The sequence below is a fragment of the Microcebus murinus genome, chromosome 10 (assembly GCF_040939455.1).
Source record: "Microcebus murinus isolate Inina chromosome 10, M.murinus_Inina_mat1.0, whole genome shotgun sequence".
Taxonomy (NCBI): Eukaryota; Metazoa; Chordata; class Mammalia; order Primates; family Cheirogaleidae; genus Microcebus; species Microcebus murinus.
The window spans coordinates 8,012,014-8,084,102 of NC_134113.1; the positions used below are offsets into that span (position 1 = coordinate 8,012,014).

A 72,089-nucleotide genomic window follows, 5' to 3' on the forward strand; every position below is an offset into this window, starting at 1 on the left:
TGGCTACCACCAGTAGGAAAGGAGGCCATTAGGATTTCTGAAATGACGAGACCTGCCAGATCCGGGGAATGCGAGAAAACTTGGTCAGACCCAAGAGCCGGGTCCGGCCCCGCGCTCGACCGGGGGCCAATCGGCGTCTGGGGGCGTTCCCAGGCCGGCTTTCCCGCCCCGGCGGCGGCTCACACGGGCGACAGAGGGCGCCCCGGAAGTGGTTGTTCTGAGGGAGGCGGGCGATCCTGAGAGGGTGGAGCTTGCGGCTCTCGCCCGAGCTCTAGAGCTGCTTTCCGTAGTTTTTGCCGGCTGCTGCATCTGCGGGTAAAGTGTGGCTAGGTCTTCAGGGAGCCGCGCCAATGTCTTCTGTGCTGTCCTACGAAAGCCTGGTCCACGCCGTGGCCGGAGCCGTGGTAAGGCGGGGTCTTCACGCCGGGGCCGCAGCAGGGCACGGGGTTTCTCTCGGGCCAGTCCCTGAAAATGGCTGCGGGATGGCTATGAAAGAAAGATCGTGTGGGTCGGGGTTTTCTATCGTGGCTGCAGGGCAGAGAGGAATGGGCCAAATTGGCAGAAAGTTGCTGAAACATTTTGCGGTGAGGGCCAACCCTGGGCCCTGGCCACCTGGAGACTTGTCTCCTCGAGCTGTGGTCGCCTCGAGACTGTAATATAGACAGCAATGGTCACACATGCCCACGGAGAGTTGAGGAGGAGAAATTTGCTGTTTTCTTTGCCTTCTGAAGTTTAAGGCCAACCCACCCCCACCGTACATACTAACTTTGCCTCACTGGGTCAGAGGAGAAAGTAGGTGTGAAGCTGAATCAAATGCTTAATTACAGCCCATCTTCACACTCTGGCAGAAGATAGGTTTTTTTTTTGTTTTTAACCAAGATCAGGGTTGCTGTCTACCACAGATGTGATTTACTGTGAGGTATGCTTGTGGTTCTTGGGCTTCTGGATGTCTAGGTTCCATTTAACAACTCTCCTGTTCCTTGAAACTTTACACTCTCGGCTTGGGTAACTCCTCTCTGGTTTTTCTCTTAATCTTCTACTACCCTTTCTCATATCCTTCACTAGCTGTCAAAATACACCTGTAGCTGTTAGGATCACTGTCACTTCAGAGGAACATCCCTGAATCCTCTCTTTTTAGCTCATGTTCTGTGTAGACTAATCTGAGTTGAATCCCAACTCCATGGTTTGTTAGATAGGTGGCCTGTAAACCTCACTTTCCTAATCTGTAAGGTGGGGGAAATGATACCTCCCTCACAGAGTTGTTTTGAAAATTAGATGACACAATATTTCATTAAGGTGCCTAATTCAAGAGACCTGGTTCATTCGGTTCAACCAGAAGAGCTTTCTAGTCAGTGTAAAGGCGCTGAGATGGAAGCTCACTTGACTTGCATTAAGATGGGCATGGAGGCCTGTGTGCCTGGAATGGAGGGAACAAAGAGGCATATAAGTTTCAGCGGACCAAATTGTGTGAGACTTTTACTCTGAGTGGGAAAGAGAGCTGGCTGTTGGATTTGGGGATTTACATTTTAAACGTGATCACCCTGGCTGCTCTGTTGAGAATAGAGTGTAAGGGACACATTAATTGTCAGGCAAGAGATGGTGATAGCTTGAACCAGGGTGATAGCAGTGGTGGTGGTGAGAAGTGATCATTAACCTGGAATATATAAGATAGGGGTTGGTTAACTCCAAGGGTTTTTTACTTGAGCAACTGAAGGAATGGTGTTCCCATTTACTGAGATGGCAAAGCTTTGAAAGAGTAGGTTTGGGGGAGAAGATGAATTTGGCCTTAGTTTTGGACTGAAGTTTGAAATGGCTGAGAGTAGTCATGAGATTAAATGAGGTTACCAGAGAAGTGAGCGTGAACTGAGAGAAAAACCTCAATGAGTGAACCTTGGAACAGGCTAACTGTAAGAGGTTGGAGAAATAAGATCACACCAATAAAGGAGGCAAAGAAGGATCAGTGTACAGTAGGAAGAAAACTAAGAGAGTAGTGTTCTAGTAGTTCTAGTAGTGTTCTGCAAGCCACATGAAGAAAAAGTGTTTGAGGAGAAGGAGTTAGACCAACTGGGTCAAATGCTGCTCATGGATCAGGTAAGGTGAGGACTGAGAATTATCATGTTGATAAATGCAGTGGTTAATTGAAAGACCAGTTTGGGTGGAGTATTGGGTTGAATAGTTGGAGTGCATCTAACAGAGAATGGGAAGATGGGAAATGTTCATTTTCTTTTTCTTCTCTCCGTAAATTTTATTCATTTAACACTTTTTAAAAGTGCATTCTGTGCCATGCGCTATTTTAGGTGCTAAGAATATAGGAAATAACAAGGTCTTAGGCCGGGCGCGGTGGCTCACGCCTGTAATCCTAGCACTCTGGGAGGCCGAGGCGGGCGGATTGCTGGAGGTCGGGAGTTCAAAACCAGCCTGAGCAAGACCCCGTCTCTACTAAAAATAGAAATAAATTAATTGACCAACTAAAAGTATATATACAAAAAATTAGCCGGGCATGGTGGTGCATGCCTGTAGTCCCAGCTACTCGGGAGGCTGAGGCAGTAGGATCGCTTGAGCCCAGGAGTTTGAGGTTGCTGTGAGCTAGGCTGACGCCACGGCACTCACTCTAGCCTGGGCAACAAAGTGAGACTCTGTCTCAAAAAAAAAAAAACAAGGTCTTTTTATTCATGAAATGTGTATTCCAGTGGAGTAGTCAGGCAATAAATGACTAAACAAAAAATAAAATAGTTTGAGATACTGTTAAGTGCTATTAAAGAAATAAAATAGGTCAATTCCATCTGTAGTTTTAAGAAAAAAAAAAAAAGAAATAAAATAGGGGTTGACAAACTTTTTGTAAGGGGGCAGATGGAAAATATTTTAGGCTTTGTGTACAGTCCCTGTCATAGCTATGTAGCACTGCCACAGTAGTGTGAAAGCAGCCGTAGTCAATAAGTAAATGATAGGCAAAGCTGTGTGCCAATAAAACTCTATTTACAAAACAGGTCCTGGATTGGATTTGGCCCATGGGCCATAGTTTTCTTTCTTTTTTTTAACTTAATTTTTAAAATTATTTTTTTCTCTTTTTTTTCTCCTTTTTCTGGGGGAGAACTTGAAGCAGAAGGCCATGGTTTTCTGAGCCCTGCTATGGAGAGTAACTGGGATTAGAGATGATACATTTCTATCTAATCTACAAAGATATTTCTTTTTTTTTTTTTCCTGTTCTTGTTGCCCATTTTTCTCTTGTTAAAGTTCCACATGAAGTGCACACCTGAGCCCAGGAGTTTAAGTCAGTCCCTGTCTCTAAAAAAAATAAAATAAAAGTTGCACTTGAAATTGTGCCCCCTGAATTTGCTATTTTTTTGCTCCCATAAGCTGTGTTAGGTTATCTAATATATAGACTTTTGTAAGAATAATTTTTTTCTCTTGCTTCCTCTCAGGAAAGTTCCTAGCTCATATCTGAGTGAGAAGTTGCTTGTGTTTTGTTATTCTTTTGAACTTTAACACTGAAGATTGGTTTTTGAACTCTTTTTGCGAACCTCTTTATTCAGGTTAAACCACACAACATGGGCCCTACTTTCTTCTAGTTGATACCAAAGGAAAAATTTCACCATAAAACTGTAACCACAGTTGATAAGAAAAATAACATTGCTTTTAATGGTGTGGTGTCATGGTGATGGCTGATGTTTAATTAAATTTCCTAATCATAATGTTCAACTAAAGCTTAGAGATGATATTTGAGACCTTATGAATGTTGTAATGCTAATGAGCATTGAATTTCTTTAATGTTGATATTGCAGTATCACAAAGCAAGCAAATTGTTTTATCTTTAGCAGAAACAATATAATAGGCCAGGCACGGTGGCTCACGCCTGTAATCCTAGCACTCTGGGAGACTGAGGCAGTTGGATCGCTCAAGGCCAGGAGTTCGAAACCAGCCTGAGCAAGTGCGAGACCCCATCTCTACTAAAAATAGAAAGAAATTAATTTGGCCAAGTAAAAATATATGGAAAAAATTAGCCGGGCATGGTGGTGCATGCCTGTAGTCCCAGCTACTTGGGAGGCTGAGGCAGAAGGATCCCTTGAGCCCCGGAGTTTGAGGTTGCTGTGAGCTAGGCTGATGCCACGGCACTCTAGCTTGGGCAACAAAGTGAGACTCTGTCTCAAAAAAAAAAAAAAAGAAAATGAAAAAGAAACAAGATAATATTGCAATTCCCAGTCCTCATTAAAAAATCTGTTTTCTTCCTTCATCATTCTCTTAATCTTTGACATGATGGGCTCTTAAGCAGACCGAATTAAAAAATGCTGTTGAGCTATGCAAATTCCACTTCAAACAGAAGCATTACACACCATTGTCAAAAGTTGATAACAGACTGGTGAACTCAAACCCCGTAACTGTCTCCAACCAGCCTTGTGCAGCAGTGGTGCCAGTCAGGCGGAGGTAGTTAGAACTCAGTCTTGAGTGTAGCAGCTGTCAATTTAGCCCTTAGAGCTTACTAATGTTCTAATTGTGCCAGTCAATCTGGGAGGATTATTTCATTGAAACTTATTTTATTCTTTGTTATATTAAATACATTCATTTTAAAAAATAAAATAAAAATATAAAAAATGAAGAAAAATGTATTAATAAAAATAAAAAGATTTGTTCTATAAACTTTGGATTCAGTCAAAAGGCTGCACTTAAGGACCTAGAAGGCCACATGTTCCCCACATCTGATCTAGGATGTGCAAAGGTATGAAATGAATATTCTCATAAATTAGCCAAAGAATTAGAGTTCACTTAGATTTTCACTGTAATATAAATGCTATAAGAGAGACATAAAAAAGTGTTATTCTAAATAACCAATTGCAATCTGATGTGTAGGGAGAGAGAAGATTTAATCTGAGTTTTGACGAATACTAATATTATAGTGTTCTCTCTTGTCAAGGCAGGCTGACCTATTTAAATATATCAGAGGCCTAGCAAACTTTCATACTTACCTTTAAAGTTGGTCTAGTTTCCAATCGTTATCATGATTAAAATACTGTATGTTATAACCATTATTAGATCAGCAACCTGGAACTTGATTTTATACCTGAGAATATACACCAGTGGGTCCACATCTGGGTTGAGAACATAAACTGAACAGGAAGTTTCAGGCATACAATTTCATCCCTAAATAAATGTTCGATATTTATATAAGGTCTTATGAATGGACAGACTGGTTGGCTTTTTTTCCTGATAATTTGTGTCATTTTCTTATCTTGGATGAATTTAAAGAATTTTTAGCAAAGAGATTGTTTCTATTTTATTTAAAACGCAAGCAAACAAAATGCTAATTTAAAGAACAGTATGATTCTTACATGTCCTTTCACTTTGTACTGAGTAATATGATTAAGCACAGAGAATAGAAGTACGGATCTGTTTAATTACTGGATATTTTGGGTTAGGGTATTATCGGAGAGTGAATATGGTAATAGCAACTGACCTGTAAACAATTAAAAATCCATTTACCTGCTATCTTCCACATTTGTCCTGGCTTGCAAACCCCTAAGTTTGTCATTTGCAGGGACCTAGTATATTTTCTTTTTCTTTTTTTATTTTTTATTTTTTTTTGAGACAGAGTCTCGCTTGTTGCCCAGGCTAGAGTGAGTGCCGTGGCGTCAGCCTAGCTCACAGCAACCTCAAACTCCTGGGCTCAAGCAATCCTGCTGCCTCAGCCTCCCGAGTAGCTGAGACTACAGGCATGCGCCACCATGCCCGGCTAATTTTATATATATATTAGTTGGCCAATTAATTTCTTTCTATTTATAGTAGAGACGGGGTCTCGCTCTTGCTCAGGCTGGTTTCGAACTCCTGACCTGGAGCAATCCGCCCGCCTCAGCCTCCCAGAGTGCTAGGATTACAGGCGTGAGCCACCGCGCCCGGCTTCTTTTTTTATTTTGAGACAGAGTCTCGCTTTGTTGCCCAAGCTAGAGTGAGTGCTGTGGCATCAGCCTAGCTCACAGCAACCTCAAACTCTTGGACTCAAGCAATCCTACTGCTGTAGCCTCCCAGGTAGCTGGGACTACAGGTTTTAATTTTTTTTTATTTCAGCATATTATGGGGGTACGAATGTTAAGGTTGTGTATATTGCCCATGGCCTCCCCCCTCGAGTCAGAGCTTCAAGCGTGACCATCTCCCAAACGTTGTACATCTCACTCATTGTGTTTGTATATTCCCATCCCGTCTTCCCCCCTCCCACCTGCCTGACACCCAAGAAATGTTTTTCCTATATGTCCACTTAGGTGTTGATCCATTAATACCAATTTGCTGGTGAGTACATGTGGTGCTTGTTTTTCCATTCTTGAGATACTTCACTTAGTAGAATGGGTTCCAGCTCTATCCAGGAAAATACAAGAGGTGATCACCGAAAATCTTATTTGACCCATTGTTAATAATGAACTTTTGTTTATTTAAAAGTTGTGGCTCATTATGTTTGTGATACTGCAGTGGCTAAAGTCTTTTTCTAACTTTTCAGGGAAGTGTGACAGCAATGACAGTATTTTTTCCCTTGGATACAGCTAGACTTCGACTTCAGGGTGAGTAGTTATCTTTTGTAGTAATCATATTTCTGTTCATTTGGCGTCAGAGAGAAAACGTCTTTAGTAAGTTCTCAATTAATGTAAAGATACTCTATTTCTTTAGAGGTCTGTGGTCTGTTTTCACTGACTTTAAATACTGGTCATCATTGCTGTTTCCTGATTAGCAGAGAGTCATTCGTTGATGAGTCACAGCCTTAGCCATTTTCTAATCTGCAAGAACCTGAGTGGGCTTGCATTAATAATTTTGAATACTTTTTAATAAGCCATATGACTTTTTAAAGGCACAAAGTGAAAAGTATTTTGAGGGAGGTAGGTTTTCTAAAAAGAAGAATAGGAAATATAATGAAACCAAATACCCACCATCATCGCTAATATAGGCACGTAGTCCTAATCTGCCTCTTGAGCTTTGTAGGATTCTGCAACTCATTGTAATTCTTGCTTGTTTTTTTTCCTCAATTTTCTTTCAACTTGAAATTATAAACCTATGCCAGAACCTACATGAAGAAATGAGTAAGATCAGCTGTGAATACTAATTCAAAGCATGAAGGTTAAACCTTTCATGCCTGCTATTTTTGGTCAATTTTAGAGGTTTTGGATAGGAAATAATTTCATATGATTCAAAAAAGAAAATATATAAAAAGATATAAAGTAAGTACAGTGAAAACACTCACTGTGGTCTGCCTGTCCCCCTTTCCTCTTCACTGCATGTAACACTTTTGCTGATTTCTTGAATAGCCCTGCAGAGATTCTTTACAGAATAACAAGCAAATAAAAATATGTATTTTAGGCCGGGCGCGGTGGCTCACGCCTGTAATCCTAGCTCTCTGGGAGGCCGAGGCGGGCGGATTGCTCGAGGTCAGGAGTTCAAAACCAGCCTGAGCAAGAGCGAGACCCCATCTCTACTATAAATAGAAAGAAATTAATTGGCCAACTAATATATACAAAAAATTAGCCGGGCATGGTGGCGAATGCCTGTAGTCCCAGCTACTTGGGAGGCTGAGGCAGGAGGATTGCTTGAGCCAGTAGTTTGAGGTTGCTGTGAGCCTGGCTGACGCCACGGCACTCACTCTAGCCTGGGCAACAAAGCGAGACTCTGTCTCAAAAAAAAAAAAAAAAAAAAAAAAAAAAATATGTATTTTAAAATTTTATCCCTTACACAAAAAACAAACTCTACATACTGATCTGTACCTTGCATTTGTGTGTTTGTTTGTTTGTTTGTGTATGTTTGTTTGTTTGTTTTTTGAGACAGGGTCTCACTGTGTTACCCAGGGTAGCCTTAAAATCCTGGCTTCAAGTGATCCTCCCGTGTCAATCACCCACATAGCAGAGTAGTTGAATAGCTGGGATTATAGGCACGTGTTACCGCACCCAGCCTGTACCTTGAATTTTTCATTTGAAGTATGTTTTGGATGCCTTCCAAATCAGTACATTGGTTGTTCTTCATCTTATGTTACAGCTATAGAGTGTTCCATGGTGTGGATGCACTGTAATCTATTTACCCTTCTCCTTTTGTAGATTCTTGGGTTGTTTCTACTCTTTTGTTATTAGAATAGATTAGTTCAGATGCCATGTTGTTTCTGTAAATTCCGTGGGATAAATTCCCAGAAATGGAATTATTGGACCAAAGGGTAAATGTGTTTATAATGTTAGTAGTTATTGTAAGAATGCCTTCTATGGAGATATACTAATTTGCCATCCCGCAAGCCATACTAGTACCAATTTTATTCTTAGGAAATAGGTTAATTTCCACATTTTCATGTTCTCAAATTATTTTTCAAATGTCAGTAGAAAATTTGAAGTTACTTGAGATAAGTTTTGTTTTCAGTGAGAATGCCAGAAAAAGCAGAGTAGTTCTCATCCTTTTTTTATTTTTTTTTATTTTTTATTTATTTATTTTTTTTTCTCTCTCATCCTTTTGATACCTTTTATTTTTTAGATTAGGAGACAGAACACAAAGCTAAAACTTACAAAACTTGAACGTTAATCCTGGCTTTGCTTCACAGCTTTTGTGTCTGTAGCCTCTTCTGTAAAAGGAAGATTGTAATTTATTTCTTCTCTACTTTATAAAGTATTAAAATGAGAATATATATATATATGTAAAATATATATATAAAACTTTGAAAAAAACAAGAGAGCTTTATGAAATATAAGGAATAAATTTCTGTCCGGTTTTTTACTTTGGAAATTAGGAAATGAATTAAAATGCCTTTTTATTCATGATTAACATATGAAATCCAAGGAATGTACATTTGGGAATTTAGCACATGATCATTTAGGTCGCACATGATCATTAAGTTATGAGATAAACCAGGGAGCTCAAAGAATAGGGTGAGAGATTGCTCAGGTGAGGGAAATGGCATTTTGGTGGAACTTGCTGATGTTGAAGATATAATTCTCAAAGGATTTAAATATATACTGTTTGGTCTTGTAGTTGATGAGAAAAGAAAGTCCAAAACTACACACATGGTGCTTCTGGAGATCATTAAAGAAGAAGGCCTGTGAGTACCATGTCATTTCATCTTGTGTTAAACATAGTAATTTGTTAGTGGATTCATGTATCTCCAGTACACATGCACTCAATTTCTATCCATTCTCATACCATTATAATGTTGTGAGTTTGTAACTGCCTGACTTAAAGTACATAATTATTTCAATTCCTTAAAGATCTGTATTAATAGTTAGCCATTTGATTCTTGATCATGGAATCTTCCATGAAACCAATGCATTGTATTATGTATAATAAACCCAAGAAGACAATAGTGGGTTTAGTTCATTCCTATCAAATGCATTCAGAAAGATTATGTACTTTTTATTTGGAAATAATTTCAAATTCACAAACATTCCAAAACTGAAATTAGTACAAAGAACACCAGCATGTGCTTTACCCAAATTCGTCTCTTGTTAACATTTTTCTCATCTGTTTTACCATTTGTGCTCATGTTCTCCTCCTTCCCCTTCTCTCCTTATTACACATGTACACATATCACACACAGATTTTTTCAGAATTATTTGAGAATAAGTTACATACATCAAAGCCTTTTACCCCCATGATATTAACACTTTTAAAGAATACAGTCTCCCTTGCCCCCCCCCTTTAAATAGAATGTTTCTCATTTTAAGTTTACCTCGTGTTTCTTCATTATTAGATTGAGGTTATGCATTCTTTCCCCAAATAGTGCACAGGTGATATTGTGTCCTTCTTAGGGTATCACATCTTGAGTTGCATATTGTCTACCTGTTCTTCATTGGTTAAGTATGATTTCTTAGATTTGGTTTACCTGAATAAATATTGTTTTTCTTCCTTTGCAACTGTAAACAATCTATGAGGAGATTCTTGAAGACAGCACAATTATCCTGTTCCATATCAAAAATTTCTCCCCTAAATTTACCATGAAGTTGCAAAATCATGATTTTCCAACTCCAGCATTACCTCCACATTTGCCAGTCTTAGCATTCTACTATAAGAAGGAGCCTTACTGTCTCCATCATTTATTAATATTTATCTATTTATGACTGGTATTAATGGAAGAAAACCCAAACTCTGTAAAATAATTTAAAGAGGTTTATTCTGAATTAAATGTATGTGACCAGCCTGGAGCACATAGCCTGAAGAGGTCCTGAGAAAATGTGCCCACAGTAGCCGGGTTACAGTTTTTTTTTTTTTTTTTTTTTTTTGAGACAGAGTCTCACTTTGTTGCCCAGGCTAGAGTGTCATGGCATCAGCCTAACTCAGCAACCTCAAACTCCTGGGCTCAAGTGATCCTCCTGCCTCAGCCTCCTGAGTAGCTGGGACTACAGGCATGCGCCACCATGCCCGGCTAATTTTTTTTTTTTTTTTTTTTTTTTTTTACACAGCTAATTGGACTGAACCGGTTAATTTTTTCTATATATTTTTAGTTGGCCAATTAATTTGTTTTCTATTTTTAGTAGAGATGGGGGTCTCGCTCTTGCTCAGGCTGGTTTTGAACTCCTGACCTTGAGTGATCCTCCCACCTCGGCCTCCCAAAGAGCTAGGATTACAGGCATGAGCCACCAAGGCCAGCCTACAGTTTGGTTTTATTCATTCATGGAGATAGGAATTACATATAAGGTCATAAGTCAATATGTGGAAGGTGTATGTTAGTTTGGCTTGCAAATGCAGAACACCTAGAAGAGGGGTGGGGTTACAGGTTATAGGTGGGTTTAAAGATATTTGTAATTGGTTAAAGAAATGAAGCTTTGTCTAAAAACTTGGAATGTCTTAATTTAAGATGAGGCTGTCTGTTAAGACAAGTCACCAGACACATACTGAAACCCAAGTAATCTGTTAAGTAAATCAGTGGCCTGCTTGTGTGGTTTAAGCTTTGTTTTGCATGGCTGTAGGCCCGTTGATGATTTAGTATCTTATTATTACAAAGAGTAACTTCAAAAGTGAGGGGACATGAGGAGGTATTTCTGACCTTCCTTTTCCTCATGGCCAGTAATTTAGTTTTAAGGTTTTTCTGGGGTCTCTTTGGCCAAGAGAGGCATGCATTCAGTCAGCTGAAGGACTTAAGATTTTATTTTAGTTCACACTGGTATAGACTCAGAAATTTATACTTTTTCGGTGGCTTACAATTGATTACTATAGTTAACTATTAATATTTTGGTGTTCAAATTGTCCAAAGTTTGGCCAGTAAGAGCCTCTTCCCTTTAATCTGGTTCCTGTGCCCCAATTATCTCTCTTTTTTTGGTACTTATTTTCTATTATTGCCTACTTTAAATGTTTTTGCTCTGTAATAAAGTGTGAATGGTGCTATTTTAACTAACAGCCATAAAGAAATTGTCTTCAATATTATATACTGACGTTACTAAAGGAAATTGAGGGGGAATCACTAAATCAGTTAGACTTTGTACTGTTTCTTTGGTATCATTAGTGCTAGAAAAGATTTCTTGATTTGGTCATTCTTCAGAATGTAAGGTGTGTATACAATTTGGAGTCCTTTGTAGTAATGTAGGAGAGAACTTTGAGACTGAGTGATGATCAACCTTTCCTAGGACTTACCTACCAAATTCAAAAGGCTTTTGTCCATAACCTTTTCTTTGCTTTTTGTGCTTTCCCCCTAGCCTGGCACCATATCGAGGATGGTTTCCAGTCATTTCCAGTCTTTGCTGCTCCAATTTTGTCTATTTCTACACTTTTAATAGCCTCAAAGCAGTCTGGGTCAAAGGTCAACGTTCTACTACCGGAAAAGATCTGGTAGTTGGATTTGTTGCAGGTAACAAGGTTTTCTACGTATGAAATGTTTTTATATTTTACTGTTTATCTTGTTTATATATCCTCTACGAGATTATTTTAGCACAAAATAATGCTACAAAGAATATAATCAGTTTTCTGACTTGGTTGGGGTTTTATTTTATTGTGGTAAAAAACACATAAAATTTACCATCTTAACCATTTTAAGTATAAGCTCAGTAATGTTAAATATATTCACATTATTGTGAAACAAATCTCCAGAGCTTTTTCATCTTCCAGAGCTGACTCTGTGCTCATTAAATAAGCTCCCCTTTTCCCTGGAGAGGGAAAACCAGGGGCTTTTCCCTCCAGCCCCTGGTTACCACCATCTACTTTATATTTCTGTGTTTCGAAGAATTTGACTACTTTATACTTTAGATAGTCATATAAGGGGAATTGTATACTATTTGTTTTTTATGGCTTGATTATTTCACTTATTATAATATCCTCAAGTTTCATCCATGTTGTAGCCCGTGACAAACGTGATTTCCTTTTATATGGCTCAATAATATTCCATTGTATGTGTATATCACATTGTGTTTATCCATTCATCTGTTAATGGACACTTAGGTTGCTTCTACCTCTTTACTATTGTAAATAGGGCTGCTATGAAAATGGATGTGTAAATATCTCTTTGAGAGCCCACTTTCAGATCTTTTGTATATGTACCCAGAAATAAGATTGCTGGATCATATGTAGTTCCATGTTTAGTTTTTGGGGGAACCTCCATACTGTTTTTTATAACATTTGTAACATTTATAATCCCACCAACAGAATATATGCAGGGCTTTATTGTTGGACTGACTCGGCTTATTTGTGTCTTTTCTTTTCTTTTCTTTTTTTTTTTTTTTTTGAGACAGAGTCTCACTTTGTTGCCGAGGCTACAGTGAGTACCATGGCGTTAGCCTAGCTTACAGCAACCTCAAACTCCTGGGCTCAAGCAATCTTCCTGCCTCAGCCTCCAGAGTAGCTGGGACTATAGGCATGCGCCACCATGCCTGGCTAATTTTTTCTATATATATTAGTTGGCCAATTGATTTCTTTCTATTTTTATAGTAGAGACGGGATCTTGCTCTTGCTCAGGCTGGTTTTGAACTCCTGACCTTGAGCAATCCGCCCACCTCAGCCTCCCAGAGTGCTAGGATTACAGGCGTGAGCCACCGCGCCCGGCCTATTTGTGTCTTTTCAATCCAGAGAGGAAGATCAGTTATCCCCGTTTAGTAGCCCACACTCCAAATTTATAGAAGTTATTTTTATAGAAGTCTTTTTTTTTTTTTTTTTTTTTTTTTTTTTTGAGACAGAGTCTCGCTTTGTTGCACAGGCTAGAGTGAGTGCCGTGGCGTCAGCCTAGCTCACAGCAACCTCAAACTCCTGGGCTCAAGCAATCCTGCTGCCTCAGCCTCCCGAGTAGCTGGGACTACAGGCATGCGCCACCACGCCCGGCTAATTTTATATATATATATTAGTTGGCCAATTAATTTCTTTCTATTTATAGTAGAGACGGGGTCTTGCTCTTGCTCAGGCTGGTTTCGAACTCCTGACCTCGAGCAATCCGCCCGCCTCGGCCTCCCAGAGTGCTAGGATTACAGGCTTGAGCCACCGCGCCCGGCCAGAAGTCTTTTTTAAAAAATGAGAATTACAGGCCGGGCGCGGTGGCTCACGCCTGTAATCCTAGCTCTTGGGAGGCCCAGGCGGGCGGATTGCTCAAGGTCAGGAGTTCAAAACCAGCCTGAGCAAGAGCGAGACCCCGTCTCTACTATAAATAGAAAGAAATTAATTGGCCAACTGATATATATATAAAAAAATTAGCCGGGCATGGTGGCGCATGCCTGTAGTCCCAGCTACCCGGGAGGCTGAGGCAGAAGGATCACTTGAGCCCAGGAGTTTGAGGTTGCTGTGAGCTAGGCTGACGCCACGGCACTCACTCTAGCCTGGGCAACAAAGCGAGACTCTGTCTCAAAAAAAAAAAAAAAAAATGAGAATTACAGTGTCTTCCTTGCTTACTTACGATGATTTTTTTTTTTTTTTTGACTGAGGTTCACATGAGATATTTAACATGGACAGGAGCTACACAATTTTTAGAACCCAGTGCAAAAGGAAAACACAGGACCTTTTGCTCAAAAGTTATTAAGCATTTCAAGATAGAGCATTAAAGCAACAGTGACACAAGTCACACATCCATGAGCCCTGCCCTGAGAGTGAAAGCATTTAGTCAAATGTGGCAGGTATTTCAGTGCACAGCATAGCATAGTTAGTATCATAAGACTTGTTAATGCCTTAGGGGTTCATAGGAGAAAAAGAAATCACTTTTGACTGGGTGGTATCTACTTGTAGAAAGCAGTGACCTTTGAACTGAACATTGATAGGATCAGTAGCATCTCTAGGTGAATAGAAGACAGTTTCAGCATAGAGGAAATGGTAGGAAATTGAGAAAATGTAGGATCATGCTATGGTAAGAAGGAGCCAGGTTTCAGAGATCTTTAGATTCTTGTCATCTAAGACTTTAGAAGCTCTCAGAAGCCAATAACCTGGAGTTGTAAATATTTATTGTCTGTCTCCATTTAATGGAATGTGAGCTCCATAAGAGCAAGTATCTTATATATGTAAAAACATCTCTCTTCCTCCTCTGCTATGTTCCCAGTCAGAGCAATGCCTGGCATGTGGTAGGTGCTCAGGAAATATTTGCTGAATGAACAAAAGAATAAACTAGTCAGAGTCTTATTAAAGAAGTGGAAAGAAAATAGATCTCTTTCCCATGATTTTTTAGTGTTCATCCATTTTAGTTTGTAACCAAATTAATTTTGGGACCATACAGTTGAATACTGTAAATGTCCATTTGAAATTAAAATTATTCAATTGGAAAATAATTACCAGACAAGGAGTATTCATAGCCCCCAAGTCATCTTTTCAACCTGTATTGCGGTCACTGATCTGTTTTTGGTATGGGATCTGAGTCTTTCTTCTGATTAATATTCTTATGTTAGTCTTGATTTGATTTTCATCTAATTAACTTTTACTTGGACCAACTTTCACATAAATTTCATTCTTGGAGGAAATGAACGAATAGTTGTAGGTAAATAACTCAGGATAGAAGTCTAGGGGTCTCATAGGCTCTTCGTGCCCATTCACCTGCCTCATCTGCTCAATCATCAAGAACCATTACTCTCCTAAATATCTCTTGGGTTGATTTCCTTTTCTCCGTATCCATAACCATTTCCCAAAATCAAGCCTCATCTCTCAACTGGACTGTTACACTAGTCTGATCTCCTTGCCTTTGAGTTCTTCCTCACTAACCTACTTTGCACCGTCCTGCCCAAGTAACCTTTCTAGGAGAGTAGTTTTCAAATAGTGTCATAATTTGAAGAACTCAAGTTTAAGATTTGTTCACTTGGGGAAAAAAAATAGAATAGATCCTATACAGAAGGAACTGTTTTTTACATAATTACAACAAATGGCAATCTAGTATCATCTTCCATACTTGAGACCAATTATTTGTTACACCTTCATTTTAATCATTTTAGATTACCATAGTTTATATATATATGCATTTAAAAGATTATCACTAACTGTCAGGGACTAACTCATTGTAACTTTCCGTGAAACTAATTCATGGGCTATAGTGACGAAATCCTGTGCTTTTGAAATTGTCCAAAGCTATTTATTTGCTGTGTCTGACATCCCATTACCTGCCAGGTACACATCACCCCCATGTTATTCGCTCTCACTGTGCCCTACTTGTTTCCTTTCTAATTCTTATAATTTATAATTACATTAGACTCCCCCATACCTAACACAGCTGGACTGTCATAGTAGGGTAGTTAGTTTTTAAAGGTCAGTTAAAGTAGGAAATATTATAAATAGCCTACTTACTTTAAGTATTGTATTTTAACTTAAGATATATGAATATATACTCTAATTTTTTTGTTGTATGGCCAAGGCTTTTTCTTGGCATACAGGTTGACTGTTGGGAGTTTTGTGTGTTTTTCTTACGTAACCCATACCTATAATGCCTTGCCTCTGGTAACAGATACAAATGGTATAAGCAGGTTTGAGAAAAGACAGTTCACTCTTGGTAAGTGTGAACTCTGGATAGAAGTAGAAGAGCATAGGCATCCTAGTGAGTAGCCTACTGGTCACAAATATCTGGTGTGCGGTGACAAATATTAGTATGTCTTATAGAGGAAAGAAGAACACAGGTTATCTGGTGAGTCCATTATGTGAAGCTGATCAAAAGAGATCCCACTGTGATAATCCTGAAGTGTTTTCTTGAGCATGTGAGAGAAGGGTGGGATTGCGGTTGACATACAAGGAGACCCTGACATATAAGGTCTGTGTTGATCGTGCACATCATCTGTTACACGTCTCATTAGAAAATGGTTGAGAACTGCTATTTTGAAACCAAATCTGTGTTATTCCTTGCTTGAAAGCCTTCAGTGTCTACCCCATGCATACAGCATGGCACCCTCAGCATACCAGACCCCTGATCTTTACAGGGTATGAGACCTACAAGATCTGCTATGATACTGCTCACCTCTCTAGCTCAATTTTTACTGATCTTTGCTGGATCTTTACTGCAGATGCCCCAGTGCATTGAGCATTTGTGACGAGTAGGCTACTGGCTAGAATGTCCATGCTCTTCTACTTCTGTCTACTGAGTTTTACACTTAACCAACAGTGAACTATGTTTTTTTCTCAAACCTGCTTATGCCAGTCATATCTGTTACTGTAGGCAAAGCATTACAGGTATGGGTAGCCTCCCATGCCAAACTATGATTCTTTGTACCATGTATTTTGTTTTATTTTGTTTTATTTTATTTTATTTTGTTTTATTTTATTTTTTGAGGCAGAGTCTCACTCTGTTGCCCTAGGTAGAGTGCCGTGGCGTCAGCCTAGCTCATAGCAACCTTACACTCCTGGGCTCAAGTAATCCTTCTGCCTCAGCCTCCCAAGTAGCTGGGACTACAGGCATGCGTCACCATGCCCGGCTAATTTTTTCTGTATATTTTTACTTGGCCAATTAATTTGTTTCTATTTTTAGTAGAGACGGATATCGCTCTTGCTCAGGCTGGTTTCTAACTCCTGACCTTGAGCGATCCACCCACCTCAGCCTCCCAGAGTGCTAGGATTACAGGCGTGAAGCCACCATGCCTGGCCCTGTACCATGCTATTTAGTAACTCCATTCCTCTACAGTGACTGTGTTCTGTCTGAAACAGTCTTACTGCTTATTTCATCTTACTAACTCCCATTCCTCCTTTTATTCTCAGCTATCTCTCTTTTTTTTTTTTATTTTGGCATATTATGGGGGTACAGATTTTAAGGTTTCAATAAATGCCCATTCCCTCCCACCCCCAGCTATCTCTTTTTCAGGAATCCTTCCGTGCTTCCCATACCCCCCCCCCCAGGTTTTATTCTGGGTTGGGTGCCCTTCCTCTATGCTTCAACATGATGTCTACTCTGTCTTAGTGCTTGCTCTACTGTGTAAGTCTGCATAGTCTTTATCTTTTATTAAACAATAAGCTCCTTAAAGGCAGAGATTACATTTTTGTTAATTCTGTATCCCCAGTTTCTTAGCACATTGCCTGGTACATATAAGGTGCTGGTTAAACATTGAGTAAATTAATTAAATTTAAAGTACTACTCTAGCTAGGTGTGGTGGCTCACTCCTGTAATCCTAGCACTCTGGGAGGCTGAGGCAGGACTAGGATTGCATGAGCTTAGAGTTGGAGACCAGCTTGAACAAAAGCAAGACCCCGTCTCTACTATAAATAGAAAGAAATTAGCCAAAAACTAAAAATAGAAAAAATTAGCTGGGCATGGTGTCAGCTGGGCATGGTGTCACGTGCCTGTAGTCCAGCTACTCGGGAAGCTGAGGCAGTAGGATTGCGTGAGCCCAGGAGTTTGAGGTCTCTGTGAGCTAGGCTGACACCATGCATGGCACTCTAGCCCAGGCAACAGAGACTGTGTCTCAAATAAATAAATAAAAATGAAAAATAAAAAAATAAAATACTCCTCCTCCTAGAGTCCTCCCCATTTTACTTAAGACTCTAGTCTTCTAATTGCCCTGCCAAAAATCCTAATTTATCCTCTTTCTTTCTGACCCTACCTCTGATCCATGAGTAAATCCTATTACCTTTTCCCCCCCGCTGGAACTCCTGAGCTCAAGTGATCCTCCTGCCTCTGCCTCCCAGAGTACAAAGATTACAGGCATGTGCCACCGGGCCTAGCCCCTATTCTTCTCTGTACTCACACTGTTGTAGCCACCCTGGCCTCTTCTCCCTGAACATTCCTGCAGTGCTTCTACCTGCTGTTTCCTCTGTCTAGTAACATGATTAACTCCTTCACCTCCTTTAAGATTTTTCCCTAAATAACCACTGTTAAAAGAAAAACTTTGGACAAATTAAATTGAACAGTTTAATCAAGCAAAAAACAATTTGTGAATCAGGTAGCCCCAGAACCAGAAGAGGTTCAGAGCAACTTCAGGACTGCCACATGGTTGGATAATATTTATGGATAGAAAAGGGAAAGTGACATGCAAAAAACGGAGGTGAAGTGCAAAAACAGATTGTTTACAGCCTAATGTTTGCCTTATTTGAACACAGTTTAAACAGTTGGCCACCTGTGATTTGCCCAAACTCTGTGATTGCTTAATGAGTAGGTTACAGTCTGTTTACACATCAAGTTAGGTTAAGTTCAGTATGCACAGAGAAACCTTTAGTCTGAACTTAAAATACATAAGGAGGCAACTTTAACTTAATTTAATACCACGCCATTTAAAATGGTACCCCTTTCTAACCCTCAGTTCTCTCTGTCCCTCTTCTCTTCTCCAAATCTATCCGTAACCCTTATCCTCTAACATACTACATATTTTACTTATTTATCCTGTGAAAAAAGTAATTCAAAATCTCAGCTGTTGGAATGTTAAAATATTTTGAGCCTTAAAGAAATGTTATGGGACCTGAGTCAAAACAGGCAGCTGTAACCTTTGTTTCTTTGATTATAAATTAGCCTGTTTCCTTATCTGCATTGTTTTCTAAAGTGTTATAAATGACTAAAGGCACCAGGGTAGACCCCTTCCCAGTAAACTATTGATCTTCTTTATAGATTACCTTACCTCTTACCTTTTTCATACAAAAACTTAATGACTATCACATTGTCAAAGATGCAATGTTAAATACGTTTTTTTTTTTTTTTTTTGAGACAGAGTTTCACTCTGTTTGCCCAGCTAGAGTGCCATGGCATCAGCCTAGCTCATAGCAACCTCAAACTCCTGGGCTGAACCAATCCTTCTGCCTGAGCCTCCCAGGTAGCTGGACCACAGGCATGCGCCACCACGCCCAGATAATTTTTCTATATATTTTTAGTTGTCTGGCTAATTTCTTTCTATTTTTAGTAGAGATGGGGTCTCCGTCTTGCTCAGGCTGGTTTCAAACTCCTGACCACTAGTGATCCTCCACCTCGGGCCCCCAAAGTGCTAGGATCACAGGCGTGAGCCACGACGCCCGGCTGTTAAATACATTTTTAAATTGGCAAGGAAATGAAAACAATTGTTCAGAAAAGCAAAATCTGTAACTAATTAAACTAGCCTTGTATAGAAAATGTTAAAATCTTAGTACCCTGTTTTCCCGAAAATAAGACCTACCCATAAAATAAGCCCTAACAGGATTTCTAAGCATTTGCGCAATATAAGCCCTACCCCGAAAATAAAACCTAGTGATGGGCGTGGCTACACAGGGTATCTGCACAACCCATGCATTTCATCGCGGAGTGGTAAAGAAGACCAGCAGCCCTTCTCATCTGCCCCATGAGAGCTCTATGGCTCGACATGAGAGATTGGGGCCAATGGTTCTAAAGGAAATAGAGTCGCAAGAAATTCAGCATGGAATTCGAGGTTTGTTTCTTTTTTTAATTTTTATTAATATTTCTTTTCTTTTTTATTTTTTAAATTTTATTATTTGTCTTTTTTCTTTTCATTCTGGAAGGCCTGCAATAAGCAGAGGAATTCGGGGTTTGGGGAATTATGATGATGTTCCAAAAGAAGATGACTTAACTATATTTGAGTAAATGTAGATTGTTGTACCGTACTTAAAAATATAACACATCCCATGAAAATAAGCCCTAGGGTGTCTTCTTGAGGAAAAATAAATATAAGACCCTGTGGTTTTTTTTGGGAAACACAGTAAATGTCTTTGCTTTCTTCCTATATAAGTAAGACCTTAACTTTTAACTTCAGAGCACTAACCCCATTTCCCTGGAGTTTGCACTTCCCAGATGGTCAGTTTTTCACTTTAATAAACTCACTCTCTCTCTCTCTTTTTTTTTTTTTTTTGAGACAGAGTCTTAGTCTGTTGCCTGGGCTAGAGTGCCGTGGCATCAGCCTAGCTCACAGCAACCTCAGACTCATGGGCTCAAGTGATCCTCCTGCCTCAGCCTCCTGAGTAGCTGGGACTACAGGCATGCACCACCATGCCCAGCTAATTTTTTCTATATATTTTTAGTTGGCCAGTTAATTTCATTCTATTTTTAGTAGGGATGGGGTCTCACTCTTGCTCAGGCTGGTTTCGAACTCCTGACCTTGAACAATCCACCTGTCTGGACCTCCCAGAGTGCTAGGATTATAGGCACGAGCCACCATGCCAGCCTGAATAAACTCTTTAAAACTGGATTGTAATCCTTTCGATTATTTCAGGTTAAGTGTCCATTAGATTGTAAGATTAGATTATAAGCTTCACGAGGACAGAGGTTCTCATTTTTTTATCTGTTGCTGTATCCTCAGCACCTAGAACCAGGCTTAGCACATACTAGACACAAAATACATATTTGATTAACAAACCATGAATGAATGACTTGTGGAATAGAGATTATACTTTTTCTCTATTATCCTAAGGAATTGGGCCAGGATCACAATATATTCTCTTATCCTATAGCACACATAAAGTCAGTTCAGAACTGCTAATTCATACCTTTGTACAAAAAGAAATAGGTACTAAGTTTCATATTTATTTCCAATTGCTTTAAGAAGGTAGATTTAGGCGGGTTAAAGTGGCTCAGGCCTGTAATCCCAGCACTCTGAGAGGCCGAAGGCAGGTGGATCGCTCAAGGTCAGGAGTTGGAAACCAGCCTGTGCAAGAGCGAGGCCCCATCTCTACTAAAAACAGAAAGAAATTAATAGGCCAACTAAAAATGTATATAGAAAACATTAGCCAGGTATGGTGGCACATGCCTGTAGTTCTAGCTAGTTGGGAGGCTGAGGCTGGAGGATCGCTTGAGCCCAGGAATTTGAGGTTGCTGTGAGCTAGGCTGATGCCACGGCACTCTAGCCCGGGCAACACAGTGAGACTCTGTCCCAAAAAAAGAAAAAAAGAAGGTAGATTTAATATCAATAAAAATAAATATTCTTAATAGCTGTTGAGGTCAAAGTAAAATCCTGTGTTTTTAGATTTTAAAAACCAAAGTGAATAATCACTTGGTCATTGGTTTAGATGAGTGGTTCTTGTAAAGTTTTCCAGCGACAAAAGAAGCAGACAGACAGAGAATAGGGCCAAACAAAGTGGCTTTATTGAGCGTTCTCAGGCAAGGTTCTTGGGTCCCAAGGGGGTGGGGTGAGAAGTCTAGTCTGTTTGGAGGGAGTTAGGGCTTGTATACTGTTTGAGGTGGACTGGGGACTTTTGGCAGGAAAAGCTGAGGATTTTCCACTGTGACCTTCGGCGGTTATTAAGGAATAGGAGGGGCTGATGGTGTTTGCGAATCCAGGGGCCGAAAACTTTCTTAGCTGGGTGGACATTCAGGTGTTGTTGTTTTCAGCGGGGCCTTGCAGTTGTCCTTGGCGGGTCTGGTCTCATGACCCTTTTCTTTTTGATCTAGGAAGGGGAGGGCACCCCCCCACCAGCCTTACATTACCCACTAGATGCCACGTTTGACCCTGTGGGTCAAGATCAGCCTCAGTTGAGAACTATAAGGCAACTTCTCAGGCTCCCCTCTCTTGGGAGCCACGAACCTGGCCCTGGCCTGGGAGTGCTCAATAAAGCTATGTTGTTTGGCCCCACTCTCTCTCTCTCTCTGTGTCTGCTTCTTTTGCTGCCAGAAAACTTCACAGGTAGAGGCCAAGAATATTGCTAAACACTCCACACAATAACCTACACACACAGAGCAAAGAATTATCCAGCCCAAAATGTCGATATTGTCATAGTTGAGAGACCCTGGATTAAAGAATTTTACAATTCTTTGTAATTCTGAGATTATCTGATTATAGGTCCTTTATTTTTCTGAAGATGGGGAATTCCTTGGGAATTACTCTTGAAGTTTTAAACTTCTCTCAATAACATGTTTTTATATCTTAATATGTATATATTTTTATAGTGATTATGTTAATGGAAAAAACAAACTCTGTAAAATCATTTACAGAGGTTTACCCTGAGCCCAAGACATGTGACTGTGGCCTGGGGAGCCACACCCAAGAAACCTCAAGTAAGTGATCCCATAATGATCAGGTTACATTTTGGTTTTATACATTTTTAGGGAGACAGGAATTATGGGCAAAATCATTGGCCCAAAATGGTGGGACATCTCCAAGGGGGGAATGTTTCAGGTTATAGGTGTGTTCAAAGATTCTTTTGATTTGTAATTGGTTAAAGAAATAAAGGTTCGTCTAAATACTTGGAATCAGTAGAAAGGAATATTTTAAAATAAGGAACTCTGTTATTTGTAGACCAAGGCACAATGTACTCAAAGTGACCTGTTATGTAAATTGACAGCCTGTAGGCATTACTTTACATTTGCCTGTATGGCCTTGAGTCCAGTTTGCAATTGCTCTAAACTCCAAAAGGGAGAGAATATAACAAGCATGTCTGACCTCCCTTCCCTTCCTGGCTGGGAACTGAGTTTTCAGGTTTTTCTGGGAGGGGGTGCTTAGGATTTATTTTTAATTTACAATTAGAGCAGCTTTTTCTCTTCCTGCTGTGAGCCCTATCATAGTATTATAATCACTGAAGAAATTAGTTTTATTATCTCCAAGGAGAATGAGGAGAGCAGCATTGTTGCTATTCAAATTCTCCTTGAAACTTAGAAATGTATTATTTTATTGTATTTTCACAGAAAGAAAGCCCATAAAGCTTAATGCCCTGGGGAAGAATTTGGGAAAAGAACCTTACACATAACTTAGATGAAGAGACACTTATCATTTTTATGAAATTAGAATTTTTTACCACTAACTCTTTATTAATGCCAATGGTATTATCATTGTTGTGATATTTCCAATGGATTTTCTGCCCTTCGGCCTTAAATCTAGCAAAACAGGCATGTCCTGTTGTGAGTCAAGTTTTATTCCTTGTTGAGGAGTCAAATGGTTAGTTAGATTTGTGGCTTTGTTCTTATATGGATGGTGGATGTACCTGTTTCCCAGAAGTTTTCACTCAATTAGCATACTTCATGTGTGTTTTCTCTTCAAATAAAGAAAACTCATTGCTGAAAAAACTGTTTTCAAGACTTCAGGAGTAAATAGATTTGTTCCAGTTGTTTTTTGATTTGGGAAATAATTTTAGTGTGTTCAGTTACTGTTCTTCATCTCTGATTTTGGTTTTGTTTTCTTGTAAATGATTTCTTACCAAACCAAAAAAAAAAAGAAAAGAAAAAAAGAAAATAGACTTATAGACATTAAAATTAGAAGGTAAACAATCTCCTGTCCTTAGATAGGTAAAATATTAATTAGCATTCCCATCTTAGAGCTGAAGTAGCATCCACAGCTTGGAACTGGCAGAAGAGTTTTCTATATAGGCTCATAGATAAGCAGATAGCTTTCTTTAACCTTCCAGTCTTTTAGGCATTAATAAGAGTTGGAATCCATATTCATGAATGGTTTCTGACATGTTTCTCCTTAGTGAATGTTGTCCTTTGCTTGGTTATCTCGATTGCAAGTGTTAGTAAAATTTGGGGTTCTCAAATATTTGAGTGGCTTTTCTTAGAACTAATAAAATGATAGTGTTTAAAAAATACCCTCCGTCTGTTTTGGCTTAGAGAATGCAAAAAGTACTTGAACTTCTCAGATAAAACTCTTTGAAATAAAAATGTTTTTACAAGGACTTTATATTCTCTTATTTAAATAATGTAGTTCATTTTTGTACTTAAGGTTGTCCTTTATTTATTTATTTTTTTTTTTGAGACAGAGTCTCACTTTGTTGTCCAGGCTAGAGTGAGTGCCGTGGCGTCAGCCTAGCTCACAGCAACCACAAACTCCTGGGCTCCAGCGATCCTTCTGCCTCAGCCTCCCGAGTAGCTGGGACTACAGGCATGTGCCACTATGCCCGGCTAATTTTATATATATATATATATCAGTTGGCCAATTAATTTCTTTCTGTTTATAGTAGAGATGGGGTCTCGCTCTTGCTCAGGCTGGTTTTTTTTTTGTTTGTTTGTTTGTTTGTTTTTTTATTTTATGTAACTTAAACATTTGTATCAGGCTGGTTTTGAACTCCTGACCTTGAGCAATCCGCCCGCCTGGGCCTCCCAAGAGCTAGGATTACAGGCGTGAGCCACAGCGCCAGGCCAAGGTTGTCCTTTAGAAGAATCCTTTCAGTCTTTCCGTTTGTGTTAATACCGATATGAAAGCAGAATTTTAAATAATGGTTAAATCTTAATCTTAGCTGTATTGCCTCCTAAGTATTCTGTGTGTGCCTACCTCTTGAATAGAACACGAAGGGAATTTTGATTTCTAAAGAATTTATTTAATGGGCAACGTATTTCATTTATTTAGAAAGCTATATCTTTCTTCAATATCTATGGAAGTTTGTGATCTCTGGTCCTGAGCTCTCCTGTCTTCCTTTTGTCTTAAAACGAATGCAGTAGATTGCTCTTTCTAGTCTGATTTTTCTGGCTATTAGTTTTTCTGTTTAGTGAAATGTGCATTGCATTGAATAGGAATACATTCTAAAATCTGGGCAAATGGGCATGTATTAATATCCTTCCATCTTGGCCTCTGAGACACTGGTGCTTTTTTTTATTATTATTTTTTATTTTTTGAAACAGAGCCTTGCTTTGTTGCCCAGGCTGGAGTGAGTGCCATGGCGTCAGCCTGGCTCACAGCAACCTCAAACTCCTGGGCTCAAGCAATCCTACTGCCTCAGCCTCCCTAGTAGCTGGGACTACAGGCATGCACCACTATGCCCGGCTAATTTTTTCTATATATATATTAGTTGGCCAGTTAATTTCTTTCTATTTATAGTAGAGACGGGGTCTCACTCTTGCTTGCTCAGGCTGGTTTTGAACTCCTGACCTCGAGCAATCCGCCCACCTCGGCCTCCCAGAGTGCTAGGATTACAGGTGTGAGCCACCGCGCCCTGCCAACACTGGTGCTTTTTAAAAATAAGACTAGCAAGAATCTGTAAGTAAGAATTTTTCAGATTATGATCAATGCCTCAAATGACAATGTATGAATCTACTAAGTCATGACTAATGATGACTCCATGATATTACATGAATCTATAAAAATGTAACAAATACAACTCCTAAAAGTATTTGGTAATGTCTTCTTTTTTAACTTTGAGAAATGTGTTCTTATAATGCTCTTAAGAGATAAGTAGCAAAATATCTTGCTAAAGCAACTATATACAACAAATGAAAAATTTGAATTTGAATCTCTTGGTGGTTTCACCAAGTTTATCCTTGGTTAGAGAATATTTGGAGATTCCTTAAATCAAAACATTCTTTTTCCAGTTGTGTTTTAAGTGACTTTTAGTAAAAAGATTTCTCTCTTAGGATTGTGCCTCTTGGTTCTTTATATTATGACTGGAACCAGATAGCTTCATGTGTGCTTGTTTGCAGTCAGTTCATTGGTTCATTTGTTCAATTATTTAATTAACAAATATTTGCAAAGTATATACATGTGTCAGGCACTTTGTTACAATTCTGTCTGGTATTTTTTTTAATCATTTCAGGACTGATGAGAAATATTTTAATATCTCAAGATGGTGTTAAATTGGAAACATGTGTTTTCAAAAAAGAAGCACCTGGCTCATTGTATTGTTCCACTCTGAGGCAACCTTGTGGGGCCAAGATCCCCATCTTAAGCTTGTAAGGATCATGATGGTTGTGAAGCTCTTTCAGATGTTTTGTGACACTTCATAACTGCTGCTTGCTGCCTGCCTATCCTAATTGTCTAAGCAATCAGGAACTCTTCGATGAGCTTTTACACTGTTAAGGCACTTTGAAATGTCACCTTTCCCCTCACCTGTCACCCATTGTACAAGATCCATACTCACTCAAAACCATGTGAGTTCCTTAATGTGAGAGTTGTAAATTGTGTGTTTAATCTAATATTGTCATGGACTTAGCATGTTATCTATAAGCCACTTCCTCTCTCTAAAGCTGTTATGTTAAAATTGTATTTAAAACTATATCAAAATTGGTACTTTGAATGCTATGCAGATTGTCTCCTAGTGTACAAATGAGGAAACTCATTACTCTTTTCATGTGGAGAGGTGCTGCTGCCAGCCATTTGCTATCAGCGAAGCTTCCAAATTGCTTCTAACAGTAGTGGCTTGTGTTGTACCCTGACACAAAGAGATACCTTACCTTAGGTCTTCTAGGAGGTCAGTGGCAAGAGGTATAAATGGAATATTGTTATGTTGCTTTAAGACAGAAAAGCTTAAACAGTTACATTTTGCTTCCTTTTGTCTCTCCCTTTTTTTAAAGGAGTGGTGAATGTGTTGCTAACAACTCCACTGTGGGTGGTAAACACCAGGCTGAAGCTGCAAGGAGCAAAATTTAGGAATGAAGACATTGTACCCACCAACTACAAAGGTATTATTGGTAAGTCTTTTGGCTGAGTTCCTGTTTAAGGGTTTTCTTTCCTCTTTGCATCTGGAATCTGTTGCCATAATAAAGCCACACAGCAGACAACCTTAAATCTCAGCATCCATTAGTAGCATTTGTGTAACTCACGTGTCTATAGATTGACAGGAATTTGACTCATCTGGGCTGACCCCAACCTGAGAGTCTTAGCTCCACATCTCCCTTTTCCTCTTCCTGGGACCAGCATAAGATATTCTTCTCATGGTGGTGGCAGAAGCACAAAGGACACATCCAGTGATACAATCATATTTCAGGGCTCTGCTTGCACCTTGACTGCTGACATTCCAATGGCCAAAGCACATTAACATGGCCAAGCCCAAGATAAGGAGTAGAGAAGTATACTGCTCCCAGGCAGTATAGATAGGAGGGGATGAATATTTTTGAGTAATAATCTATACTGTCTTTGGATAGACACCAAATTGGTATCTGAAATCTTTGAGCTTCTGCTTTTTAATAGTACCACATTGCCAGCTTCTCCATTCCTACGTATCAGTCTTTGTAATGAGAATGATAGTTTTCTGATAAGTCAGATCCACTGTATGGTCTCTAGGATCTTATCTTTTGTTGTACTAGATTTTGTTGTAAAACATGTGGGCTCAGTTCACAATTCTGTATAATACAGAGTGGTGGTGATAATTACTTAGGAAAATTTGACATTCTAAGCCCAGATTGTCAGGAAGAGTTGCCTATGATTGAAGTTGGTCTCTAAATAACTTGGTGACTATCAGTGTCTGATTATCAAACAAACAATAGTTAGCTGATAAACTTGCCCCCAGAATACCATTACAAGCAGGAAATCTTTATAGAGCTAATGTGGTTTGTGTTCTGGGTATATTTGGACAGAATTTATGTTTTCTTCTCTAATTAGGAGATTATCATTATGCTTTTCAAAAGTCCCTGATTTCTTGCTTAGATGCTTTTCACCAGATCATTCGAGATGAAGGAATATTGGCTTTATGGAATGGCACATTTCCCTCCTTGCTGTTGGTCTTCAATCCTGCTATCCAGTTCATGTTCTATGAAGGTTTAAAACGGCAGCTTTTGAAGAAACGGATGAAGGTAATCCCTGGTTTGGAGCACAGACTAATAATCTCTGACACCTTCTTGTTTGGATTGATATGTTTGTTCTTTCTTTGCTTTCCAGCTTTCTTCTTTGGATGTGTTCATCATTGGTGCAATAGCCAAAGCAATTGCCACTACAGTCACCTATCCCATGCAGACAGTACAGTCAATTCTGAGGGTAAGTGCTGGGGTTCTCCCTGCATTTAGTCAAACAGCAAGCTAACATATGTGGTCTCTTTATTTAAAGCAATGTTAATAAAGCAGTCAGTTCGTATGCCAGAGTATTTCCCATCCATTTTTTTCATTTCTTTGATATTCTGCTAACCAGGCTGGCTATCAGTTGGTTTTCTGTTTGGTTTGGAATGAAGTTCCATTTGTGATTCGATTTCTTAGGTAAGACAATATCTCAGAAAACCCAAATGTTGTGCGGTAGCTCATGCCTGTAATGCTAACACTCTTGGGAGGCTGAGGCGGGAGGATCACTTGAGGTCAGGAGTTCGAGACCAGCCTGAGCAAAAGTGAGACCCTGCCTCTACTAAAAATAGGAAAAAAATTAGCTGGGGGTGGTAGTGCATGCCTATAATCTCAGCTACTCGAGAGGCTGAGACAAGAGGATCGCTTAAGTCCAGGAGTTTCAGTTTGCAGTGAACTATGATGACACCACTACACTTTACCCAGGGTGACAGAGCAATGTTCTTTACCTCAGGAAAGTGTAAATTTGCTTCCTTCTCATTCAAGTTGATTTGCTTGGTGCTCTAGGGCAGATTACCCTTTATTAAATCAGATGTTCATTCCTTTAGTTCACTCAGGAGGAATTCATAATTTAGCTTTTCTGAAGCACTTTCAAATTTTTGTTCTTTCTTCTTTTTTTTTTCACTTTACTCACTCACTCACTCACTCTGAAATTTCTGTTTTTTCATTCATTCAATTATTTATCCATTCAAATATTTATCAAGTGGCCAGGCATGGTAGCTCACGCTTGTAATCCTAGCACTCTGGAAAGCTGTCAGGAGGATCGCTCAAGGTCAGGAGTTCCAGACCAGCCTGAGCAAGAGCGAGACCCTGTCTCTATTAAAAATAGAAAGAAATTACTCGGACAGCTAAAAACATATAGAAAAAATTAGCTGGGCATGGTTATGCATGCCTGCAGTCCCAGCTACTCAGGAGGCTGAGGCAAAAGGATTGCTTGAGCCCAGGAGTTTTAGGTTGCTGTGAGCTAGGCTGATGCCATGGCACTCTAGCCTGGGCAACATAGTGAGAATCTGTCTCAAAAAAAAAAAATTTATTAAGCATCCATCCTATGGGAGGAGTTGAGTATACTGTGGTAAATAAAATAGCCATAATCCCTGCCCTCAATGGAGATAGTGGAAGAGTGAATGAACAGGTAAATAAGCAAAATAAACAGGTAATTACAAATTGAAAAAAGAGCTGTAAAGGAAGTGAACATGTTTTGTGGTTTAATGGAGGAGACTTGGTGGGGATGTTCTTAGCTAGCATGATTGGGCTGGGCTTCTTTGAGGAGGCATGTTTAAATTAAGATACAAAGGAAGATGAGGGCCTAGCCATGCAAAGAATGAAGGAAAATGAATTCCAGGTAGAGGGAGTATGATGTGCCAAGAGTTTGGGGCAGCCCATCCTAGGAACTGAAAGGAGGCCTCTATGGCTAGAGAGTGGCTCAGGGTGAAATTAGAAAAAAAACTGGGAAGCTGTAGATGAGGAGTCTAGATTTTTATTCTCAGTGCCATGAGAAGCCTTTGAACGGCTTTAAGCTGGGAAGTATGTGATGTGATTTACAATTCAAGAAGATTATTGTGGCTGTTGTGTGGTGAATTGGTCAGTCAGAAAGCTAAGAAAGGGCTGGGGTGCAGTGGCTCACGCCTCTAATCCTAGCACTCTGGGAGGCTAAGGTGGGTGGATTGCTCAAGGTCAGGAGTTCGAAACCAGCCTGAGCAAGAGCGAGACCCAGTCTCTACTACTAATAGAAAGAAATTAATTGGCCAACTAAAGATATATAGAAACCAACCATGGTAGTGCATGCCTGTAGTCCCAGCTACTTGGGAGGCTGAGGCAGGAGGATCGCTTGAGCCCAGGAGTTTGAGGTTGCTATGAGCTAGGCTGACGCCACAACACTCTAGCCCAGGCAACAAAGTGAGACTTTGTCTCAAAACAAAAAAAATGTATTAAGCATCCATCCTATGGGAGGAGTTGGGTATACTGTGGTAAATAAAATAGCTATAATCCCTGCCTTCAGTGGAGACAGTGGAAGAGTGAATGAACAGGTAAATAAGCAAAATAAATAGGTAATTATAAATTGAAAAAAGAGCTGTACAAAAAAAAAAAAAGAAAGCTAAGAAAGCTGGGGCAATCAGGCCATTTCAGTGATACAGGTGAGAGGGAATGGTGGACTTAGACTAGGGTGGTAGCAGTGGACAGGAGAGAGAGAATGAGAACAGATTCAAGATCTATTTTTTTTTGAGACAGTCTCACTCTGTCTTCTGGGCTCAGGTGATTTTCCTACTTCAGCCTCCCGAGTAGCTGTTATTACAGTCACATGCCACCATGCCTGGCTAATTTTTCTATTTTTAGTAGAGACGGGGTCTCACTGGTGCTCAGGCTGGTCTGGAACTCCTGACCTTAAGTGATCCTCCCGCCTCAGCCTCCCAGAGTGCTAGGATTATAGGCATGAGCCACCTCATCCAGCCTCAAGATCTGTTTTAGAGAAAACGTTCAACAGACTTATTGCTAGATAAAATGGGAATGGTAATGAGAATATTTCAGTTCAAAATAGTTATTATTTTTTAAAAAAGTATTTTTACTTATACTTTTTTTTTTTTTTTTTTTTTTTTTTTTTTTTTTGAGACAGAGTCTCACTTTTTTGCCCAGGCTAGAATGAGTGCCATGGTGTCAGCCTAGCTCACAGCAACCTCAAACTCCTAGACTCAAGCAATCCTACTGCCTCAGCCTTCTAAGTAACTAGGACTACAGGCATGTGCCACCATGCCCGGCTAATTTTTTCTATATATATTAGTTGGCCAATTAATTTCTTTCTATTTATAGTCTCGGGGTCTCGCTCTTACTCAGGCTGGTTTCGAATTCCTGACCTCAAGCAATCCACCCGCCTCAGCCTCCCAGAGTGCTGGGATTACAGGCGTGAGCCACCGTGCCTGGCCTATACATTATTTTTGAATTGGGACTTACAGGATTTAGTAGCATTCACATAAATGTATTTTAACACTTTTATGATATAAACATATAATGTGAAGAGCTTAGACTGAAGATTTTAATAGATTAGTGCTTAGCAGAACTTTTTTTTTTTGTCCTACATATTTTTAGTTGGCCAATTAATTTCTTTCTATTTTTAGTAGAGATGAGATCTTACTCTTGCTCAGGCTGGTTTCAAACTCCTGACCTTGAGTGATCCTCCCCCCTCGGCCTCCCAATTAGCAGAACTACTTTTTTTTTTTTTTTTTTTTTTTTTCAGAACTTCTTAAAGAAGTGGAAGTTATAAAGCCATGCCATCAATAACTAAATCATCATCCTGGGCATGTTTTTTTCCTTTTGAGATAGAATTTTTTCTATAATTATCTTTAAAATGAAAATTCTCATGCTTGCTTCATTGAAAAATATTTCTGATTTTCATGTATTTCATCAAAATATTTTACTTATTTAGTTGAAAAATAGAGGGTTGATGAAATCTGTGGGTACTGATTAGATATTTTTAGTATTGTATGCTGTGAGACATTACTATAACATCATATCCTTTCCAGGTAGAAATTAAAATTTTAAAAGGCAGTAATAATAAACAGTAACTTTTTTTTTTTCTCCCTCAGTTTGGCCGTCACAGACTAAATCCAGAAAACAGAACACTGGGAAGTCTTCGAAATGTTCTCTATCTTCTTCACCAACGAGTGAGGTGAGCTTTATAGATGCTTCACCTTCTGTTTACTCTTTCAACACCTGTCTCTACCAAGGAGTGGTAGGATTTGCTTCTCTTATACTACTGCCTTGGCAATGACAGCTTTAAAAACCTCTATCTTGCATGCTATGCTCAGACATTTCTCATTTTAGGAGCTTGATATAATATGACAGTATTTTGGCACTGGACATGGTGTCTTATCCTTGTAACCCTAGCACTTTGGGAGGTTGCAGAGGGAAAATCACCTGAGGCCAGGGGTTTCAGGCCAGCCTGGACAACATAGCAAGATGCCGTTTCTACAGAAAAAATTTTTTAAATCAGAGACCTCATCTCTCCAAAGGAAAAAAAAATTTAGCCAGACATGATCCCACACACCTGTAGTAGTCCCACCTACTCAGAGACTGAGGTGGAAGAATGGCTTGAGCCTACGAGTTTGAGGTTACAATGAGTTGTGGTTGCATTCCATCCTGGCTGACAGAGTGAGACTGTGTCTCTTTAAAAAAAAAAAAAAAAGACACCATTTTGGGAAACTATGGAAGCATGGAAAAGTTCAGGTACTTATTCTTTGTTAGTTACAAATATGCAGAACTCTTTCAGAAAGGGAACCCTCCTATAATCTAATCTGCTTGAGTGGTGCTCATCAATGGCATATCCCATGACCTCTCTTGGGAGTATAACATCTGCTTATACAGTTAACAGTAGTAGTAGTGAAGAGAGAGGGGAGTGGAAAGAGTAATGTAGTCCCAGTTACCCAGTAGGCTGAGGCAGGAGGATCACTTGAGCCCATGAGTTTGAAAGAGTGGTGATGATGATGATGTAAGAGTAACTTAACATTTCTGAGGGTTTGCTATATGGCAGACACTAAGTTAGATGCTATATGTGGGTAATCTCAATCCTAACAGTAGCTCTATGAGGCAGGAACTATTGTCATTTCCCCGTTTCATTTAAAGAAACTGACAGGGAAGTCATATAAGTCAAGGACTTCCTTTGAAGCAGAAGCTGCTATAACTTTATTATTGTTTCTAGATAGAAGATACTTTGAGAATAAGTTTATTATAAAAGTAGAATATGCATAGGATAAAAAAATAAAATCAAAGATAAAGAATTGAGCCGGGCGCGGTGGCTCACGCCTGTAATCCTAGCACTCTGGGAGGCTGAGGCGGGAGGATTGCTCGAGGTTAGGAGTTCGAAACCAGCCTGAGCAAGAGCAAGACCCCGTCTCTACTATAAATAGAAAGAAATTAATTGGCCAACTAATATATATATAAAATTAGCCAGGCATGGTGGTGAATGCCTGTAGTCCCAGCTACTTGGGAGGCTGAGGCAGTAGGATTGCTTGAGCCCAGGAGTTTGAGGTTGCTGTGAGCTAGGCTGACGCCACGGCACTCACTCTAGCCTGGGCAACAAGCGAGACTCTGTCTCAAAAAAAAAAAAAAGAATTTGTATAAGGTAAAAGTACTCACCATACAAAACGCTGGGAAGGGTGTGAAGTAAGCAGAACTTTCCTATGCTACTGGTGGGAATGTAGAATAGTGTGACAAATGCTTTAGCTGAGTTGGGACAGCATTAATGTGAAGATCTGAATGTTCTTAGAGCTCAGATTTTGGCATTAAGATGGTTTTAGGAGATTTTAGGATCTACATCCTATCAGTGGGATATTATCAACATTCTGATAATTAGTGGTGACCATAAAAACAAAGTATTGATGGCTCATGAATACTAAACTTTCATCAGTCCCTGGACACCTTTAAAGATAAGTTCTTTGACAACAGAAGTCTATGTTGAAATCTGAAGCCGCCATTGCTTATTTTGATCAAAGTACCTATCCAGGTAGCAAATATGTGATGAAGAAATTGACTTTTATATTTTATAAAGAAAACTTTTGTTTTTTTCAAACCTCTTTTCTCTTAGGCGTTTTGGAATAATGGGACTCTACAAAGGCCTTGAAGCCAAACTGCTACAGACAGTACTCACTGCCGCTCTCATGTTCCTTGTTTATGAGAAACTCACAGCTGCTACTTTCACAGTTATGGGGCTGAAGAGTGCAGGCAAGCACTGACACGCCTTCCAGTGGGAAGTATGGAAGATGCCGGAGATGGGTAGTTTCCTTCTGAGTGAAGAGAAGTGATTTTCCTTTTACTCTGACTCTCTCTACCACAAATTTTACCCTCATTGGCTTGAAAGGCATGGAAGGGTAAATGGGGAGTATATCCAGCTGAACCTGTTGCCACCTTAGTTTTTATAACGGCTGGTTGGATTTTGGGGTGGTGGTTAGACTAATATAAAAAGAAAACTATTATTGAAAACCTAAAAATGGGCTGGGTGCAGTGGCTCACACCTGTAATACTAGATTTCTGGGAGACCCAGGTGGGACAATCGCTCAAGGTCAGGAGTTCGAAACCAGCCTGAGCAAGAGCGAGACCCCATCCCTACTAAAAATAGAAAGAAATTAATTGGCCAACTAAAAATATATAGAAAAAATTAGCTGGGCATGGTGGCGCATGCCTGTACTCCCAGCTACTCAGGAGGCTGAGGCAGAAGGATTGCTTGAGCCGAGGAGTTTGAGGTTGCTGTGAGCTAGGCTGATGCCATAGCACTCTAGCCCGGACAACAGAGTGAGACTCTGTCTCAAAAAAAAAAAAAACCCTGAAAATGAAAGTTTGTGGAGGTTTACTAGTTTTCTTAAGGGGAATGGACTATTTTGCTCTTGTGTGTAATCTTTCTATTTAATTTTTTCTTAAATATACTAGCTGTTCTCTTTCCCTGAACTCTTCCCCAGGTTTTACGACAAACTAAATAACATGCACTTCTCCTCAGATATTTTTGTATGTCTTAATCTTGGTATTTTCCTCACTAAAAATAATATGACTATACCATGGGTATGACTTTATTTTTGTTGGACTTTTTTTCTCCTGCTTAAAGACAGGTGTCTTTTTTAGTACATGAGCTATTTATTTTGTTGGGAAATGAAAATTATTAATGTCAAATGATTCTCTTATAAACTATTTATAAATGTCACTTATTCATTAGGGTTTGACATTATTTTTAAAATATTTATTTTGAATCAACTCTTTGGTTACAAAAGACTTGAGGTTTTATGTTCAAATATACAGACCCCAATCATTGAAGCCCCAATAAATTGTCAACACAAAAGACATTCTTGAAAAGTTGCTCTCTATTGAGGTACTACATTGGGTTTACAACCAGATGGTAAAAATCATAAAACTCTGGGATATTATCTCCCTATATAAACTCTTGGCATAGGATGTATATTTTGAGAATAAACATCTGATTGAGGTTATTTCATTTGGAAACCTTGCTTGGAGTCTTGCTGAAAGTGTTGTCCATCAGACATTAGCATTGCCATTAGCTGAGAGCTTGCTTTCATGCAGCCCAAACCTTGTGATTCATATTCTACAGTTTAACCAGATCCCCAGGTGATTCATATCCACACTAAAGTTCAGGCATGATGAGGCCCCTGAGCCAACAGAAGTGATTGGTTTTGATCATAGTAACCAAAGTAAAGATAGTTCTCAAAGGAATGATAGACTAATGTATTACAATGACCTCTGAAAACATCTGGGAGTCTTATCTATGTCATCATTTGCTTTCACCTCATAGCATGTTGTTGAGGTGGTAGGACTTTTATCATGTAGCTAGGAGTAGATTTAGACATCTTAAGCCACCAAAGAAGTAAATTGTCTTAACATTAGTAGAACAATTCTTTGAATTCCTATGATTTAGTTTTTGTTCTTGTAACAAAATGACAGATTTTTCATTTGTAAGTCCGTGATTCAGGCAACAGAGTGAGACTCTGTCTCAAAAAAAAAAGTTTGTGATTCAGTCAGAGGAAGTAATAATGAAATATTTCATTATTTAGGATTTAGTTCAATTTTCAGAGTGGAAATTTCTCTCTCTTATTTCCCCTCTTTAGTCCTCGTGGTAATTTCAAAATATATGAGTATTAAACTAGTAGTAACTGACAGGTCATTATGTTGTTCTACAAGGTAAAAATTAAGCTGGGCACACCAGTGGCTCACACCTGTAATCCCAGAGACTCTGGAGCAGGCGTCCTCAAACTACAGCCCACGGGCCACATGAGGGTGTTTTTGCCCGTTTGTTGTTTTACTTCAAAATAAGATATGTGCAGTGTGCATAGGAATTTGTTCAGAGTTTTTTTTAAACTATAGTCCAGCCCTCCAGTGGTCTGAGGGACAGTGAACTGGTCCCCTGTTTAAAAAGTTTGAGGACCCCTGTGCTAGAGGCTGAGGCAAGAGGATCACCTGAGCCCAGGAGTTTGAGGCTACAGTGAGCTATGATCGTGCCACTGCACTCCAGCATAGGTGACAGAGTGAGGCCCCCATCACTGTGTGTGTGTGTGTGTGTGTGTGTGTGTGTGTGTGTGTGTGTGTATGTGTGTGTAAATATATATATAAATTAGCAAGAGTGAATAATCTGGGAATAAAACCGAGCATTCATCCCTATTTAAACCAGAGACTTGAAGACAAAATTGTCTTTACTGCTTTTTATTTTACTTTAACTTGTGTGTGTGTATGTTGTGGTGGACCTTGGAGGGGAAGCACAAAACTGCTATTTTTCTGTATCGGAGAAGAATGATCATAAAAGTGCATGTGTAGTTTTTTTATTGTTTTTATTATGCTGTTTGCTTCGAAATTTGAATTTTGAGCTCTGAGTATTGTGGGTTGGTAGTTAGAATAATTTCCAACTCATAGCTACATTAGGTGTTTATGATGTGAGAATGTATTTGATGCTGCTGCTTTTTTCTAGTTTTAGGAGGAAACAATCTAACATTGAGAGGTTTTATGTTTTTATTTTTTTCATTTTTTAATTTTCTTTCAGTGTCTTGATGTAATGATTTTTTTCTTTTTATTCCTTTTTTTCTTTGTTTTAATTTTCTTTTGGGAGGTTTTATTATGTTCCTTAAATAGCTTATAGACTCACTAGTTGAAAGTATACACTTAGTTTTGAAACTTATGGTTAATAATAAATTAAGAAAACTAAAGAGCTGAAGTCCATACTAAGGAAATAGAAAATTTTTCTCTTTGATTCTTTGTGCAATTTCTCTAGACTATGGGGATTAAAAACCTTAGAAATACAGTGTCACTGCAGTTGAAAATTTAATTTCTGTAAGTATTTAATCTGTTTTGAAACAGATACTGTAACATTTCTACCCTTATCTATTATATAGTTCAGTATAAAATGCAGAAATAGGATTTATCATAAGAACATATTCAGCGGGTATTAGAAATCTTGGGTTTTATTCCCAGCTCTGCCACCAAGTAGCAAATTATGTTATCACCTTGTGCTTCAGCTCTTTGATAAGTGGAGGTAATAATACTACCCACTTCAGAGGATGTTGGAAAGCTAATGATGTCAGCTAAATCCCTTTATGACCATGGGATAGGGAAGAGCTGAGTGAAACTTAAGACAGTGCCTAGATTTATATAGCAATTTTCCTTCTCAAAGCTTATACACTTTCTCATTTTATAATCCAGTATCTCTGGAAAATGGGTAGGGACAAGTAGCAATATCCCATTTAATTAACTAGGAAATTGTGACAGAACTATCAGATGACTTGCCTCTTTGGAGCTGGGATTAGAGTCGAGTTTCCTGCAGTCTAGTGTAATGATTAAGAGAATGGGTTCTGGAATTAGGCAAATCTAGGTTGAACCTCTGGCCCTATTCTTTAACCGGTGTGGGAACAAATCAGTTACTGAACTTCTATGAGATTTTTTTTATGAAACTTAGTTTCCTCAACTGTGAAATGGAGGTCTTGGTAAACCTACCTCAGAGGGTGATTGTGAGGATTGAATGAGATCATATACATAAATTGCTTAGCACAGTGTTTGCCATATGAGAAGAGCAAGATAAATGTTAGCAACAACTGTTATTATTATTGATTAAGGGTATAGCTGTTTGAATAGATGTAACTGTGGCACTCTGGATTTTGAGCCAGACTTGGTTCCAGTGTTCATTCTAGCATTTAATAGCATTGTGGCCACAGACAAATCACTTAACCTTTCTGAGATTCTGTCTTTATCCGGCACATAGAAATGATTACGTCTCAAGGCTGTTCTGAGGATTAAATAAGAGATATAGATATGTGAAAGCATCTGGCATAGTAAATGGCATATGTAGGTGCTTATTAATAAATGCCATTTAAACCAAGAAAATCAACTAGGTTTTACTTTGGGACAGCTTTTCCTTTTCCATTCATTTTAATTGTGAACATTTCTGGGGGTCTTTTGGTGTATCTTCTCAAAAGATAGGCCAAATCCAGTAATTTTATGTTTTTTTAGTATTCAAATTAAGTCTCCCAAACATTTATCAGTTAATCAGTAAAATATGAACTGGTTTAATGGCAGAAAGTCACTGACTGAGCTAGTGACTCACCTTGGCTCTTTTGAAAAGCTAAAGAATAGTGACTTCAGGATCCAAATGCCATGCATCTAAGGAGAACTCTTCCTCTGGGCAAGTGAAGTATTACCTAGCAGTGTTGAATGTCCCCAGAATACCAAACGTATATGAAGGCTTATTTGTAGGGTATTTATGTGTGCAATAAATGTGGTTGATTGAGGCCCTGCAGAGTTTTTATCACTGTATAAATGAAAGCGCTTTGGGTTAATCATAATCTTTGTGGGACATACTGGTATCCCCTGAAAAATATGTTCAGTGGGACTTAATGGGCAAGAAAAAGGTTTTCTAAGGGACTGAGTGGGAGAAGAAAAGAAATAAAATTACTGTTTAAAGATAGAGAGTGAAAGGGAAATAAGGAGGGACACTACTAGCATAACACTCAAAGAAGAGATGTTTAAAAAAATGTGTGGCAAGTATATACTGAGCAATAAACTGGGACTCAGCAAATGAGGTCCAATCTGTAATGACATTGAAAGGGAAGACTTCAGTTTGGAACGAGAATTGGTAATGGAGCTTTCATGTGTTGAATGCCTACTAAATGCGAGTCACAATTGATTTACATACATCTTGATATCCTTGTAACAACTGCAAATGTATAAGGTTCATTCCCATAACAGATGAGGTAGCAGAGACTTAAGAGTCACACATTTCATGAAGAGGGGTCAGGATTTGAAATTAAGGCTGACTTCAAAACTTTTTACACTGCAATACTACATCCTTCAGATGTCCAGTGTGTGGCTCCCTTTTACAACCTAGGGAGTGCGCATGATATAAGACACGTAATTCTTTCTATAATGAACTGTCTGTACCCCAACATGATGCCACAGGCTCAAGGGATTCCTGTGGCCTGTGTATCCTTATGCATGCTGTTTCTTGCCTCCATGCCTTTGTGCTTTCTGGTCTGTCAGGAATCTCTTCCTACTACTCTTAGTGAATTCCTGCTTTTTCAGGTATCTGCTGTTTCTGAAGCCTTTCTGGAGCATTGCTCCCACCCACCCCAAAAGGCCTTTCTTTGTACTCCCATAATATTTTGTGCATATGTCCATCATTGTACCTACTACATTGCATTTTTGGACTGCAGCAGTCTATCTATATCTCTCTTCCCCTAGACACCAAGTTTTATTAGGGCAGGAAATGAGTCGTCAGTAAGCAGCAGAGTGTCTTGATCAGACTAGGCCCCCAGTTGTATATCTGCCTAAAGACAGTACTGACCTTTCTTCACTCAGACTGCTCTATTTGCTAATTAAAAATTTACATGTTTTTAGAATTCTTATACCTCTGGTATTTTCTTGGTTATCAGTTTTTTAAATTTCTTTTCCTCAGATTAATTAGTTCACACTTTTTTGAAGTATGCTTTCTTTTGCTAGTCAGTTGGCTTTTTTAACCTTTAAAGAATCATTATTTCTTTCCTTAATTGGAATCACCAAAATTATCTACCCTAATGGTATTATTGATGTAATTGTTTCATGTGTACCTCATTCTTGCTTTGCTTTAATTTCTGTAGGACTTGTTGACAGAGTAAATGGCCAGCCAAGTAGGTGGTTCTCTACGTGGGTGTCATATGGAGGACCTTATTAAATTAAATTGCAAATTCCTATTCTAAGAAATTGCAAATTATAGCCAGGTTGCTTGGCTCATGCCTGTAATACTAGCACTTTGGGAGGCCAAAGTGTGAGGATTGCTTGAGGCCAGGAGTTCGAGACCAGCCTGAGCAACATAGCAACACCCTTTCTCTAGAAAAATTTTTAAAAATAGCCAGGCGTGGTGGTGGGTGCCTGTAGTCCTAGCTCCTCAGGAGGCTGAGGCAGGAGGATCACTTAAGCCCAGGAATTTAAGGTTGCAGTGAGCTGTGATGACACCACTGCACTCTAGCCTGGGCAACAGAACAAGACTCTGTCTCAAAAATAAGCAAATAAATAAGAAAGAAATTTCAAATTCCTATACTCATTAAACACTAACTCCCCATTTCCCCCTTTCCCCAGCCACTGGCAACCACCATAGTCTGTCTTGTCTCTATGATCTTGACTGCTCTAAGTACTTCATGTAAGTGGAATCATACTGTATTTGTCCTTTTGTGACTGGCTTATTTCACTTAGTATAATATTCTCAAGGCTAATGTATGTTGTTACATATGTCAGGGTTTTCTTTCTTTTTAAAGTTGAATAGTAAATATTCCATTGTATTATATGCCGTGTTTTCCTTATCCATTCATCCATTGTTGGACATTTGGGTTGCTTCCATGTTTTAGCTATTGTGAATAATTCTGCTATGAACATGGGTGTACAGAAATATCTCTTTGAAGCTGGGCGCGGTGGCTCACGCCTGTAATCCTAGCACTCTGGGAGGCTGAGGCGGGCGATTGCTCGAGGTTGGGAGTTCGAAACCATCCTGAGCGAGACCCCCGTCTCTACTAAAAATAGAAAGAAATTAATTGACCAGCTAAAAATATATATACAAAAAATTAGCTGGGCATGGTGGTACATGCCTGTAGCTCCAGCTACTTGGGAGGCTGAGGCAGGAGGATTGCTTGAGCCCAGGAGTTTGAGGTTGCTGTGAGCTAGGCTGACGCCATGGCACTCACTCTAGCCAGGGCAACAAAGGAAAACTCTGTCTCAAAAAAAAAAAAAAACAATTTAGACGTCTTAATGTTTTACTCAACAATCTTTTACTGTTTAATGCTACTTAGAGGCATCTATATTTTCTAATGGTTAAAATTTTTTTTTAGCTTTAGACCTGCTTTTCATTATATAAATAATTCACAGTCATAAAAATTTCAGAAAATATAGAAAAGAAGAATAAAGAGAATATGTATATATTTCTATATTCCTACTGCCTAGAAATCACTGCCAGTATTTCAGTACATCTATTTTCAGACTTGTTTAAATGTACCGTGTTTCCCCAAGAATAAGACAGGGTCTTATATTTATTTTTCCTCAAGAAGACACCCTAGGGCTTACTTTCAAGGGATGTTATTTTCCCCTCAAAACCTCTGCTTGCAGCATGCACAGGATGGCTGGGACCTGACAGGGGGAGCCAACCTTGTTGGTGGGGCTGCCCGCATCTTTCCAGTCTCCTCTGGGATAGTAGCTGTCTCTATGGGGCAGATGAGAAGGGCTGCTCCTCAGATACGCTGCGTAGCCACGCCCATCACTAGGTCTTATTTTCGAGGTAGGGCTTATATTGTGCAAATGCTTAGAAATTCTGCTAGGGCTTATTTTATGGGTAGGTCTTATTTTCGGGGAAACATGGTATACATAGGCAGATGTATTTGTAGATAAAGGTTTTTCTTTATAGTTAGTCAAGTAAAGCAGTAAGAGTGGAATGGTTTTTTTAATAGCATCAAACTGGCTAATTCTATAACTTTTTCATCTCAATTATAATTTAATGACGATATAAATATCTATGTGCTAATTTTAGTTGTTGCATAGAATTGCATTGTGTGAATGTATCATTATTTAGACTCCTATTAGTGGACTTCTAAGTTGTTTCCAATTTTTTGCTGTTATAAATAAGTTGGTGATAAAATCCTTAGTATATGTATCTTTTTATGCTTTTCTGATTATTTCTTTAAGAAAAATTTCCAGGAATTCAATTACTGGTTCACAGTGTTTGTGTACTGTGATACTATGTTGTTAAATTAAAACTTCATCCTATCTAGTCCTGTAAGTTCACTGTCACATTGGACTGTGTGAACATTTTCTTTCTCTGTTCACTTTGGCAAGCTGCACTGCATTCTGAGTGTGATGGGGAAACAGGGCATTGTACACCAAGGACTGAGCTGAGTGCTTTGTCATTTCATTCTCACAACAATCTCATTACATAGAGTTAAATGAGGCATATCAAAAGTAAATGTTATAGGAGTTTACAGCTGGAAGTTAGTCTTTTTCCAGCAGGTAGCTGAGACCACAGAACATCACATACTAAAGCATAATAATAATAGCTACCATTTCTTGAGGACCTCCTATGCACTGCTTGCCATACTAGGCGATCTACTTGTATAATCTTATTTAATCCTCCTACAGAGATTCCAAAGCCCATGTACCTTCCATACTTCTCTCCTTCAGGTTTTAGTTCCATGTCTACATAACTTCCTACTTCATGTGCCTTTATTAGATGGCAAGTTCTAGAAGGCAGGGACTTTCTATGAATCAGTTTATTAATAATCATGAACCTTGGGATTATACTGGATAAACTGTCTCTACAGAAATGCTTTATGTTTATGGAAATCAAAGAAGACTTTTACAATTTCTCTTTGTTGATACTTTAATTTATAAGTTAGCTCCTATTCGATAGAAGATGGCTTCATTTTAAAAATTTTGCTGTTATAGATATGAAGAAACCTTTAAACCACCAGAGGGCATTGCAATCAGCTTCCTATACCATTTCATTATATATCACTGCTGTCACAGATGCCTAGTGAAATGCCTTACCAATTAAATCAGTAAAAGAAGCATTTTTAGAATCAGTGAACAGGCCACGTGCAGTGGCTCACACCTGTAATTCTAGCACTCTGGGAGGCTGACTCGGGATCGTGTGAGCTCAGGAGTTCGAGACCAGCCTGAGCAACAGAGAGACCCCGTCTACTAAAAATAGAAAGAAATTAGCTGTTCAACTAAAAATATATAGAAAAAATTAGCCAGGCATGGTGGCACATGCCTGTAGTCACAGCTACTTGGGAGGCTGAGGCAGAAGGATTGCTTGAGCCCAGGAATTTGAGGTTGCTGTGAGCTAGGCTGATGCCACAGGACTCTAGCCTGGGCAACAAAGGGAGACTCTGTCTCAAAAAAAAAAAAAGAAAAGAAAAGAATCAGTGACCAATCTGAATAGAAACTGTGGCTTACACTTGGTGGAGCACTATCCGGAAGCATCCTTTTTATCTGTAAAAGCAAAGAATAAAGTTGATAGTATTTTGCTAAATTATTTTGCTAAATCTTTTACTTTTTCCTTTCCCCAAGAACGTACCTAAACTTTTAATCTTTTTTGGCCTGAAGATGTAGCCAGTACCTCTCAATATCAATAGATATTGAAGTCAGAGACACAAAAGTTACAGTTTTTGGCCAGTAACATCCACCTTTTTTTTTGTTTGTTTGTTTTTCTTTTTTTTTTTTTTTTTTACAGTCCATAACATCCACCTTTTTATGGCCTTTATTGGCACTAATAAAAAACTTGCATATAAGCAAGGAGCTATGGCTCATGCCTGTAACCCCAGCTACTCAGAAGGCTGAGGCAGGAGGATTACTTGAGGCTAGGAGTTCAAGACCAGCTTGGGTGATATAGGGAGAACCTGTCTCAAAAAACAAAACTTGGCCAAGCACGGTGGCTCACGCCTGTAATCCTAGCACTCTGGGAGGCCGAGGTGGGCAGATTGCTCGAGGTCAGGAGTTCAAAACCAGCCTGAGCAAGAGCTAGACCTCGTCTCTACTATAAATAGAAATTAATTGGCCAACTAATATATACAGAAAAAATTAGCCAGGCATGGTGGTGCATGCATGTATTCTCAGCTACTCAGGAGGCTGAGGCAGTAGGATTGCTTGAGCCCAGGAGTTTGAGGTTGTTGTGAGCTAGGCTGATGCCACGGTGTTCACTCAAGCTTGGGCAATAAAGGGAGACTCTGTCTCAAAAAAACAAAAAAACTTGTATTTAAATGTATACAACTTTAATGTACTCATATAATTAAAAATAAAATGTGTTTTAAACTTGCAAAACTGACTAATCCACAGTTTGTTAACTCCTTCTTTTCTGTTCACCATCTGTTGGAAGTGCCAGTAGGCAGAGAAATTATTTAAAAAGTCAGAGCATCAGCAGGCACACTGGCTCATATCTGTAATCATAGCACTTTGGGAGGCCAAGGCAGGAGGATTACTTGAGAACAGCCTGAACCACATTGCGAGACCCCATCTCTACAAAAAAATAATTGTAAAAAATTAGCTGAGCATGGTGGCACACACCTGTAGTCCCAGCTTCTTGGGAGGCTGAGGCTGGGGGATAGCTGGAGCCCATGAGCTTGAGGATACAGCGAGTTATGATGACCCCACTGTACTCCAGCCTAGGCAACAGAGTGAGACTCTGCCTCCATAAAAAAAAGAGAGAACAGGATGGAGAATAGGTAAAAAAAACATTTTGACAATCTATGAATTTAAAAATCAATTCAAATCATCACTAAACAAGTGGTATTGCTATAAATAGGTAAATCTTTCCACATCATGTGAAATAAACATAACTAGAGTTCTCATTGATCTGTATTCCAGGAACGTTTGAAATATTAATTTATTTCACAAACATTTATTGAGCACATTTGTGCCAGGCACAAGCTAATAATAATCTATGTATTGCTTTGTAGTTTATAGAACAATCTGGCATCTACTATCTTATTTGGTACTCACTTCAGACCTCTGAGATGGATTGGGCAGATGATGTTTCCATTTTATAGGTTCAAAATGGTTAAATGACTCAAGCTCCTGGCTCAAGCTATCCTCCTACCTCAGCCACCTGAGTAGCTGGGACTACAAGCACGCACCATGCCTGGCAACAGCATGACCCTGACTCTACAAAAAATAAAAAATTAGCCTGGCATGATCATCCCACAGGTCCCACTTCTTAATGCCATCACATTGGTGATTAGATTTCAACATACAAATATGGGGGGCACAAGCATTCAGATCATAGCAAAGAGTTTTATAGTTTTAGCTCTTAGATCTCGATTTTTGATATATTCATTAGCTCTTTGATAGATTTTTACTTAATTTTTTTGTAGATGGTGTGAGGTAAGGTTCCAACTTCATTTTTTGCATGTTGTCTCAGCACCATTTGTTGAAAAGACTATTCTTCCCCATTGAATGGTCTTGGCACCCTTGTTGAAAATTACTTGACCATAGACATGGATTTATTTCTGGATTCTCAGTTCCATTCCATTGGCCTATATGTCTGTCTTTATGCCAGTACCAGACTGAAAGACTGACTTAATTATCATTGCTCTTTAGTAAGTTTTTAAAATGGGGCATGAGTCCTCCACCTTTATTCTTTGTCAGGATTGTTTTGGTTATTCTGGGTCCCTTGCAGTTCTATTTGTTTTGTTTCTAGAAATACGCTCTCACTCTGTCACCCAGGCTGGAGTGCAGTGGCCTGATCATAGCTAATAGCTCATTGTACCCTTGAATTCCTGGCCTCAAGCCTCCCAAGTAGCTGGGACTACAGGCACACACCACCACTCCTGGCTAATTTTTGTATTTTTTATAGAGACAGGGTTTCACTATTGCCTAGGCTGGTCTTAAACTCCTGGGCTTAAGGATCCTCCCATCTCAATCTCCCAAAGTGCTAGGATTACAGGTGTGATCCACTGCGGCCACCCATTTCATTCATTTGGTGCTATTGTGAATGGAATTATTTTTTTTAAGTAGTTCATTGCAAGTATATAGAAATACAATTAATTTTTTTAGATTGATCTTGTACCCTGCAACCTTGCTAATCTCATTTACTAATTCTTTTCTTATATTATAAATATTTATTGAACCCCAATATAGGCAGAATTCTAGGATGACCTGAATCATTCATTAATTCTAATAGCTTTTAGTGTATTCCTTAGAGTTTTCTATATACAAGACCATGTCATCTGAGAATAGAAGAGCTTTTACTTCTTCCTTTTCCAGTCTTCCTTTTGTTCATTTTTCTTGCTTTATTGCTCTGGCTAGAACTTCAAGTACAATGTTGAATACAAGTGATGAAAACAGACATCCTTATCTTGCTCCTGATCTTAGAGGTAAGGCATCCAGTCTTTTACCATTGAGTATAATGGTAGCTGTGGGTTTTTGTAGATTCCCTCCATTGTTTCATTGCCTGCAAGCTGTCAGTTATTAATAACTACTCTGTACTTGGCACGTTCAGCCAGTCTTAGAAACATGTGATAGTACACTAGCACACTGTTTTCCTAACATCATCGCAGTGCTACTTTTTTATGCACCTAAGTGTTTTGACTTACTGCTTTTTTCATTTTAACCATTTTGCACAGAAATCTTTCTCAAATGCCAAACATCCCTGGTCACTTTAAACAGAATAGAATACATATAATTCAATTGTTGCTTTAGAACTTGGACATCATTGTGATATGTTACTCTTTGATGTCTTTGGGAAATTATTGAATAGCTTGTCCCTTCAAGTAATTATTATAAACTGCCATGTGTTTCGCATTTCTGTGTCTGTTTTTTTTTTTTTAGCAAGTACATATTGTCCTGTCCCTAGCTGTTAATTAACACTTATTCTGACCTTCAGATGTCTGCCTCTGAGAACATTCTCTTCTAATAGGCAATATATAATTTGCTGAGGACCAGGCTGCCAGAGGACCAAAGTTTTTTTTTTTTTTTTTTTGAGACAGAGTCTCGCTTTGTTGTCCAGGCTAGAGTGAGTGCCGTGGCATCAGCCTAGCTCCTGGGCTCGAGCGATCCTTCTGTGTGGGGCGCGGTGTCAACGCCATTACAAGTTGGCGCCTGTTTCCGGCTTTGCCTAGAGCAGCTAACAAGTTCAGCGCAGGCACAATTGTCGGTTGCCCTGTGGCGCGAGAATGCAAACAAAGGGTCCTGATATGGGCTAATGCTTTGGGGGCTCGACAGTTGAGCGGCCTATCGCAGTTTAGGGGTTGTGCTTCTGGGGTATATAGCAGCCTGCGCGCTGCCGGGCTGGGTCTTTCGCATCATGTAAGTCTAAAGGGAACCCCATTAAAGCACGGTCAGAAGAACTCCTGTTGCCGCGTCTTCCTTGCTGGCGAGGCGGGCGAGCCTCCCGAGTAGCTGGGACTACAGGCATGCGCCACCATGCCCGGCTAATTTTTTATATACATATCAGTTGGCCAATTAATTTCTTTCTATTTATAGTAGAGACGGGGTCTCGCTCTTGCTGAGGCTGGTTTTGAACTCCTGACCTTGAGCAATCCGCCCACCTCGGCCTCCCAGAGAGCTAGGATTACAGGCGTGAGCCACCGCGCCCGGCCAGGACCAAAGTTTTTAGTTTTATAAAGTTAAGAGTGGCCAGGTGTAGTGAGTAGCTCATGCCTGTAATCCTAGCACTCTGGGAGGCCGAGGCTGGCAGATCGCTCAAGGTCAGGAGTTCAAAACCAGCCTGAGCAAGAGCAAGACCCCGTCTCTACTAAAAAAAATAGAAAGAAATTAATGGACAAGTAAAAATATATAGAAAAAATTATCTGGGCATGGTGGCGCATGCCTGTAGTCCCAGCTACTCAGGAGGCTGAGGCAGGAGGATCGCTTGAACACAGGAGTTTGAGGTTGCTGTGAGCTAGGCTGACGCCATGGCATTCTAGCCCGGGTGACAGAGTGAGACTGTCTCAAAAATAATAATAATAAAAAAGTAAGACTAAACCAAGAAAATTCTCCTATGAATAAAGTTCCAATACCTTGTTTGGGTACTTAAATACCTCTCATTTCCTAGCTTCTCAGCTCTATAATAGATGAATCACTGTTAGGTGTGCAATATTACTATATCATATAAAATTATTATTATTATTTTTTGAAACAGAGTCTCACTCTGTTGTCCGAGCTAGAGTGCCATGGCATCAGCCTAGCTCACAGCAACCTCAAATTCCTGGGCTCAAGCAATCCTTCTGCCTCAGCCTCCTGAGTAGCTGGGGCTACAGGCCTGCACCACTATGCCCAGCTAATTTTTTCTATATATTTTTACTTGTCCAGCTAATTTTTTTCTATTTTTAATTGAGACAGGAGTCTAACTCTTGCTCAGGCTGGTCTTGAACTCCTGACCTTGAGTGATCCTCCCGCCTCAGCCTCCCAGAGTGCTAGGATTACAGGCATGAGCCACCACACCCAGCCTAAAATTATTTTTTAAGGCTTCTCCTAGTCCCCTCCACCTTACCCACACTCCTAGTCAGTTTTCATTAGTTGAACTTTCCTTATTTTTCTTATTCCTCCAGTACATGAATGTTTATCCCAGCATTATTTATAATGGTCAAAAATTCAAAACAATCTAATGCCGAGTAAATAACAGTTGTCATATTAATTAGTACAACAAAATACTATGCAGTAGTTAAAGTGAACAAGCTCTAGCTACCATGTTTTCCCGAAAATAAGACCTACCCATAACATAAGCCCTAGCAGGATTTCTAAGCATTTGCGCAATATAAACCCTACCCCGAAAATAAGACCTAGTGATGGGTATGGCTATGCAGCGTATCTGCACAACCCATGCATTTCGTTGCAGAGCGGTAAAGAAGACAGGCAGCCCTTCTCATCTGCCCCATGAGAGCTCTATGGCTCGACATGAGAGATGGGCCAATGATTCTAAAGGAAATAGAGTCACAAGAAATTCAGGATGGAATTCAGGGTTTGGAGAGTTATGATGTTCCAGAAGAAGACGACTTAACTATATTTGAGTAAGAGTCCAAATGGCGGCAAGGGAGAGAGCCAAATCAAGATGGCGGACGAGAAACACCACCAGACAGAGTGTCTCTGCAGAAAAGACAGATTCTAGCAGAAATTAGAAGAAAGAAGCAAGAAGACAAGCATACATTGGATGAGGGTCAGAAGGAGGAGTACCTGAGACCACGGGAGACTCCACAGGAGGAGGTTGCGGAGGAGAACTGGAAGCACAAACCTCCGGAGCAGCCTGGAGACCAGCAGTAGAGAGATTAACTCTCCCCTCCCTTGCATCTCGGACTGCTGGAGGGCGCCCCAGCAGGTAGAGAGACCTGGGGACACCAGCCCAGAGACGGCCACCGCCAGTGAGCGGTAAGCCAGTAGCGGACACGGCACCAGGCTCCCAAATCCCTTGGGGAACCTCCGTGTGCACAGACCCAAGCCGGGCAGCAGGCGCCATATTGCCTCATTCTCCCCTCCCCCAACCCTGTCCACGGCTGCTGAGAGAGACAGTATAGCCACCAGCCAGAGGCACCTCCAGGGAACAGGACCTTCCCTTTTGGGGCCCTACAGCTGATTGAGGGGAACTCAGACGGTGAGCTCCCCACCCGCCAGCCCTCCCAGGAGCTGCTGGCCTGGTGATCCCAGGAGAACAGGGCAGACCCTGAGGCTGAGAGACATAGAGACATAGGGCTCCTGGTGGGTGAATTGGGACTGGCACTCCTCTCCCTGGTGGGGATATAGTTTGAACTCTGGGACCCAGAGGTCAGACCTGCAGACCAGACCCTGTGCACTCAGGTCTCGCATTGTCCAGGACACAGAAGGGATATATGCGAACAGCCTACTGAGGTGTGTGTGCCTTCAGGAGCAGATCAGCGTCCTAGAGGGCAACCCTCTTCCCCAAAGGAGGCCGTGCACCCAGCCCAGGTGGCGTTCCTGTGCAGGGAACCTCCCAGCCAGCATCACAGCCAGGGGAGGCCCGGTGGCGTGAGGTCTGGCATGCTGGCACAGACCCAGGAGTAGCCGCGGAGCTGGGGAGGGTGGAAAGAAGCGAGGCCTGCTCCAGACCTCGGGTCTCAGACAGCCCCACCCCCAAAACGCAGACTCTCTGACTGAGTGGGGCCATTCCAGCCCCTCCTTGGCAGCTTTTCCCGGAAGCAGAAAACAGAACTTTGAACCCTGCTAACGGCATTGGTGGTCCCTGAGGGCAGGCTTACCCAACCCAGCTCCGCCCAGACTCTCTCCTAAACCAGCCCTCACTGAGAGGGAGAAAAGGACACACCTGGAAGTCCCAGGGCCCCACCAACCACCTGAGGCACTAGAGTGCCTCTCCAGAGGAACAAGAGCTGGTCACAGGTCACAAAAACAACAGCATAGCCTGTTCCTCCAAACAAGCACCACCTACTGACAAGGAGGACACCATGCACACCCTCTTCACGGCACCTACTGACCGATTATACAGGGAGTGGTCGAACTTCAACTACAGACACCACCTACTGGCTTAGAAACTAAACAAGGCATGTGAATACCCAAATGAAAACCTAAAGGAAAGAAGCAACAACTGATCAACATGGGAAGAAATCATCGAAGGAACTCCGGAAATATGAAGGACTGAATGGAAACCACACCTCCAAGGAGGAGCACCACCCCCTTAGAAACGGACCTCAACCAAAATCAGGCAACCAAAATGACAGAAGAGGAATTCCGAATGTGGATCATAAGAAAATTCAACGACCTGCAAGAACTACTCAATAACCAACACAAAGAAACCACAAAAAGCCTCCAGGACCTAGAACAAAAGTTCACTAAAGAAATCGATACAATGAAGAAAAGTTTAACCGAACTCCTGGAAATGAAGAATCAATTCAGGGAACTACAAAATTCAGTGAAAAGCCTCAAGAACAGGGTAGATCAAACAGAAGAAAGAATCTCAGAGATTGAAGATAACACCTTCCAATTAAATAAATCAGTCACAGAGATAGAGCAGAGAAACAAGAGAAAAGAGCAAAGCCTACAAGAGATATGGGATTATGTGAAGAAACCTAATGTGAGGGTCATAGGGTTGCCAGAAGGGGAAGAAGACAACACTCAAGGGTTGGACAAGCTATTTGAAGATATAATAGAGGAAAATTTCCCAGGCCTTGCTAAAAATCTCGATATACAAGTTCAAGAAACTCAGAGGACCCCCGGGAGATTCAGTGCAAACAGGAAGACGTCACGACATGCAGTCATCGGACTGACCAAAATATCAACTAAAGGGGCCCTTCTAAGAGCTGTAAGACGAAAGAAACAAGTAACGTACAAGGGAAAGCCAATTCGTATAACACCAGACTTCTCTACTGAAACTTTACAAGCCAGGAGAGACTGGGCCCCCATTCACACACTTCTGAAACAGAACAATGCCCAGCCTATAATCTTATTCCCTGCAAAACTAAGTTTTGTATATGAAGGAGAAATCAAGACATTCTCAGATAAGCAAAGACTGAGGGAATTCACCAAGACAAGACCAGCCCTTCAAGAAGTACTCAAAACAGTGTTACCCACGGATCAGCACAATAAACACTCACAAACGTAAATCTACTCAAAGCTAAAGATCAAAGCCCAGACACTACAGTGGCTCAAGAGAGAAAACAAAGCAACAAAGTTCAACCCAACATAATGAACAGAAATCTTCCCCACCTATCAGTTATCTCAATAAAAGTGAATGGGTTGAACTCTCCACTCAAGAGACATAGGCTGGCCGAATGGATAAAAAAATACAAGCCAAGTATCTGCTGCCTTCAAGAAACACATCTAACCTGCAAGGACATTGGCCTAGGCAAAGAATTTATGAAGAAGACCCCAAAGGCAATCACAACAGCAACAAAAATAAACAAATGGGACCTAATGAAATTAAAAAGCTTCTGCACAGCCAAAGAAACTGTCAAGAGAGCAAACAGACAACCCACAGAATGGGAGAAAATTTTTGCAAGCTACACATCTGATAAAGGGCTGATAACTAGAATCTATTTAGAACTCAGGAAAATCAGCAAGGAAAAATCAAACAACCCTATCAAAAAATGGGCAAAGGACATGAATAGAAACTTCTCAAAAGAAGACAGAATAATGGTCAACAAACATATGAAAAAATGTTCAACATCTCTAATCATCAGGGAAATGCAAATCAAAACCACAATGAGATATCACTTAACTCCAGTGAGAATGGCCTTTATCAAAAAGTCCCCAAACAACAAATGCTGGCATGGATGCAGAGAGAGAGGAACACACCTACACTGCTAGTGGGACTGCAAACCAGTTCAACCTTTGTGGAAAGCAATATGGAGATACCTCAAAGAGATACAAGTAGATCTACCATTTGATCCAGCAATTCCACTACTGGGCATCTACCCAAAAGATCAAAAGTCACTTTATGAAAAAGACACCTGCACTCGAATGTTTATAGCAGCACAATTCACAATTGCAAAGCTATGGAAACAACCCAAGTGCCCATCAATTCATGAGTGGATTAATAAAATGTGGTATATGTATACCATGAAGTACTACTCAGCTTTAAGAAACAACGGTGATATAGCACCTCTTGTATATTCCTGGATAGAGCTGGAACCCATTCTACTAAGTAAAGTATCTCAAGAATGGAAAAACCAGCACCACATGTACTCACCAGCAAATTGGTATTAACGGATCAACACCTAAGTGGACACATAGGAGTAACATTTATTGAGTGTCGGGAAGGTGGGAGGGGGAAGGAAGGGACGGGTATATACAACCACAATGAGTAAGAAGTGCAACATTTGGGGGATGGACATGCTTGATGCTCTTACTCGAGGGGGGAGGGAGAGCATGGGCAATATAAGTAACCTTAACACTTGTACCCCCATAATACACTAAAATAAAATAAAAATAAATAAATTAAAAAAAACTATATTTGAATAAATGTAGATTGTTGGACAGTACTTAAAAAAAAAAACAGATCCCCTGAAAATAAGCCCTAGAGTGTCTTCTTGAGGAAAAATAAATATAAGACCCTGTCTTATTTTCGGAGAAACATGGTATATGCAACAATGTGGATAAGTCACACAATGTTGAGTGAAAACGCCAGATACAAAGCTTTACTTAATATATGATTCCATTTACATAAATGTCAAAAACAATGTTAAAAGTCCAGATGGTGGTTACTGTTAGGGAGCATGGAGCAATAAACCACAACTAAAATAAGGCAGAAAGTTAGGAAGTATAGATATGAAAACAGATATTCCAGCCGGGTATGGTGACTCATGCCCGTAGTCCCAGCTACTCAGGAGGCTGAGGCAGGAGGATCGCTTGAGCATAGAAGTTTGAGGTTGCAGTGAGCTATGATGACACCACAGCACTTTACCCCGGGTGACAGAGCAAGACTATATCTTAAGGAAAAAAAAAAGATATTCCAAGCAAATGTCAAGCCAAAGGAAAGCTGGTTGATATTAAAGGAAAGGGCATTTTGCAGGAGAGGAAAGGTCACAAGGTGTAATGGTAAAATGGGTAAGTCCTCAGAGAATAGAAAAGTCTTAAACCTACATGTACCTGTCAAAAGACAAAATTACAACAAATTGGGTGGTAAACTCACAACTAATGGGTGCGGAGTGCATTGTGTGGGGGATGGGCACGCTTGTAGCTCTGGCTGGGGCTGATGCAAGGGCATTATATGTAACCAAAATGTTCATACCCCCATAATATTCTGAAATAAAAAAATAAATTAGGAAAAATGATTAGAATAAATATAAGCATCAATTTAATAAAAATATAACAATTTTATGCAAATTGAAACAAAAAGTTTATTTAGACTTTAGACTTCATTTGCTTTAATAAAACAAAATTGTTTTTCCAAAAACAATTACAACAAATTTAGTTGAAGACTTCAATTGGCGTTTTTGCAATTCTATTAATAGAATTGGGCGACACTTCATTCCATAATAGAATAAATGTTCTTGTGAGCTGAGCCAAAGAGATTGGCTTTATAGACAGAGAAGAGCCGAACAAAACAGAAGTCAAGAGCAGAGAACAAGAACCTATTAGAAGAACAAAGAGCATATTAGTTTCAAAGCTACTCTTCCTATAAGGTGGCGACAGGTAGACAGAAAAATAGAAAAATAAATAACTGATTAGTTAACATCAGATTACTACAGGCTACTTCTTTTGTGTAAAGATTAAAGCTGAGGAAGATTTAAACTGGCCTGTCTTGGAAATTGGTTATTATTAATATCTCTTATTCCTGATTTCTCAGAATTTCCTAGTTTGGGTTTGGTGCAGTGGAACTTCAGTGTGGGTGACTCCATTTTGATTTGTAGTCTGGTCTGTTGGGGCTTAGGGCGGAAAATTAGTCCGAAACAATTGCCTCCTATAATTTTTATTTAACACACCTAATCACATTGACTCAAATGCACAATACAAAGTTGGTCAGAATCACTAAAAGAAATTGTCAGACCCAACAATCACATGGAGCTCTTAGCATATCTCTTTCTGAAAATTAAATAGGCTAAAGAATATTTGAGTAATATCTCATAATTATTTACATCTGTGATATTGTGATTTATAATAACTATATATATTTGGTTTCTGCCTCTGGTTCCTGGCATGGAGCTCCTAAAACCCTTGGCATCTCCAGAGCAATAAGTGTCTTCGGTATGCTACTGAGCTGGCTGGTACCTGGCAGCCCCTAGGTGGCTTCAGGATGGGGGCTGGTGACCAGAGAGACCAGCCTTGCCCCATGCGTCTCTTGCATTAGGCTGTTCATGTGTATCCTTTGTGATATCCTTTGTAAGAAACATGAGTACAGGTAAGTAAAGTGTTTCCCTGAATTCTGTCAGCCACTCTAGCAAATTAATTGAACCCAAGGAGGAGGCCGTGGGAACCCCAATATACAGCCAATTGGTCAGAAGCATAGATCACAACCTGAGGCTTGTGATTGGCATCCGAAGTTGGGGACCATCTTGTCGAACTGAGTGCTCAACCTGTGGGAACTGATGCTATTGAATTAGAGGACACCCAGCTCCTGTCCACTGGAGAAACTGCCAGAGAATTGCTTGGTTCTGTGTGGGGAGAAATCCCTACACAGTGAGAAAGAAAAGTAGCTCAGAGCAGTCTGAGCTGAATGTTAATGGAAAAAACAAACTCTAAAATATTTTAGCCACTTTGGGACCTCGCTCACTGGCCGCGAAATCTTGCCCACAGCTGGTACTCATAGTCCGCACGGTAGTTTGTGCTGTGCATTGACAACGAATCCATTTTGCTCTTGTGTGATGAGGAAAGCTTGAAAACACTGAAAGCTTGTTTTACTTTACAGGCAGCTTTACTTGTAATGTAAATCAGAATAGGTAACATATACATATATGTTTTCTTTTTTTGAGACAGAGTCTCACTTTGTTGCCCAGGCTAGAGTGAGTGCCGTGGTGTCAGCCTAGCTCACAGCAACCTCAATCTCCTGGGCTCAAGCAATCCTGCTGCCTCAGCCTCCTGAGTAGCTGGGACTACAGACATGCGCCACCATGCCCGGCTAATTTTTTGTATATATATTTTTAGTTGGTCAATTAATTTCTTTCTATTTATAGTAGAGATGGGGTCTCGCTCAGGCTGGTTTCAAACTCCCAACCTCGAGCAATCCTCCCGCCTCGGACTCCCAGAGTGCTAGGATTACTGGCATGAGCCATTACGCCTGGCCTACATACATGTTTTCATTACGTTATTTTTAAATGTTCACAATTTTATTTTGATAAATGAAAAATTAGAAGTCATATCACGATTGTTGGCTAAAGTGTGCACGTTCATCTGTGGCTATCGACTATAGTCGACACTGGTACCGAAGTGGTTAAAGAGGTTTATTCTGAGCTGAATGAGTGACCTCGGTCTACGGAAACAACTATCTCAAGAGGTCTTGAGAAAGTGCAGCCAAGGTGGTCAGATTACAGTTTGGCTTTTTATATTTTGGGGAAGACAAGAATTGTAGGTAAAATCATAAATCAATACATGGTTTGACCCCAAAATGTGGGACATCTCAAAGGGGTGGGAGGAGGTTTACAAAGTCATAGGTGGGTTTAGGGATTTTTTAGTTGGCAAATGGTTGGAAGAGTTCAGCTTTTCCTAAAAACTTGGAGTCAATAGAAAAGAATGTTTAAGTTAAGATAAAAGGAGTATGTTACCTGTCATGTGATGCCATGCTGGCGTCAGGTTGGAAAGTAAGCTACCATACCTGTTTAGCAAGATTGGTGGCTCACAGGCATGACTTAACCTTTGCTTTGCATGGTCTTCGGTCTTGTTTATAATTTGGTGGGCATCTTATTGTCACAAAGAGTTTCTTCTGTTAGTTTTATGATCTCTATTTTAGCATTAATGCTGGTCAGTTTTTGAGTCTGAACTGCCAAAAGGGAAGGAGTATAACAAGGCATGTCTGACTCCCTTCCTATTATGGCCAGGAACTCAATTTTTCAGTTTTTTCTGGAGTTCCTTTGTCCAAGAGGGGGCTCATTCAGTTAGCGGGTGGCTTAGGATTTTATTTTTGGTTTACATGACATGCAAAATTCATCAGGCATAGAGAAACATGAGTATGAGACTTCAGTCTCATGCACATGTGCGCACAGACAAACCCCACACACACCCCTGCACCCATGCCTGGAGGCAATTGTTTAAAGGCATATTGTTCTTTCTTTCCTTCTTTGTACTTTCCAGATTAGTTGATAAATTACCTAAACTGTTATTGCAGGTTGCACAATGTGACCCTCACGCATTATCTTCACGGTCCTGTAATTTGTGATACAAAGAACAATGTGTGGCCAATCAATAGCTTATGTTATTTTACTTAACCAATGTAAGAACTCTCTCTTCTTTTTCCCTTTAAAAACCCACTTGTAACTGCTGCTATTGGGAGCGTATATTTGGGGCAACTTGCATGTTTTTCTCCCAGGTTGCTACCCTCAAATTTGGCCCACTCTACTTATGTTATTTTTGCCAGTTTCTTTCTTCAGGTCAACACATTTTGGAGACCAGAAGTAAAGCATTAAGGATTGTATTGAGTGAGAATAGAGAGTAGAAAAAGCCCATTGGTTTTTTTCTTCTATCTCTATTAACTCCAAAATTAGAAAATACATTTCAAGCACACTTAAAACGTTTACAACAATTTACCATCACATATTGGGCTGAAATCTGTCCCTCTGAGGCTTCTATCTTCTGTTCCTAGTTCTGTCCATTGAAGCCAAAGAGACATTACTTTCCTAGTGACAGTCCTTGTATGTGCCCAGTGAGTCTTCTTCATACTAAACGTTTCCATTTTCCTTCTACTGTTCCTCCTAGGACCTGGGTTTACCTTCTCTCACCCTTCAGATTATTCCCTTCTGAGTATATCCAGTTGACTGCTCTCTTTATCTAGGGCCCATCTTTCATTTTAGGGGACATTAACACCATGCTAGCTGCTTTACACATACTGCCTCATTTAATCTTTATAATAAACTTTTGAGGCAGGTGGTGATATCTTTATTTTACAGACCTAGAAAGAAAGTTGGACTTAGAGACTTTCCCATTGTTGCACAACTGGTATTGACCAAATGGGGGGACTGAAGGGTGACCACCACCTCTGAGTGTTTGGTGATGATGTTACTGCGCAAAAGGCCTCAGCACGGAGCACGGAGAAGCCAGTAACTGTGGCTCTGGCTTCGAGGAAAGAAAGGCTTTATTGTAAAACCAGTCAGCAAGCAAGGAGACAGGAGGAGGCTCAAATCTGTCTCCATGATTTGGGGTCTGAGGAAAATTTATGATGCTCAGAGGCAAAGGAAAATATTTAGGAATGTTTGCTTGCCAGGGTCTGATTAGAGGACTTCAAATGTGACCATTTATAGAAAGGTATGTTGAGGTGGATTTTAGCCCCGATCTGCTGGGCCAACGGACCCCTGGCTTCTGAAAGAATTCCAGCATTCAAGTTCCGATCATGTCCTAGTCTTCTTGGTTCCAAGGGGAGGAATTGTTGGGTTGGGGTGTTGTTAGAGGTCAAAGCTTTTTCTATTTTACATGCCTGGGGTACATGACTTGCAATTTTTGGCTCTGTTATACCTAGAAGGTAACTCAACATACTGCTATCAATGGAGTAGGCCCAGTTTGGGCTAGTGCCATGGTTACAGTGCCATTTATTGGAACGGAAAACACTGGTAATCATGGTGGAACAAGAAACAAAGATCTCCCCTTGGCTGTCTAGTAAACTTCTCAAACTTAACATGCCAAAACTCATCTCTATTCCTATAAAGAAATCTACTGCTCTCCAGTTTCCTTCATCTCTGTGAGTAGAATTGCATTCACTCAGTTGTTCAGGCGAAAAGCCTTGAAATCATCCTTTCTCCATCACTCCACTATAAGTCAGTTCTTCCAGAATATATTGCAAATCCTACCACTTCTCAAGTTCTCCACCTCTACTCCCATGCCCACGCTTCTATTGCTCTTGTCTAGACCACAACAATAGCTTCTTAACTTATCTCCCTGCTTCTACAATTTTCCTACACATTTTCTTTTCCACGTTGGAACCAGGATGATCTTTTTTTTATATGTAAGTCAGCTCCTCTTTCTCTTGCTGTCATCCCTATAGTGTATTTCAATAACCAGGATAAAATCCAGAGTCCTTTGCATGGCTCCCAAGGCCATGATCTGGCCCCTGGCCACCTCTCTTACCTCATCCCACCCCCACCCATTCAGACCAGGTTAGCCATGCTCGTCAGACTCATGCAAGTTCATGCCTTAGGGTCTTGCTCTTGCCATTCCTTCTGCCACTTCCCTGCACTGCTCAGGTGTCACCTCTTTAGAGGCCTTCCCTGACTGCCATGTCTAAGAGAATACCAGTTATTTTCTATTCCCTTGGCTGCTTTATTTTTCTCCATAGTACTTATCACTACTTGATATTTTATTAATATATATTTATTTGTTTATATGTTCATTGTCTGTTTCCTCTAGTTTTAGCTTCTTGAGGGCAAGACTTTGTTTAGTTCACCATTGTATCCCTAGGGCCTAGAACATTTCCTGCCAAGTAGAAAACACTCCTCAGTAGACACTTAAGTGAGTGAATATTGTGTCACTCTTTAAAACCCTTCACTGGCTCTCCATTTTCTGGGACAGAGGTTCTCTATTGACATTTTGGGCTGGATAATGGGGAGACCTGTCCTGTGCTCTTTAGGGCATTTAGCAGTATCTCTGGCTTCTATCCACTACATGTAAGTAGTACTCCTCCACCCCTCCCCAAGTAACAATCAAAAATATCTCCAGACATTGCCACATGTATCTCCTAAAAGGTAAAAACCCCACAGTTGAGAACCATTGGTCTAGAGCAAGCCAACCTAAATCAGATTCACTTGGAGAGCTTTAAAAAAAAAACAAAAAGCAAATCCCAAGCCTTAGCAGAAACCTATAGATTCAGAATCTCCTAGGCTTAGTGGCTGGGCAACTATTATAAGGCACCTGCTGGCCTAGAGGGTAAACCCAAAGTCCTCTGCCATCCAGTTCTCCATTCCTCTCTTGGCACTGCTGCCTTTTTTTTTTTTTTTTTTTTTTTTTTTTTTTTTTTGACACAGAGTCTCACTCTGTTGCCTGGGCTGTAGTGCAATGGTGTCATCATAGCTCACTGCAACTTGAAACTACTGGGCTCAAGTGTTCCTCCTGCCTCAGTCTCCCAAATAGCTGAGATAACAGGCTCATGTCATCATGCCTGGCTAATTTTTTTTTTTTTTTTGAGGCAAGGCCTCACTCTGTTGTCCCATCTTGAGTGCAATGGCATCATCATAGCTCACTGCAGCCTCAAGCTCCTGGGCTCAAGCCTCAAAGAATCCTCCTGCCTCAGTCTCCTGAGTAGCTAGGACTACAGGCATAAGCCACCACACCCAGCTAATTTTTCTGTTTTTTGTAAAGATTGGATCTCACGCTTGCTCAAGCTGGTCATTTAAAAATTTTTTTGTTGAGATAGGGTCTCTCTGTGTTGCCCATGTGGGCCTTGAACTCCTGGCTTCAAGTGATCCTCCCACCTCAGCCTTCTAAAGTGCTAGGATTACAGATGTGAGCCACCACGCCCAGCCAACATTGTTTCTTTTTTGTCACCTAGTCCTTCAGCCACACCATGCTATTTTTCTTTTTTCTTTTTTTTTTTTTTTGAGGCAGAGTCTCGCTTTGTTGTCCAGACTAGAGTGAGTGCCGTGGCGTCAGCCTAGCTCACAGCAACCTCAACCTCCTGGGCTCAAGCAATCCTGCTGCTTCAGCATCCCGAGTAGCTGGGACTACAGGCATGCGCCACCATGCCCGGCTAATTTTTTCTATATACTTTTAGTTGGCCAATTAATTTGTTTCTATTTTTTTTAGTAGAGATGGGGTCTTGCTCTTGCTCAGGCTGGTTTCGAACTCCTGACCTCGAGGAATCCACCTGCCTCAGCCTCCCAGAGTGCTAGGATTACAGGCGTGAGCCACCGTGCCTGGCCCACACCATGCTATTTTATGTTTCCTTTTCTCTGCACATGTTTTTTCCTCCCTGGCACAGAGACTTCCTAGTTGCTTACTAATATTCATTTCCTCTTTCTTCATTAATAATAGGACCCCTATATTGTTGGATCATGACTATGTACCTAGTTATATAACACATTTGCCAACCTTCTTTACAGATGATGGTGTCTTCCCCTCCTCCTCTTCCTCTTCTTCCTCCTTTTTTATTAGAAAAATTCTACATGAACACATTCTGGTTGTACAGGCTTTGAACAATAAATACAATACACCTTTTACCTGCCTTCACCAAGAAATGACCACCATTAACAGTTTGGTATATACTCTTCCAATTCTTTTCTATGAATTTAAATCTATTTATTTTCTACCTAGTGACCCTAATGTTTTTTTCCTAAAAGTGACCCCTTTTTTTCCTAAATAATGTTCATCTAGCCTTTTTTATTAAAGATTGTCAAGGCATGTTTTTTTAAAAAAAATCCCTTTCTAAATAAACAAGACCCTCACCTTCACCCTTACCAGCAGATTTAGTTTCTTTCTAAGTAAAGAAAACCCTGAAATTTTAGGTTTAAAAATGTATTAGCCACTGGGTGCAGTGGCTCATGCCTATAATCCCAGTGGTCTGGGAGGCCAAGGTGGGAGGATCACTTGAGCCCAGGAGTTTGAGACCAGCCTGGACAATAGTGAAACTCTGTCTCTACAAAAAGAAAAATCAGGCAGGCATAGTGGTGCACACCTGTAGTCCCAGCTTCTTGGGAGGCTGGGACAGAAGGATAACTTGAGCCCAAGAGTTGGAGGCTGCAGTGAGTTATGATAACACCACTGCACTCTAGCCTAGGCAACAGAGTGAGTTGGGGTCTCACCCTGTCTCAAAAAAAAAAAGAGAGAAGAAGATGTATTAGTTGGGATTCTTCAGAGAAACAGAACCAATAGTATATTATAAGAGGAGACTTATTATAGGAATTGGCTCATGCAGTTATGGAGGCCGAGAAGTCCTAAGATGTGCCATCTGCAAGCAGGAGAACGGGAGAGCCAGTGGTATAATTCACCTTGAATCTGAAGACTGGGAAACATAGGTACAATGGTGTAAGTCCCAACGTGAGCCTGAGAGCCCAAGAACCAGGAGCACCAGTGCAGAAGGGCAAAAGAAGATGAGACAGTGAATTCGCCCTTCCTCCACATTTTTTTTAAAGGCGGCAGCTGCAGAGGAGAAGCTGCACCTCTGCAACTATTCAGAAGCTGCTTCTCCAGGCACCTGCAACGTCCATGGTGACGGCCCAAAGCGGAAGTTGTTTGGCAGAGCAGAAGGGGAACCTGCCCTTCCTCCGCCTTTTTGTTCTATTTGGGCCCTCACTGGATGGGATGATGCCCGCCCACTTTGGTGAGGGTGATCTTTTCTACTCAGTCTACTGATTCACAGTGCTCATCTCTTATGGAAACACCCTCACAGATACTTAGAAATTATGCTTTACCAGCTAGCTGCACATCCCTTAGTCCAGTCAAGTTGACCTATAACACTAACCATCACACATCCCTCCCTTGTCAACTTGGCATCCATACACATCTCCTTAAACCATACTTAATCTCCAAATAAAGACAATAATAACAAGGTGGTTGTAATTTCACCTAACATAATACAACTGTCCTGTGTGCAACTGAGTCTCTGTCTTAGTCCTTTTGGGTTGCGATAATAAAGTGCCATAGACTGTGTAGCTTGTACACAACAGAAATTTATTTCTTACCATTCTGGAAACTGGGAAATGTAAGATCAAGGTGCCAGCAGATTCAACGACCCACTCTGGTTCATAGATGGCATTTTTTTGCTGTAACCTCACACAGATGGTGGAAGGTGCAAGAGTTCTGTCTTAGGCCTCTTTTAGGAGGGAACTAATCCTGTTCATGTGCGCTCACCTAGGGGAATGCGCTATTTTAACTTCAATCAGGTATCTCCTGAGTTTAAGTTCTTGTTTCCCAAAGTGTGGTGAAAGCTTATTTTTCTCCTGGGTCCTCTCGTAGCCAGGTTAAAACTAGGTCACTTGGCTGTATCATTTTCAGAGAGGAAGACTCTCACCTTCTTTAGGATAGAGGCACCTGCTGGGTAAGTAGGCAACAGGGCTATAGATTTAGGAATGACATACAATTTCTAGTCCAAAACATTTAGCAGAGTATTACCATATTCAAGGCATTGTGTAGACACTGAGAGGTGTATGAAGAAATATGAAGCAATCCTGGACCCCTAAGAATCTTACAATTATTTTGTAAAATAACCAGCAATACAAGATTGCTTACTTTTACATACTTAAAAATTAGTATCTTTAAATCTTACGTTATTTCTTCATGTGTAAATATCCTGTAAGTGCAGGTAAATTGTAAGCTCCAGGAGAACAGAGCTTGTATCCTATGTTTCATTGTATATTGCAACATGGAAGTTCTGAATTTTGGTTAAAGATGATACTGAGTTATACAGATGATAATACTCTCCAATTTAAGACTGCTTCTGCAATGAGCTGTGAGCTTGTTTGGAAGACATTGTATCAGTTGCCAGAGGTATAAGAGGAGGATTTTTGTGCACTGTCAGGAGGCATTATTGACAGAACTGGATCAGTTGCAGAGCTGGAGATGATGTCTTGTTCTTCCTCTTCCCCTCCCTCTGGCTCCAAGCAAATGGGCAGAACTAAATGAGGCACTAAGGTACAAGGAGGACCGGCATTCCGCAGTGAGAGTCAGTGGCTCGTGTGAAACCACCCTCTCTCAGTATGTTTAGCTCTGACCACAAAAGAAGCCTAGGCTTCCGGGCTCACATGTGATTGCTATTAACAATAGGTCATCTGGCTGTGCCACTGTGATAATTGTATCGTCCACTGAACAGTTACACCATTTTGAATACTCTCAGAATTCAAGAGGATGCGGGTGGTGGAAAGTGACAATCAGAGCTATGTGCAGGCCTCATAGATCCCTTTCTTACACTTTCTGCCAAAGCTGCCTGCTCGTCTGGTGCCAAGTTCTAAAAGCAGCCCTCATTGCAGTAACCTGAACTTTGAAAATTTTTCCAGTCCATACTCTGTATTCCCAGGCAAGTTTTGCCTAAATTCTCTCGATTGTGACAGGATTTAATTCTATGCCCTCGTTATATAAATTTCCTCACTGAAGAAAACTTGGAGCAATTAGATAATTGCATGAAGAAAAAGATTTCCCAGAGTTCATCCACCCCCAAACAACCATTGTTAATATTTGATGTATTTCTCATTTATTTGTCTGTGTGTACATGTATATGTATAAAACTATGATTGTGATATATATCATTTAAGTCAGTATAAGCAATTTTGCATCCTGTTTTTGTTACTTTATATCAGATTATATGTAGTTTCCTGTGTTATGACATTATCACATGGGCTTTTTTTTTTCCAAATATGACATGGTTTTATAAACAAAATTTTTAATGGCTCACCCCATTGTTAGTATATCCCAGTGAGTGCCAGGGGTCTCCACATCTCACAAATTAGGAACTGTTAGAGGGGAAGGGGAGATTAGGAAGAAAATCCAGAAGTCTTCCTTCCAAACTTCTCCCCTCAGGAAGGGTCAAAGTCATCTCAGACCAGATCTAGTGGTCAGGAGCATGCACTGGCCCCAAGACTGCCCAGGCTTCCGTCTCAGCCCTCTGCTTACCTGCGGTGTGACCTCAGCCACGAGGTTTTGCTTCAGTTTTCCCATTCATAACATTGAGATGATAATAATTCCTTCCTTAAAGGGTTTTGGGGATGATTAAGTGAATTAAGATATGTACATGGACCAGTGCCTGGCATATCCCTACTACGGAAGTGTTGGCTACCTTTCTTAGCCATGGGCAGAGAGGTCCTTACAGTGAGGTTGGAGGAACTATAATATTTTTATCTTCTATGTCGCTACTGTAATGTAAGTTTTTATGCCTTTAGATAAGATCCTTTATTTTACCTAGGAACGAATGTGTTGCTTTAATATGAATATTAAAATTTAATTTAATTCAGAAGGGAAAGACAATAGATTCAGGGAGGAAAAATCCTCTCATACACTTAGCATGCTGTTAATTTCTTTTTACTCAAAAATGCCAAAAGCCTGATTCCTCTTGACAAATGCTCCATAGAGCTTTCCTACGGCTCTGAGGTTTGTGAAAGCTTCTCATGCGGCTCTCTGTGTGAGCTCTGTCATTACTGCCATGATCTTTGCTTGCTGGAAAATCATTTCATCTAAGTTGTTCTCCCAAGGATTCAAATAGGAAAATGAGTTAGTAAATTTTTTAAAGTATCACTAGGTGCAGTAGCAAGCTCACTGAATTTAGGGGCAGGAGGCCTACGTTCAAGTCCTACTTGCTTCGTTAGTTCTTTAATTGATTATCTGGGTGGCTTTGGGCAAATTGTGTCGCATCTTTGAATCTTGGTTTTCTCTGCTATAGAGTGGGCGTGTTACATAACAACCTCAGAGGATGTTAGAGGATTTGATTAAATTCAATAATATGCAAGAAAGTATAGGAGAAATTTTAAAATATGATATAGCTATGTGACTCTTATCATGAGACAGTGAAACCTACACCCATTGCTCTGATTCACTATCCAAAAGGGGTTTTGTTTTTTTATTCTCCAACATGTCTCCTTCACACACCTTCTGGAAGCATGTCCTGTATAATAGCTGATGAGATATCACAATGAACAGACAACTACAGTGTCAGGCGTGTTGCTTCCTGTTGGATCTCATAACAGACCTGTTTATTTCCATCTGAGGGAAGCAAACCCATTCTTTTTATTGTATCCTGTTCTATCACGTTCACACTATTGAGTGTCACAGCATTAATGATAAAATTCCAAGGGAAAAACCTCTATTTCGGCAGAGATCTGCATCCCATATGACTAATGTGGCCTTTTTAGGGAGACTACTATGTGGTGTGGTGTGTTCCCTAAGAGACAGGCTTGTAGCTATAGAAACTAACCTCATCCAGGCCAACGGTGTGGGTAAAGGAGGGATAGTGCTGACTTTGTTGATTTGTCTGTTTTTCACTGTGGTTCAGAATACCCAGGGCCATTGGTGGGATAATTGAGCTGTGTCTTTTCCCCTCTTTTAGCATTAGATGTAAAACTCACAAGATGTTGCATGAAGAATGGCATGCTTTCATACCCTTGTGCCAAAATGATCCATAGCACTTAGGATAGTACAGGTAGTGGGAATTCCTACAGGTAGTGGGAATTAGGATATGGCTGTTCATTTGTTTAAAAAAAATTTATTAGATAAAGAGGTTTTATTCCTGGTGCGGTGGCTCATGCCTGTAATCCTAGCACTCTGGGAGGCCGAGGCGGGCGGATCTCTCAAAGCCAGGAGTTTGAAACCAGCCTGAGCAAGAGCGAGACCCCGTCTCTAGTAAAAAAAAATAGAAACAAATTAATTGGCCAACTAAAAATATATAGAAAAAATTAGCCAGGCATGGTGGTGCATGCCTGTAGTCCCAGCTACTTGGGATGATGAGACAGAAGGATCACTTGAGCCTAGGAGTTTGAGGCAGGCTAACGCCATGGCACTCTAGCCTGGGCAACAGAGTGAGACTCTGTCTCAAAAAAAAAAAAGGTTTTAGATGAGTGAGAAAGCATTAATAACATCAAAACTTGGAGAAAATGTTTTCAGTTTCTTTTTTTTACTGGTATTTCTTTTGCACCAACAGTAAAACAGACTTTTTTTTCCCACAGTAAAAAGGGAATAGTTATGATGATGTCTCCTTTCTCTTGCTCAGTCCTCCTTGTGAACTGCAAGGATTTGCCAAAAAGCTGGCAGAAGCTGGGGCGAACACACACTGTGACCAAATCTGAACTTGAACCCAGTGTCATTTGATTAGCATTTACTAAATATCCTTCCTATGTGCCAGGCATGTGCTAAATTCTGGGAACACAGAAATAAATGGGATTTTGTCTTAGTTGGCTTGGTCTGCTATGACAAAGTACTATAGACTGGGTGGCTTATAAACAATATTTATTTCTCACAGTTCTGAAGGCTGGACATCCAAGATCAGGGTGCCAGCATAATTAGGTTCTGGTGAGGGCCCTTTTCTGGGTTGCAGACTATCGACCTCTCATTGTATCCTCACGTGGCAGAAAGAGAGTGAGCCAGCTCCCTGCTCCCCTCTTACAAGGGCATAAATCCCACCCACGGGGGCTCCACTCTCAGCACCTAATTATCTCCCCAAGGCCTTACCTCCTAATACCATCACCTTGGGGATTAGGATTTCAATATATGACTTTGGGGGGACACAGACATTCAGGCAATGGCAGACATGCTCTCTGCCTGTGTGCTCGTGGTTGGGTGGGAGATACAGCCAAGGAGAGCATAGCCACGAAGGGGACACTGCAGCATGTGATGAGCGTGACAGGGACCCACCGCTGCGTGTTAGCCTGCGAGGCACGTGCTCCATGCCCCTTCTTTTGCACCTCTGGTCCCCTGACAGAGATGCTCTTCCATACCTTCTGCACTTAGGTAACTCCTCACCCGACCTTCCAAATACAGCGTCAAAGGTCGGTCACCTTCTATGGAAAGCTTTCCTGATATTCTGTCCCCCACCAAATTTATTAACTCTGATCCCTGCATTAAATTGTTGGTTTGTTTGTCCAGTTCAGTATTTTTTACTACATAATACATGTTTAGCACTGTGCTTAGCACAAATTAGTTTGGCCCTTGAGAATTGACTCATCTGATTTGCACAAAACAAACTCATAAGAACCTAATATATTAACCAAAGGGTCATTTTCCTGGGAGTTGTGGGGGACAAAAAGGGGAGAGCAGAGGAGAAGATGACATCTTTCCAAGTGTCCCTTGTTGGGGCTGCCCTACTGTCCACAGTGCACATCTCTGTTCTGTGGCAGTGACACAGGGGTGTCTTCTGCCAGTGGGACTGCAAGATCCTGAGGGTGAGGGCAGGGCTTCCATTTGTGTGTGCGGAGGCTTCATGAAGGTGAAAAGAAGGGAAGAAGGGTTCTGCCCGAGGGCCATACTGGCATGGGGGTTAATCTTTTGTCACTGTGGCTAGGCTAGGGTGCCCTCGTATGTGGTCAAACAGCAGTCTGGATGTTGCTGTGAAGGTATTTTTTAGATGTGATTAACAGTTCAAACGGTAGACTTTGAGAAAAGCAGACTGTCCTCCCTAATGTGGGTGGGCCTCGTCGAATCAGTTGAAGACCTTGAGAGAAAAGACTGCAGTTCCCAGAATAGGAAAGAATTCTGCCTCCAGACCCAAGTCTGCCACATCCACTCCTGTCAGCAATTCCAGCCTTCTGGCCTTCCCTGCGGATTTCAGACTTGCCAACCCTCATAATCATAGGCCAATTCCTTACAATAAATTGCTCTTTATACACGTGTGTGTGTGTGTGTGTGTGTATGTGTGTGTGTGTGTGTGTGTGTGTGTGTATCCCATTGGTTCTGTTTCTCTGGAGAATCCTAATACAAGTGGTACAACATAGAGATTTACGCTAGAACCACAGAATTAGTACTCTGGAAATTTAGGACTATTCGTCAAAGCCATCAAATCTTAAATTTTTAGACTTAGAAGCACTCTAAAAGGTTATCAAAAGTATAGCTTCATCTTATCATTGAGGAAGCTAAGGGCCAGAGAGGCCAAGTTTCCTATCCAAGGTTACCCAGCAAATAATTGTAATAGATGAGACTGGCACCAGGCCTTCTGACTTATCCCACTTTTTATATATCAAAAGAACATCAGTGAAATAGTGAACTGTGTCATGTCTTTATTCTGTGCCTTGAGTTTATGATGGCAGAAGCAATAAACATCCTTCCAGGATCTGACTTACATGTGAAAGTATCTTTCTGGTTCCAGTGTGGAGGAAAGAATGTGTGTGTGTGGGGGTGGTTGTAGAGATACGGAGGTCAGTTAGGAAGCAGGTTCCTAAAGTAAAAGAGGTCTTCAATCCCACCTGGCACCTGATGACACCTACTTAAGGAAACCCTCAAACTCTCATAGTTGGTGATTCTGTTTTCCCAATTGTAGGATGAACCGCCTTCTTACTCCTCTTACTGAACTGTGCCTGCTATTCAACACTCGCCTCTGGGGCAGACTGGATTTGAAGGACACCAGGACCCCTATCAGCCATTCTTGTTCATTTCTGAAGCTCACCTATTAGAAGCTGAATCATCTGTGCTAAGTATTATCCTGTCCCAGGTGTATACTGAGAAGCTGCTGTGTCCTGGGCCCTAAGGTAGGTTTTGGGAGTAAAGAAATGAATAACACATGGTTCCTAACCTCAAGGAGCCCAGCATCTAAAAAATGTGTGCAGACACAAAAACAAATAAACGTAATTCTTTGTAGTAAGTTGAACTGTGGAGATACACACAAGATGCGTACCCAAGCCAGCCTGGGGTGGAGGGTGGGAGGAAGGAAACAAAGAATGTTTCCCGGAGGAGATAATGCCCACGCTGAATCCTAAAGAAAGGTGGAAGGAGGTAGTAGCCAGGCAAGGCGGACAGGACGGTGCTGGCAGAGGTATGGTGTGTACAGAAACTGGCAGAGGCAACGTGCAGGACGGAGCAGCAAGAGATGAAATGAAAGGGGAGAAAAGGGTGTACCATGGAGAGCCCTGGGTAAGGTATCCTGCAGATGGTGGGGGACCACTTGAAGGTTTTAAGGGGGAGAAGGAAATGGTCGTTTTAGATAGACCACTTTAGTAGCTGATTGAGGAGGGATTGAGGGGTTTGAGACCTCCCATGGTTGTCTTCTTTGTGGCGAGAACACTTAAAATCTATTCCCTCAGCACTTTTCAAAAATACAATATATTGTTATGTAGTCATCACATTGTAAGGGTCTTCCTCTTGATGGGAACAGAGATGGCAGCAGGAGACCTGTGCTGGCCAGGCTTAGAGTCAGGGGAGAAAGAAGGCAAAGAATTCTTATGTCACATCGTTCATGGTTCTTCCCTGTGCCAGCTCTTCTCAGGGGACATTCAGTTCCTCCTGGGGCAGGGGCACTCCAGAAACTGAAGACCTAGTTTCCCTGTGAGGTCTTAAACTGGTAAAACATGACTTAATGGGATGCAATTAGATCACCTCCCTCAGGGACCTGGTTGGTGTCTTCTAAATCAAAGTAAGACTTTGCTGGAATTATCACCATTACAGGAGTGTTGTCTCAGGAAGACAAAAGAGACTGTAAAAGCAAGCTTGGGTCTACTAAATGATATTGGTAGATTAAAACACGACTATGTACCTAAAAGGAACTACTTGTCTATTTGCACTTTCAGGAAAGGACAGCAAAGACAAAGAAATTAGCAGTAATTACCCAGGACGATCTAAGGGAAGGGAGAGGCCAAATCTGGTGGACAAGAATATTACAGTCACTAGAGTGGTCTGAGGCAGGAACAGTCATTTGCTCATTTATTCAGCAAACATTTATTGAGTGTTTATTGTGTACCAGGTGTAAGGGTGGTGGCAGGGCGCCCCTCTCCTCTCTAGATCAAAAAAGAAAAGGCTCATAAGACCAGACCCTGCTGAGAACAACCACATCTAGATATCCACCCAGATAAGAAAGTTTTGGCTCCTGGACTCCGCAAATAGCGACAGCCCCTCCTATTTCTCAATGACCATCGAAGCTCACAATGGAAAATCCCCAGCTCTTCCCGCCCAAAGTCCCTAGCCTGGTCCAAATGGTATAAAAGGCCACAGCCCCTCCAAACGGATGCGACTTCTCGGGCCCCCCACTTCTTGGGACCCACAAACCTCATCTGGGAGTGCACAATAAAGCCACGTTGTTTCTAAGGATACCCTAATCATGAAGAAAAAAAAAAAAAAAAAAAAAAAAAAAAAAAAAAAAAAAAAAAAAAAAAAAAGCCACGTTGTTTGGTCCCACTCTCCTCCTCTCTCTGTCTGTTTCTTTAGCCACTGGAAAACTTTACACCAGGTACCACGTATCAGGTCCTAGGTCAGAGGTGAAAGGTCACTGGATATTGCAAAAAGATATTGCAGGCACGAGACACACCTGCTGCACCCATTTCCCCATCTTTTTAACTTTTAAGTAAGTGTGACTCCTGTGCTCCAGACTAACAGAACAAGACAGGTACTTGCTTGGTCCAAACACTCTTAACTGATCCTATGGAATCCCCTGTGCACAGGAAGTTGGGCAATGTTCTAGTCCAGGCTTGGCTCAGAAAGAACTTACACAAGAATTTTATAAACCAAAACATTATGATAACTTTTCCAGCCTCTTCCCAATAACTACCCCATCCCATCATTCTGGAGACCTACTTTACAACACACCCACTCCCCACCTTCCCACACGCAAAGGGAAATATTGTATTCTGCTTTGTATAGCAATTTCTTTGTAGTTTTGTTTGCACATGTTTAATTAGTGTGAATCAGGTGGCTCAGTCCCTAAGAACCCGACCTAGTTTTGCATGCACTAGAAAAGGTATACTTGTTTATTTATTCATTTATTTAACAGACATGGGCTGAACACCTATGCAAGGGCCAGCCCCTGTGCAGGGCTCAGAATGCAGGCAGGAATGAGACGCAAGCCCTACCCTGAAGGACTAACAGTAGAGGGGTCCCTACATTAAGTAAAGGGATGAACCTTTAAATTCACTACATAATAATAGGTTCTGTGACTTTATAAAAATCACAACTTCCTCTTGTGGGCAAACTCCACCCTCCCCAGGACTGGGTCCTGCTCAGCGGCAGCAGAATCCTGGGCTTGTTTCTGTCAGGGCAAATGACAAGGGAGCAGGGACCCAGTGGTCCTGAAGAGAATTAATGTTCTCACTAATACAATAGGGAAAGCAGAAATCGATCTACTTAATATCACTTTTCAACCAAGTTTGCCAGAACATGAGGAGAGTCTCACAGTTGTTGGAATGAAAGCAGTAATGGCGATTAAACCGAGTATGAGGTGGGATAGTTTTAATTTTTGTGTTGTGGTCATATTTTACCTCAGAACCCTTCATGACTCCTTTGAAGAGCTATCTGGTTGTTGTCATTTCCTTTAACTTTTTTTTTCTTTTGAGATAGAGTCTCACTCTTTTGCCTGGGCTAGAGTGCCGTGGCGTCAGCCTAGCTCACAGCAACTTCAAACTCCTGGGCTCAAACAATCCTCTTGCCTCAGCTTCCTGAGTAGCTGTGACTATAGGCATGTGCCACCATGCCCGGCTAATTATATATATATATATATATTTTTTTTTTTTAGTTGTCCAGCTAATTTCTATTTTTTAAAATAGAGATGGGGTCTTGCTCTTGCTCAGGCTGGTTTCAAACTCCTGACCTTGTGCTCAGCCTCTCAGAGTGCTAGGATTACAGGCGTGAGCCACCGTGCCCGGCCTCCCGTAACATTTTTTACTTCATTTTCAGCTGACCCACACTTATCCATCACGGCATAGCTACAGGAGAGTACCTGAGGCTTGCTACGAGACAGGAGAAGTGGGAGCTGCCCAGACCAGAGACTGGGCCACAGCAGGAGAAGGGCCTTGGAATCAAGCAGACCAGAGCTTCAATCCTGCTTCTGCTCCTTTTGTCACAGAGTGACCATGACCAAGTTAGTCCGTACTGCTGAATCTCCTTGTGCTCATCCGCCCAACGAAGGCAGCTGTGGCCACCTGAAAAGCTAGAGAATGAACTAAAGGACCCACAGGAGACATTAGTCGGTCGTCTCTCGATAGCACCTTGGTTTTAAGTTGGGGGTTCTCCCACTTTTAGGCATGCACTCTGAGTGGGGTAATACTGCCTCCACCTCCAGGTGTGGTTCCCCACTGGCTTAGCGCAGCCAACATATCCTATCCCTCCAGACGTGTGATCAGTCTACTGATGGGCATGTGTCTTAGCCACACCCCAGTTTCAACTCCAGCACATGTTTCACTGCCTCCCACTGGGTCTAAAAGAGAAAGAGAGAGAGAGAAAATCCTAGTCACATTTGAGTCTTGGCACAGCCTGACCTGAGGCTAGAGCTACCCCTGGACTGTTCAGTTAAAGGACTGTTATTTCAGCCAGTTTGAGATGAGTTTTCTGTTTCTTTTTCTTTTTTATTCAGAGACAGGGTCTCACTCTGTCACCCAGGCTGGAGTACAGTAATGTCATCATAGCTCACTGCTGCCTCAAACTGCTGGGCTGAAGTGATCTTCCTGCCTCAGCCTCCTGAGTTGCCAGGACTACCGGTGTGAGCCACCATACCAGCTACGTG

General features: G+C 40.7%; 1 protein-coding gene across 1 annotated transcript; it reads left to right on the forward strand.

The window, feature by feature from the left end:
• The first annotated feature begins 203 nt into the window (after positions 1–203).
• SLC25A17 (solute carrier family 25 member 17) lies at positions 204–43,762 on the forward strand. The gene is made up of 9 exons (XM_012741768.2): positions 204–404; positions 6,482–6,542; positions 8,977–9,043; positions 11,631–11,782; positions 26,483–26,599; positions 27,555–27,700; positions 27,786–27,881; positions 31,534–31,616; positions 33,531–43,762. Exons 1-9 carry the CDS (start codon positions 351–353, stop codon positions 33,676–33,678), a joined length of 924 nt encoding a protein of 307 aa, XP_012597222.1. The 5' UTR covers positions 204–350; the 3' UTR covers positions 33,679–43,762.
• Positions 43,763–72,089: the final 28,327 nt, after the last annotated feature.

Excerpts from the sequence above, each read along its gene's own strand:
- SLC25A17 (XM_012741768.2), top strand. The coding sequence starts at position 351 with ATGTCTTCTGTGCTGTCCTACGAAAGCCTGGTCCACGCCGTGGCCGGA. Across the intron at positions 11,783-26,482 it reads GGTAGTTGGATTTGTTGCAG|GAGTGGTGAATGTGTTGCTA; the intron begins GTAACAAGGTTT and ends CTTTTTTTAAAG. Across the intron at positions 26,600-27,554 it reads CAACTACAAAGGTATTATTG|ATGCTTTTCACCAGATCATT; the intron begins GTAAGTCTTTTG and ends TTTCTTGCTTAG.